Source organism: Lathyrus oleraceus, chromosome 3 (assembly GCF_024323335.1).
Source record: "Lathyrus oleraceus cultivar Zhongwan6 chromosome 3, CAAS_Psat_ZW6_1.0, whole genome shotgun sequence".
Classification (NCBI taxonomy): Eukaryota; Viridiplantae; Streptophyta; class Magnoliopsida; order Fabales; family Fabaceae; genus Lathyrus; species Lathyrus oleraceus.
In genome coordinates this window covers 28,910,397-28,982,061 of record NC_066581.1, presented here as the reverse complement: position 1 = coordinate 28,982,061, position 71,665 = coordinate 28,910,397, and the positions used below count along the sequence as shown (strand labels likewise).

At 36.8% G+C, this 71,665-nt stretch overlaps 6 protein-coding genes and 1 non-coding gene across 8 annotated transcripts; 5 read left to right on the top strand and 2 right to left on the bottom strand.

Moving 5' to 3' along the window:
* The first annotated feature begins 2,101 nt into the window (after positions 1–2,101).
* Positions 2,102–3,738, top strand: LOC127132275 (uncharacterized). Its single transcript, XM_051061187.1, has 2 exons — positions 2,102–2,251; positions 2,521–3,738. Exon 2 carries the CDS (start codon positions 2,590–2,592, stop codon positions 3,496–3,498), a length of 909 nt encoding a protein of 302 aa, XP_050917144.1. The 5' UTR covers positions 2,102–2,251; positions 2,521–2,589; the 3' UTR covers positions 3,499–3,738.
* A 2,287-nt stretch (positions 3,739–6,025) lies between these two features.
* LOC127132274 (uncharacterized) lies at positions 6,026–10,137 on the bottom strand. Its single transcript, XM_051061186.1, has 9 exons — positions 9,784–10,137; positions 9,589–9,653; positions 8,861–8,909; positions 7,767–7,861; positions 7,281–7,366; positions 7,105–7,164; positions 6,929–7,010; positions 6,678–6,791; positions 6,026–6,451 (listed from the first exon to the last, which is right to left on the bottom strand). Exons 1-9 carry the CDS (start codon positions 9,968–9,970, stop codon positions 6,281–6,283), a joined length of 909 nt encoding a protein of 302 aa, XP_050917143.1. The 5' UTR covers positions 9,971–10,137; the 3' UTR covers positions 6,026–6,280.
* A 3,743-nt stretch (positions 10,138–13,880) lies between these two features.
* LOC127133011 (small nucleolar RNA R71) lies at positions 13,881–13,987 on the top strand. Its single transcript, XR_007807011.1, has one exon. It is a non-coding gene; the product is annotated as a small nucleolar RNA R71 (small nucleolar RNA).
* Positions 13,988–29,061: 15,074 nt separating this feature from the next.
* LOC127132273 (multisubstrate pseudouridine synthase 7) lies at positions 29,062–39,424 on the top strand. 2 transcript variants are annotated; one of them, XM_051061185.1, is made up of 20 exons: positions 29,062–29,281; positions 29,360–29,468; positions 29,551–29,739; positions 30,137–30,348; positions 31,395–31,467; positions 32,156–32,212; positions 32,322–32,401; positions 32,494–32,556; positions 32,689–32,776; positions 34,889–34,992; positions 35,112–35,214; positions 35,362–35,435; positions 36,313–36,377; positions 36,573–36,745; positions 37,572–37,639; positions 37,750–37,810; positions 38,135–38,172; positions 38,294–38,362; positions 38,469–38,811; positions 39,026–39,424. In XM_051061185.1, the coding sequence occupies exons 1-20, from the start codon at positions 29,199–29,201 to the stop codon at positions 39,053–39,055; spliced, it is 2,082 nt and encodes a 693-aa protein (XP_050917142.1). In that variant the 5' UTR covers positions 29,062–29,198; the 3' UTR covers positions 39,056–39,424. The 2 variants fall into 2 exon arrangements, with proteins under 2 accessions (XP_050917142.1, XP_050917141.1); XM_051061184.1 differs by having other exon boundaries at positions 29,064–29,281; positions 29,542–29,739.
* Positions 39,425–40,170: 746 nt separating this feature from the next.
* LOC127132272 (trihelix transcription factor GTL2) lies at positions 40,171–42,061 on the top strand. The gene is made up of 2 exons (XM_051061183.1): positions 40,171–40,689; positions 40,774–42,061. The coding sequence occupies exons 1-2, from the start codon at positions 40,322–40,324 to the stop codon at positions 41,897–41,899; spliced, it is 1,494 nt and encodes a 497-aa protein (XP_050917140.1). The 5' UTR covers positions 40,171–40,321; the 3' UTR covers positions 41,900–42,061.
* Positions 42,062–43,420: 1,359 nt separating this feature from the next.
* On the top strand, positions 43,421–49,021 carry LOC127129487 (uncharacterized). The gene is made up of 2 exons (XM_051058658.1): positions 43,421–47,880; positions 48,520–49,021. The coding sequence occupies exons 1-2, from the start codon at positions 43,421–43,423 to the stop codon at positions 49,019–49,021; spliced, it is 4,962 nt and encodes a 1,653-aa protein (XP_050914615.1).
* A 9,570-nt stretch (positions 49,022–58,591) lies between these two features.
* LOC127129486 (protein IQ-DOMAIN 19) lies at positions 58,592–60,013 on the bottom strand. The gene is made up of 3 exons (XM_051058657.1): positions 59,657–60,013; positions 59,192–59,440; positions 58,592–59,104 (listed from the first exon to the last, which is right to left on the bottom strand). Exons 1-3 carry the CDS (start codon positions 60,011–60,013, stop codon positions 58,592–58,594), a joined length of 1,119 nt encoding a protein of 372 aa, XP_050914614.1.
* Between the last annotated feature and the right edge of the window lie 11,652 nt (positions 60,014–71,665).

The following is a 71,665-nucleotide window of genomic DNA, read 5'->3' as shown; positions in this document are numbered from 1 at the left end:
GACTTCAGCCTCTAAGAGCGAGCAGCAAGTAAAGGTTTAACCGCTCAAGTGCGATCTAAGTATCACTCTCTAAAAGAAATCAACCAATACGTGATTTTCTATCGTGAATTACAGAGCTTTGATTTTTTTCATTGCACCGTAATAATACGTAGACACAAGATTCTGAAATCTTGGCGAGTACAATAATAATAAAAACTTAGGGTGTGTTTGTTTCATGGATGCAAAATATATTCCTGGGAATTTGAGATTGGAAATAAAAATACTTATGTTTGTTAAAAGGGAATACAAAATTGTTCCCAGGAAAAAACTATGTCCGGAAAAAAAAAATCCCATGTTTACTGGATTTCTAATCCCCTCTCATAAGGGTGAGAATCTTATATTCCCGGCGGTTACTATCAAAATTTATGTAGAAATAGTTGGTTATCCCCACTACTACACACTATTTCATTTTTATAATTACTTTTTATCTATAATTATACTATATTATTAATTAAAAAGAATTTTAAAATAAAAGATTCCTGGAATTTTAAGATACTACCCAAACACCTTTTATAAAAACTTATTCCTTGGAATGTTATGCCTGGGAAAACTATTCCTGGGATTAATTTTTTATACCGTGAAACAAACGTCTCCTTAGGTTTAGACCTTTTCCTTCTCATTCTCGCTCAATAAGTATAAGAAAAGAGCTAACATCAAGTTAATATTCGATTGCAAATTTAACTAAGAGGTTCCTGTTGAGTACAATGGACGTGAGGGGTGCTAATGCATTTCCCTTGCGTAATCGATTGTCGAACTCAAATATGGTTGTGATGATCATTTCCCTTAGTTTTAACGAGTTTTATTCGAGATTTTTTCATTCCTATGAAACGAATAAGATTCGGTGGCAACTCTGTTAGAATCAATTTTTCGCGAGCATGCGACACGTCCGCGTGATTTTCTGCGACGCGATAATACTAGTAAAAATATATTATTTTGAAATATATAAACTTCTGAGACTTTAAAACATACAAAAATAAAAACTTATTTCTTAATTTATTTTAAAATACCCAATAAAAAATATTTAAAAAAAATATACATGAATTTAAAATTCGTCTATATGGGAGTGGACAAAATACCTATTAATCCTTATATTATTTCATTTTAATTTAAGTCCAACTTCTTTATTTCCTTAATCTATTGATTTTTATAAAAAAAAAATCATGTTCAAATAATTGCAATATTATCTTTGGTGAATAATAATTAATCACATCTTTTAAGTGTTTTTGAACTTGGAGGTTTTTCTTGATCTTATGCATTTTTGAGTCCAATTCACCTGAATTTTTTGTATAACGAAAATATCAATAAATTACATTATAGTTAGTTGTTTTCTTATTTTTAAAAGTAACATTCTTTTATTAACTATAAATAATAATAATAATAATAATAATAATAATAATAATAATAATAATAATAATAATAGTTTTTAATCAAACGTACATTTTTAAAAAAAAATAAAGATTATACTATCAATATTCATACAAAAAGGTAATATAATTTTAAACATTTTAATATATATTTTTAAAAAAATATTTTAATAATTTTAAAATCATAAATACCATAAAATAGACCAAACATATATTCCAAAATTAATTAGTCATTAATTATTATTTTTTTAAAACAATATTTGATTCAATAGATCTCACTATTTAAATACATCATAATACTATTCTATAAAATACATGTAAAAATATTTAAATAAAAAAATATGGATCCATAAAAATATTTATTTATATTTATCTATTAATTTAAACTTATTTATATTTATAAAAAAATAATTTTTATAAAAATATTATAATAAAAAATTAAATATTATTTCTTAGTTTCTGTATTTTTCTAGATTGGGGCATTGTATAGTATAGTGATGCTTCTTTGGATTTTATTTTTTTTTGTTATGAATAAGCAGTTATATTATGCGAGGAGTCGTTGGTTGGTTGGTTCACTTCGTTCTTCCATCTTTCTCTCTCACATGATCACATCACACCACACGTACTAGTATTAGTAACCGAGTAACATATTAATAAAAGCAACCATGTCATTATCATATATAGAAATAATAAAAAAAGTAAATTAATATATTATTATTATATTATTAACTTTTTCCCTCCCCTTCATTCATTCATCACTTTTATTTTTACCCACTTCAGTTCACTTCTGTTTCCGTTTTCTTTTCTTTTTCGTTTCTGGATCATGTCGCCATCGCCATCTTCTTAAGGTTCGTTCCTTCTTTCCTCTTCCTTTTTCTTTTTCCGTTTTTATTTATTATTATAATTCTGCTTTTTCTTTTTTTTTTTATGCTTTTTTTTTCTTTTAGAGAAGAACACGCATTTTGATTTTTGACACTGAAACAAGTTCACTACTATTTTTTTTATTTTTAGTTTGTCTGTTTCTCTCTTTGATCCTACATTCTATAAATTTGTCTGTACTTTTTTTCTGTTACTGTTTCTTCAATCCAACCATTCTGACATAGGTTTTGCAATTAAGGTAACTTTTACTGTTTTCACTCATTGGGGGCTCCATCTGTTTGTTGAAAAACCTCAAACAAATTTAAGAATGAAGGATTTTCCTACTTGTTTTGGTGAGAATGGAGTTCAAGTTGCAGACTCTTCGTCGTCGAGTGCTGCGAGAAATGCTCAAAACAATATGGTTACTTGTGTTTACCAATGCCGGATACGGGGGAGGTCTTGTCCGATTACGGTTAACTGGAGTAAGAATTTGGTGGGTCATCTTCTCACTGTTGGGATCCATGATTGTGTTTGTAAGGTGGATGTTAAACCGTGGGTTTTCTCGAAGAAGAAAGGTTGTAAGAGTCTCGAGGCTTTTTCGGCTAAAATTGATGTCTTTTGGGATCTTTCTTCGGCTAAATTTGGTTCCGGGCCTGAGCCGGTAGAAGGGTTTTATGTTGGGGTTGTTGTGGATCGGCAGATGGTTCTTCTTCTCGGGGATTTGAGGAAAGAAGCTTTCAAGAAAACGAATGCTGTCCCGTTGCCGTGCGGTTCCGATGGAGCTGTTTTAGTAGCCAAGAAAGAGAATGTTTTTGGTAAGAAGTTGTATGGTACCAAGACTGTGTTTTGTGATAATGGTCAAATTCATGATCTTGTGATTGAATGTGATACCACAAGTGGTGTTAGTGATCCGTCGCTTATAATTCGCATAGACAGCAAAATTGTGATGCAAGTGAATCGGTTGAGGTGGAAGTTTAGGGGGAATCATATAATCCTTGTTGATGGCGTTGCGGTGGAAGTTTTTTGGGATGTTCATAATTGGCTCTTTGGCGCTTCTCTTGCAGATGCTGTTTTTATGTTCAGGACGTGCCTCTCCGCGGACAAGTTGTGGACTAGACAACCCCTTTCTTCTGATGATGCTGGTCTGCTTCAGTGGTCTTTCTCTGAGAGGTTTTCCGAGACCAAATTTCCGGGTCTTGGTTTTTCGCTTATTTTGTATGCGTGGAAGAATGTGTAGAGACGCAGAAATCCGTCATATATTTATTAATACTAACAGTTATCTTAGTGAGTTATTTATTTATCAACCACGTCACTGAAATACAGTTGACTGAAAAGAGTCCTTTAGTTTTGTTTCTTTCAATCCCTGATTTAGCTAATTAGCTGAGATATTTGAACAAATCAGGGGCTTTTGTTTTGGCAATACAAATGGCTGTATATTTGCCTTGAGGTGTTAATTTTATGGTCCATTTCGTTTCAAGTTTGTTTCTCATGCTTTTCAACTTAGTATTCTGATTTACAAACCGGTAGTACATGTCGATATTTTTTTATCAGTGTCTACACATATCTATTAATTGTACACAGTTCCGAGCTGTTGTTTATTTTAACTTTTTTGCATGGAGAATTCATTTTCTCGAATATGTAATGTGGATACTCCTCCAAACTGATAATGCACATTTATTACAAAGTTACGGCAATCATATACTTAGGAGAGCTGAGGGTGAAGAAAACAGTCACTTGATTACAATGAAGGTCAATCTTCTTTCTTTTTTTACGACTATTAGAGGCTTTCTTATATGCTCATTGCTCGGGGAACTGAGATGGTGAAGCTATCATCATGCTTTGGAGGGTTAATACTCCTTCCTTTTCTGCCATTGTTTGAGAATCGTTGTTTTCTTTCCCTTGTCTGTTGTATGATTCTCTGCTGCAGGATTAAACTTGCTAATTAGAAAGAATGATAACTTCTTTTAAGATCGTTGCGCTACAATTTCAATTGTAAACCTTGAAGAAATCTTCTAACTATGCAGGCTATATAGAAATCTTCTAACTTATTTGTATTTTCCTTATCATTCTTTGACATAGTATCTGTTTAAAGTGATGGCACCACTGTACCGTGGTAGTTATTCTTCTCAAACTCCAACACAGTATGCTATAACTTCACACTCCTGCGGATCATTTGGTAAACTTGTTTGTAGTTATGCAAAGTCCCGTAATCACCCTTGTCATCCCAACAGTTTTTTTTTATCCATGCTTATCCCTTAAATCATGAATAAACCAAACTTCTGTAAAACATGCATTATATGTTTTGATTGTTTGGGGCCATAGTCAAATCTTAAATCTTCTAAATATAAGTTGTTAGCATGGAACCCGAAATTATGGGTACCAGTCTTGTATTTTCTTCTGATTCTTGCTATCAAACTGTTATACATGGTTAAGTTCTTGATAACTTGGAATGGAATTTTCATGCAATGATCTCTTGTTTAGTATGAAGTTTGCTGAAGTCATATGTATATCGTTTCTAAGAACGTAACAACTAACAAGAGAATAACAGATGATAGAAATCAAAGTTCAGTGTATGAATCTACTACATTGTTACCTTCTCTTATTTCTCACTTGGACTTTTGGTATTTTAGAGGTCCTGTAATGTAGACAATATCTGCCAACAATTTTCATATTCTAGCAGATTTTCACACTTGATGAGAACATATTTTTTCCCTATCAGCATTAGTTTGAAATTCAAATTGCAAGTATTGGTCACAATTTAGGGAGGTTGATATAGCTAAGATTAATCCTTTGATTCATCTTTTAGCTAGAGTTTTCATTTTGTGAGGCATCTCCCACATGGAACTCTATTGTTAAAACTGCTAAGACCTGCAAAATTAAGGAACATAAAGTAATCTAAGACATACTCTTCTCAACAAACCGAAGATACAGAGTTGATAAGAATAACTTTTTGATCATGATGTTAAAATCCAAAAAATTAAAGAACTACTTATTTTGTTTTTTTAATGCTCGTTTGAAATGAAAATTATGTTCTGTTTCCCAATCAATGTCAGAATAACCGTTGCTAGTCGTGTGTAGTTAGAGATCACGGCTCAAAGAAAAATTTGTATAGTGTGTCACTTGTTCCTTAAAACTAGCAACAACCATATCCCTCCATTTACCTTGTAACAAACAAAGTAATTTGACTAAGTTATTAGAAATGCTCATGTATTAATTAATATAATAACTCGAAAAACATTTAATATTATACTTTCAAAATACTACAACAAACTCTACCTCTAGCCTGTGCATGTTGGCCTATTTATTCTGTTTTGAGTTTGAATCAAACTGCTTTTTTTTTAATTCATCACATGTGGTTTGTCTTAGCCATTAATTAACTTGCTCGCCTCTTCTTTTTTTTTGGGAAGAACTTGGTAACCTCTTCTGCTGCTGATTAATTCACACTCTGTATTGAAGACAAGGGTCTCTCTCATTATTGCTTTAATGGGATCTTAAAAGTGGACCAATCCACCAAAGAAGTGGCACATTTTAAGGTAAAAAAAAAGGACAATAACATAACAGCGTCTGATACGGGTGCATGTCTTGCGGGATTGAGATGGGACTGGAGTGGATACCATAATAAACCAATAATAAAAAGCTGCTATATGCTCCTAAATACTCTAGAAATGGAAAATTCTACTAACAATGTGGCAAAGCTCACAACTAAAGTAATTTTCTCATAGTTAAAAAGAAATATTTATACCAAGTGTAAAAGCACAGTCATGGGAAAAAAGGAAATACAGTGTCAAATCACATTCATTATGAAAGTTTTATCACTATTTTAGAGCCACAATGCCATCAAAACCTTCACATGTCTTTAGATAAATATAAATATTTATGTAAAATGCAGAACAAAATGAATTCTCATTTTAAAACTGAAAATAAAATAAATGAGGAATTCTAAATATGTTGATTAATTATGGTATTGATCTAATAAAGTGAAAAAGTTTGTTAAATAACAATATTCAAGAAGTGGTGCATCACGACGACAATGTTAAACTCTTCAAGGCAGTTGTAAGTTGAGAGAGCTTGTCAGGAGCTCTCTGCTTGTAATCCTTCTCCAACGCTTTGGCTGCTAGAGATTGTAACTGTGATCCTTCCTTATCTTCCTTGTTCTTTCCTTTTGTAAGTTGCGCAATAGCAGAAGTGCACTGGATAAAAGGAGCAAAACTCAGTTTTCAGGCATATAAGTGAATAAATTTGAAAGAAGAATCCGTATAGCACAATTCGTTTAGAAGAAAATTAACAATCTATGAATGAAAATATGATATCTACCAAAGCAGGCTTATATTCAGATAAGAGAACTATGAATTTTGTAAGTTGTTCATGACCACAGAAACTAAACAGTGAAATGAAAGAGAAAGAGAAAGAACTCACCAAGCATACACCAAAGAGTGCTCTGGTATTCTTGCCTCCAGTTAGGTCAATAGTGGATGCATAGTATTTCTTGGCAGTTTGGACATTTTCTAATCCACCAAGCGTATAAAGTACCTAGCAATACCGCAATACCATAGGTGTCAAGATGATGTTTATAACTCTTACCAGGTAAACCTGTGTGTATCTCTAGGATGCAATGCTTAGTTAAGATCAAGATGATGTTAATCTTAATTCCTAAAGAAGTTACTTACATCAGCATATGCTAAGTGATAGAGTGGAACAGTTGGTTGAGCTAATATCACTTCCTCATAGCAAAATGCTGCTTGTTTATACCTGGCAGGAAGACACATTCAATAAACAAAGGAAGATTAATAATTAGCAACATAAATAAATCACTGCTGAAAGAGAAATGGAAAAATAATCTTACATTTGCAAGGATAAGTATACTTCAGCCAATTCCCTCCATGCATCATGATCTGCCATGAATCTGTGAAAGTGAGAAAAATAGTTCAGATATATGTTCTTCTGTCAGTTGTAAATTATAAGTAATATTTTCCTTTTATTTTCAATTTCAGAAGGGCAAAAAATTAACATCTGTCTTACATTTCCAGATATTTATTAAGCCATTCAATAGCGCCAGAAATATTGCCTTGTGCCTTTGCCATAGCCACCCTCCTCTTATGGATGGTCTGTACAACATGTCCAAAAGAAAAGTTATGTTTTCAAAACTCAAGAAAGCCTTGGTGCAGCTGTCATATGACTCGAGACAACAAGTTCAAGTTACAAAATCCGCCTCTTGCACATGCAGAGTAAGACTACAACAATAAATACACAATAGATCCAACCCTCCCCTAAATTCCACCATGGTGGAAACTCTTTAGCATCGGGTTGCCCTTTTTGGTTTTTAGTACTCAGCCGGACGGTCCTTTTTATAGGTTAAAAGTAAATGACATATATCAAGTCAAACTGACAAAACATAAAAAATAAAGTCATTATTATTATATGTTTTGTTTCAGCACATAGGGTAACTGATCAACTAACTGACAGTTCCCCCTCCCAATATTTCCCAGTAAGGTTAAGCAAGTTTACTTGATCAAGAGGGTTATCCTCTAAAAGGCTTGTGTAAGCCTTTTCTGCCATTTCCCATGACCCTTTTGCTTCAAGCAACATTGCATCCAGCCTGCCTGTAATAATTAGTCACCACAAACAAAGTAAACAGAATTAGCAAGAACATGCATATGCAAAATAAACTCATTTGGATTTCAAACTGTTAATGTATTAACATTATATAGCATCCCTCTTGAACGAATGGAAACCATCCATGTTAATCACCCGCCAATACCAAAATTTGTTCAAGAAACCAGAACTGGGCATCAATAATTAGTGAAGGGTGTGTGCAGTTGCGTGTATTTTGGGAGTAAATATTACAATTAGAATGTATTTGGAAAATTATCATAAAGTTGTAGAAGTTTTAAATGTAACTACTACTAGAAGGCTAATTAAAATAAATTGTTTCTTAGCCTAACAGTGACCCATACGTTGCAGCGCAGATACATCATCACTGCCCGATTGTGTGTACCGATTAACAGCAACTCACATAATATAGAAGAAATGGATAAAAATGCACATATACTGGGAAAATAGTGTATTATTTCAGTAAACTGCAAAAGGATGAATATCCTAAAGCCCACAGAGCCATAGAACAATATTCTTTGTCCATAACTACGCAAATCATTTACCCCCAAAGATACTTCTCCTCTATCCTTCAGCCCTTATATAACAAACTCAGCCCTTTCTCTTTTCTCTCTCCTGTAACTAACTTCCCTTTCTCTAACTCTCCTCTTTGGATGACTATAAAAGAGCCTGGGAAAATTGGGCCTACACATACATATATGGTGCCTAACAAATTAAAAGGGATATTTCATCAAATAAGACCAATTCAGAAACTGTATTGCTACGTCTACCTCAACCACTGTCGCATTTGATACCCAGACAACTGTTACATTTGCAGGTCTATCTATCTATAAGATCAGGTGGTGCCACTTAATTTTTTTTTTCCTTCTAAGCTTACATTGATTCATGTGTAGACTGTAGCAAGAGCTGTGTTGATGGAGCTATTCAATCGAGCAACTCAAATCCACAACACAGATAAGGTATAGAAGGCTAAGAAAGTATAAACTTACCAACTCTTTTGCTCTCCGGAAACCTCTTTCGAAGAACCTTTGTACAGTCCTAATAAAGAAGTAAATTATGATCAACTGTCGATTCTAAAACAAGAAGATTTATCATCATATATGAAAGAAACTACTGTAGCAAATACTCAATTCAGGCAACATAAAGATCATGAAGGACAACAAGTTTTCTATATAAGTGAGTAAAGTGACAGCAAAGTAAAACCAAGACTTCAAAGAGCAAACAAGATTTCTTATAAAACCATACCATCTAACACATGCATTTCCCATTACCTCCATATCATTAGTGAGTCAAGTGACGAGCAAAAATATTAGTAGCACTGTTTGGGACAGCTTATGTAAATAGCTTACGACCTATTCATAAGTTGTTTTCAGCTTATTTCTATAGGCTACCAGTGACACTCTTTGAGAGAGCTTATGTATATAGCTTATGACATATTCATAAGTTGTTTTCAACTTATTTTCATAGGCTCTTCCAGATAACTTAAAAAAATAACTTATAACTTATTTCAAAAGCAATTGACTTAAAATATTTCAAAGGAAAAACAAAACAACTTCAAATATTTCAAATAAATATCTAGAAAAACTATAACCATCCGCGCACATGATTCCCAAATTAGCACAGAATAACAAGTGGATTTCAAACCAAAAAAAAAACATCTCAACAAAAGTGAGATTCACATAAAAAACCAATAAATCAATAAAATTGAGATCAAAACCTGAGCAACATCAAGACTTTGGCAATCCATAGCCGCAACTGCAACCTGCTCATACAAAGTCCATTCTGAATCGGAAAAAAAAAACAATCATGACAAAAACTATAAACTATAAACTACAAAATCGATTAGCATAAGATTACTCAAATTAAAGCATAATAATTAATAAAAAAATCAAAATTAGGTTTCAGAAGTAACCTTCGGGACCGAGATTGGATCTTAGTTTTGAATCATTCAAGATGGACAAACCGTGCTTGAGGACTTTATCAGAACGGCGAACCTTGAGTTTCCTGACGAGTGAAAGATACTCCCAAGCTCCTCCACCGCCATTATCGACCTGGATTTCTAGATTGTTCAATTGCGATTCCTCTGTTTTCGTTACCATCTTCGCCAAACTCACAGATCCAAACAACGATAAATCGATTCTCGCCGGCAACACAACACCAGTGGGTTTTAGAATTATACTTGTATGTTGTTAGTTGAAAATTGGAAATATCAGTGCGCACACACTAAGATGCAAGATCATGGAGCGTGTGATTCATCTAACGGATGAGATTGAGCTAAAATCGTGTACCTTTTTTCCGCTTTAAAGTTATCAAATCCGGATCCCACTAAATACGATCAGTATCAAATTAAAATATAAATTAAAATGACCCTTCTAATTTAAATTATCAAAACTCAAAATCGGTTTTTCTAAACAAATGGGCCTCAGAGTCTATTCGGTCTAATTTTTGTAATGTAAGAAAAAATTAAAATAAAAGAATAGTATACTTAAAAATTATTATAAGAATATTATAATATTATCCATTACCCATATTTATTCTTATAAATTTTTTTAGGACTTTATATATAAGATTAAAATATGAATTGAGGTGAGTTTAGGACTTTAGAAGAAATTTTTTTAGGACTTTATAAATTTTTCTAGTTTAATCCGTCAAAATTAATGCAAACAGTTCGTTTATGAGTTGAGTTGAATCGATTTCAGAGATTGTGTTTTAAATAAAAATTATTTTTTAATAATTTTTTAAATATAATTCTTTTAATCCAATTCAAATTAGATATAACGCATCATATAATATATAATAAAACTTATCAACACGACATAACATTTGATAATAATATAAAACTTCACAAACATAAAAATAAAAATAAAATAATATTTAATCTTAAAATTATACAAATTAATAAATCTAATAATACTATTGGATAAGTAATGACATATTAATTTCATATTTTAATTAAAATAATAAAAAATAAAAAATAATTTTTTTTAATATTATATCAATGAGTTGGATCATTGAATTTATAGATTGAAAAACTCAAAATTTAATATATATATATATATATATATATATATATATATATATATATATATATATATATATATATATATGAATTATTGTAGATTGGGTTGAATATTATAAATGAATATGTTAAATAATTTATAAGTTTGTTTAGTTTGATTTATAGGTTCGTGGATACTCATGAGCACTTAGTTACAATCATATTATAATCTATTATAATCTAAAATTTTTAATAAAAACAATATTAGTATGTTTTAGCTACGGGCCATATATTGATAGTATCATTAATATTCAAAATATTTAAATTTCAAATGAGAAATGCTTAAAGACAATAAGGAGGCATATACAAGAAATGAGACGCACAGCAACCGAAAAGTTTATATTCTTTAAAATATTTTTCTATTAAGTAAGGTTTTTTTTTCTTCTTATTGTAGATTATTTTTTTCAAATAATGCATGGCTGAACCTCTTCTTTAAAGGAGAAAATAAAAACTTAAATATTGTACTCAATTTTGTTTTATACAAGATGGCCAAACTAAATAAGTACCAAAGTCATTTTTTAGTTTTAAATAATATATTTGGTTTTGTTTAGTTTAGCATTCGGAATAAAACTCTCTAGGATGTGTTTCTTTCAAAGATTAAAATTATAATTTTGAAAATATTACTCTCGAAAATATTATTATCAGAAATATTTTTCTATATTTATATTTGATAAATAAGTTAAATTTTCCAGAATGTTTGTAAAATATAAGTATAACAATTTAAAATAAAAAATAAAGGATTTATATAAATAGAAATAGAAATAAATGGTAACATCTTATTCTCATGATTTCGTACGCATGCTTGTTTTCATATTTAAAATAAAAAAGTTGATTAATTTCTATTTTTTAATACTTTTAATAACTTATTTTATTTTTCTATTTCATAATATGAGAAAATAAATTTATTAAAATTTTATTTGATTTGATTAAATATATCTATCAAAATTTATTATAGTTTTCATTATTAAGTAACAAAAACATAAAGCAAATATTGAATTTTAAAATTTAATTATAAATTTCAAATATTTATATTTGAGCCATTTATAAAGTGTATCAATGAATTATTTCTCTTTCTCAAAAATATTTAATGCATGATAAAATATATTAAATGAAACTTACGTTATACAAATGAATATTATAAATAAAAATAAAAGTTATTTAATATTGTATTAAATAAATTATTATTTCAGTTTTTTAAATAACACAAATATTTTAAAATAGAGAATACAATTTTAAAATATTTACTCACTCTTCTCCAAATACTTTAAAAAATATTAATAAATTTTAATTTTTCAATATTTAAATCAGTAATTTCATTTTCCCTATTTTATATAATTTTTATATTAAAAATAAAATAAAATATATTAAAATTTTATTGCATTTTATTTCCTCATTTTCAAATAATTAATTTTTAATTATTATCAATAAAATTATTGCATTCAAAATACCGCAATTTATTTTTATCAATAAAATTATTGCATTCTAATTATTGTCACAAATAAACATTTATCACATGTATGATTATAAAATAAATTATATTTAAAGCAATTTTTTATGTTCAAAATTTGTTTATAAAGATAAATATTCGTTTTTAACTAATTAATCAATAAAGAACTATTTTTGAATGACTGACCAATAAAAAATATTGAAATTTATTTAAGATTTATTAAAAGAACTACTTTTTAATATTTATAATTGACCAATAAAAACTATTTTTGAATACATGTTTGAAATTATATACAAATCAATTAAATATTTATTATTTAAATTATTAAGTTAACAATATTTCAAAGTTTTTATCAATAACATCATATAAATAATGAGTTAGATCATGCAACTTGAAATTTTGTAAAAAAATATATTTTAAATTAGTAACAAATTATTTTGATAATCAATATTTTAAAGAGACTTTTAAAATAAATTAAGAACGAAAGTTCTTGTCTATAGAAAAAAAACATACTTATTTCTACCATTGATATTAAATTATAAATTTGAATTAAAAACAATTATTCAATATAGTTGTTTAAAATCATTTTAATAATTTATTATTTTTATTAAATTATAAACTTAAATTAAAATAAATTTAATTTTTCTTTTTTTATTGTTGTTACAAAGAGGGTGTTGTGAAAATGATGTCGGACTTACAAAGTATAATTGGTTTTTTGATCGGTAAGAAACCGACAAAGGTAGAAGAAAGAAGAAAACAATAAGAACACGATGAAATTGTTATAAACTGTTATTTTTTACTTTCTCTTTGAAACAAGATTACAAGTGTTATAGAATAACAAAATAACTTCTCTCACCCTAATTAGGATTTGCCCTTATACAATAATGGGAGACTAGTATGTTATTTATAAGAAAACTAACACATTAACCTAACAGACTTTTACACATGGTCCATACACAAGCTAACTTAGAGAACAAGCTAACTTAAATAATTGGGCATAACAAACAGACCTAATTCGACATGCTAACAATCCTAGTATATTTCGACTACAACATGTGACCAGACTTCAACGACACGCTAAGGTTTCGTCGAATTGTCGAACCAAGAAGCTACCCTTCGACCATACTAGAGTTCAATCCAATATCTCATAAATCTCAACCTTGGAACTTCTAATGTGTGAGTCACACCCTTTACAGGTTCAACGACTGACATGGCGAGACTAGTCATCATATTCTTTATCATTTGATTAAGTTTAGCTATTTGAGCAGTAAAAGTAGTAGTTTTAGTAACTTCATGCACTCTAACTGGCTTCTTCTAATTATGAGTATGGATAACTCTCGAAACCGATCATTTATAAGTGTTGACAGTAATGCTTTCAATCAACTTATAACCTTTTTCATACGACTTTGACAACAATGTGTCACCACTTGAAACATCAAGCATATTCCTTGATAAAGGAACCAATCCATTATAAAAAAAAGTCTCAAGTTGAATGCAGATTGGGATTCCGTGATGGGGACACTGTCTCAATAGATCTTTAAACCTTTCCCAAGCATCAAATAAAGATTCATATCCCCGTTGCCTAAAAGAAGTAATTTCATTCCTCATTTTGGAATTCTTGACAGGGGAAAATATTTAGCTATAAATTTTCCAGCCAAACCATTCCAAGTGGTTGTGGAATTATGCTCAAGAGAGTTCAACAAACTCTCTTGCTCGATCTCTCAATAAGTAAGGGAACAACCTCAACTTAAAGATATCGTTTGATACGCCAGGAATCTTAAAGTTACTAGGCACTTCCAAGAATTGTCTCAAGTGCAGATGGGGGCCATCATTTGCAAAATTTAAATACTGCCAAATGGCTTGCAGCATTTGGAACTGAAATTCTGGTATCAGATATAAGATGTCGAAGGTAATGTTACGACACTGATATCTGCTAACACACAATGGATAAAATAAACAGAATGGTAAAGCGAATAACACAAGCAATTGTTAACCTAGTTCGGTGCAACTCACCTACGTCTGGGGGCTACCAAGCCAGGAAGGAAATTCACTAAAATAGAATTAGTTCAAAGACTATCCGTACACTTCAACAAGTTACAGTCTTTCTCACCTAATCTCTACCCGTGCAACTTCTACCTAAGCACTCTTAGATATGAGAACCCACTCACTTCCCTTACAATCACACACCAGTGATCTTAAACAACAATCCCTTATGAAAAGAAAATACTTTTCAATTACAAACTCTTGATTTTACTTCACAGTTTCAATGAAGAAGACACACTCTTGATCTTGCTTCACAACTTTGATCAAGAAGACACACACTTGATCTTGCTTCACAGCTTTGATCAAGTGGACACACACTTGATCTTGCTTCACAACTCTGATCAAGTGGACACACACTCTTTCTTAACAGCTTTAGAGTGACAAATTACAACCACAAATCAGTCCAATTCAATCATCAATGGATGACTTGAATGACCTACAAGTCTTACGACTAAAACAGACACAAATCCTAGCTCTCTCTCTTTATTTCGCTCAGTCTTGGTTGTGTGTTCAAACAGGTTTTCTAAGTCCCTTTTTATAGAAGCATTGGACGTCATGAAAACCCTAAATATATTTTCCAATCAAATCTTTTTATAACAGCTGTAGAGATCTCCTTGGAAAATAAGCAAATCTGGTTGTAATCCATGATTGAATGCGCCAGCTAGCCATATATTCAATCATCCGATGATTGCCATTAATTGTGCAATCACAAAACACCAGACATTCATACTGAATGTTCTGTGTACAGGATGTCATGACATCGGGTCTGACATCCTGGAAAAATCCTGCATAATCCAACTTCCTTTTATAGCTGGTACAGCCATATCAGATACCATGACATTGTGTATGTCATCTGAAACAATCCTGCATGAACATGTCTTCCATATAAGCTCCAGCAGGTACAACCAATATCAGAAGCCTTGTCATTGTATGTGGCATTCTGAAACAATCCTGCTTGCACATGTTCTTTAACTCCAGCAGGTACATAGGATATCTCATGTTAAGACATCACACATGACATCTTGTGAACACTCTTTGTTTTACCAAAATTGCTGCCAACACTTAGAATCAACAAACTCCCCCTTTGGCAAATTTTGGCTAAAACATATATCTGTCCTTTTTGTTCACAAGGCAAACTATCAGCAGTTAAACAACATAACAGAAGTTTAATCAGTAGCAGAAGCAAAACAATTACTAGCTATGGCTACTAGTAATACACACATGCACAAGGGTACTTCTCATCCCCCTAAATCTGTGCAACAATCAACAGAATTACTAGTTATGGATGCAACTAGTAAGACACACAAATGCACAGTGCACAAGGGTACTTCTTCTCCCCCCTAAATTTGTGCATGCAACAACCATAACAGCTACTGAACTCCAGTATCTGTACCAGCCAGAATGTCATACTGACATCTGCACCTGTGCACCATATCAGACATCCTCTTTGACATCTGGAAACAGAACAACAGAAACATTCTGTTTTAACACCTGTGCACTTCTTCCAATAATAGTTGTCCTTCTGTCCAGCCACATACAACTTCCATATCAGCACTTCTCCCCCTTTTTAGTCAAAATTGACCAAAGGTGACCAATTAGACAAAATAAATGTCTATTAGCCTAGCAGAGAATGTTAGAACAGATGTTATAACATTAAGCATGTTAAAACAAAAAGTCAGGAAGTACACACCATCATTAAACACAGCTGTAATAGCTGGAATAATGAACAAAACCAAGGAACTCATTAAGAGCCCTAAATATTACATAACAGGCATCAAGAGGACTACCACAAAATACAAAAACAAAAACCAATCAAGACAACAACCTTTCAAACAGCAGCCCAGCTTCCACCACACCTCCCAGTCTTCAATTCAGGCAGGAACCATTAGTCAGAAGAAGAAGTATCACCTTCACCTTCATCTTCATCTTCACCTGCACCTTCAGAGTCTTCTGAGCTTTCAGAACTGGATTGGGATCTTGTATTTGAGTCCTTTCCAGCCTTTTTTATGTCTTCCTTTTCCAAGCTACAGATGAGAACTTCTAACGCTTCTTTTCTGGCCTTGGCCACCCTTATACCATTGTCCAATTCTTTGCAGGTCTCTTTTAGTTGGTCAATCAGGCTTCCTTTAGATGTAGACTCCCTTCTGGCAGATGTCATGACATCATTGACATGACTTCCCTCAAACAGCCTGTAATGAATGGACAGAGGGGATTTTCTCCTGCTTGGAATGTCACTTGTGCTCAGAATCCCTGGTTGTTGGCTCAGGATAATGCCACAAATAAGGGAGGGGAAGGCAATGGGTAACTTCACAGCATTTGTAGAAGCATGTCTAATGGTTTGTTCAAATATGAACTTGCCAAAATCATAGTTAACCCTTGTTCCAATAGCATGAATGATTCTTCCAAAATTGATGGAGATAGTAGAGGCATGATTAGTAGGAATCCAATTAGCTAAGCCAATCTTGTGCATGATGGCATATTTAACACTGAGCTTTCCAGCTGATAAGTGATTTCTACTAGGTCATTCCTTAACTTGGCCAGCTGTGATAACCCTACAGACCTCATTGTCTGTGGTTTCTAGGTCTACTCCTCCATCAATTCCTCTTCCTAGGAACTTGTTGATGACACTTGGTGAGAATTTCACACATTTGCCTCTTACAAATACCTTGCAAAACTCCCTGTTGTTCTTATCATGAATATCCTCAGGGATATTAACAATAAACTCTTTAACCAACCCCTCATAGCATTGGGGTAGAGTTACCACAGTCTTCATGAGTCCAGCATTTTTTATCAGCTCAATAACCTCTTTTACCTCTACAGCTTCTTGTCCAAGTTCTCTTTCAATGGCTACTCTTCTCTGAATGACATATTTCCACTTTGCTGCTCCATCTTCCAAATGAAAGGAGATATTGTCTAGATGAACAGCAGCAGCCTTGCCAGGAGATTTCTGAACAGCCTGCCTTTTTGCAAGGGAGATGTCTGGAACATCGTCTTTAAAATCCTCCTCAGAGTCAGAGCTGTCTCTTTCTTTTCTTTTCCCAACCTCAACCTTGCTCCAGGGTTTTGAGGGTCCTATTCCTGCAGTCTTTTTCACTATAGTAGCTCTCATTTTAGCCATACTTTTCCCTTTCTTAGTTCTCAGTTTCTCAACTACGCTAGGTTTAACCAAATGAACCAAAGGCTCATCCTCTCCTTCAGTGCTTTCTTCCTCTAGATCAATAATATTTTCTTGAGGCACATTTTGTTTCTTGCTAGGTAGGGTTTTACCTATAGAGCAAAGCCCTTCAGCAGCCACCTCTTTTTATGATCTAGATGAATCATCATCTTTATCAGCATGGGGTTCTCCCTCAGGAGAGGGTTCCCTTCTGGACATAGGGGTAGAGACCCCTTCAACTTTATGTCCTTCACTCAGAATTCTAGTAACCAGTCTCCTTATAGCGCGATCAGTGTAATACATGTCTTTAGGAAGAGAGGAGTTACCAGAGGTATTACCTTGCTTATCTCCAGCATTGGAGGAGGTACCTGTGGTGTCGCCCGATATCATGCACAGAGGAGTGGCGTCCATTACATCTTCATCTACAAACTCCATAGATGAAGTTTTTGCATGTTGGGAGGATTTGGAGCCAGATGATGATGGATGTTGAGACATGTTGTAGGACTTTTGAGGAAGGTTTCTTTGCCCTAGCTGAGCTTTTCTTAGAAGTTGAATGGAAATGGCGATTGCTGAGTTTAGGTAGCGTGTGCTAAGGGAATAAATACTATTTTTAAAGCTTGGGAATGATTTATCATTAATGTGGCTCTTTCTTTTAAAAGGGCAGACATTATTTTCATTTCTTTTATTTTTTCTTTTTAATTGCCATAATTTCTCAAGAGTCCAAATCCCTAATTTCCCTTCCTCATATTCAATTTTACCCAAATTCCTTGCAAGCTTGTCTGCTAGTTCTTGTCCAAGCTTTAGACTTCTGAATTTGTCTTCCACAAATTTCCTAATGGAGTGATAATAGCTAGAACAATACTTTGTCCACCTGTGTTGAACCTGATTTTTGGACCTGGCTTCAGCATTCAGGAAGTCATAATACAATGTTATGACATCATGTGTGACATTGTATACAATCAGTAATAGGTTCATCCAACTCAGTTGAGCCCAACTGCTATCATCTTCTAAACCTTTTACAGGTGTCGTCCAAATCTTCTCCATATTGTCCTTGACCTTTTTGCAAAGAGTCCTTTGTAGCTTGGTCCCAACAGTTCCATTTTCCCTGTGACTGGTCAAATGTCCACCTGTTTGGTCTAACCTCTCAGCTTTTTGAGCCATCATAACCTTTTCTCCTCTGGGCTTCTGGTGTAACATCTTTGTGTGACATTTTCCCCAACCTTGTTTTTCATCACTCTTGAGAGCATCTGTACTCACCCAATACTTTAATGGACAATCCAATTGAGAGCTCCATATGTATCAATTGTCTTTGGTCCTAATTCCTCTCATAATTACTTTACTCTTTATGTCCAGGATTAGACATTCAGTTTTTGTGAAGTTAACATTCAGACCTTGATCACATAGTTGGCTAATGCTTATGAGGTTTGCAGTTAAGCCTTTGACTAGTAGAACCTTGTCAAGTTTAGGTACTCCAAGGCAATCAAGCTTACCTGTTCCCTTGATTTCACCTTTTGCTCCATCTCCAAAGGTGACATGACTTATAGTATGTTGATGCAGATCAGTTAGCAGGTCTTGGTTTCCAATCATGTGTCTGGAGCATCCACTATCAAGGTACCATTCTTCTTTGGCTGAGATTCTGAGGGGAATGTGAGCTATCAGACTTGTGACATTAGTCTTAGGGACCCATTGCTTTTTGATGATAGGCATGTGATGTTTGGGTCTGAATTGATGGTGATCCTGATGATGAGCATACCTAGGATAGCCATACAATTTATAGCAGAAGGGCTTTAGATGACCAAATTTCCCACAATAATGGCATCTCCATCTTTGGTGTTTTCCTTTCAACTGTTTTCTCCTTTGGTGCGGTGACATATGATGTGACATCACAAGTTTTTGAATGCACTTAAGTTTGGCTTGAGGTTTGACACCAGTGTCACTGCTCTCAGGTTTTGAGTTATTATACCCAATGCCAGATTTGTCTCCTGTTATTTGTCCAGTTTGAAGAATCTTGTCTAAGGAGTCAGACCCATTGCTTAACATCCTTACATACTTGGCCATCTCTTCTAATTTAGAATTTTGAAGCATGACTTCAGTCTTCCATTTTGAGATGGTTTTAGCATGGTCTGCCTTCTCACTTTCCAGCTGTGCTATCTTCTGATTTTCAGCTTGTGGATTTTTGTTTAACTTGGCTTTTAGAACCACTGCTTCTGTTTGTAACTTGGAGATGGTTTCCAAGTATTCTATCTTCTCGTTATCAAGTTGAGTAATTTCCTTCTTCTGGCTATCAACCTGTTTGCACAGCTCTACACTTTTGTGACACAACTTTATGTAGGTAAAGACCAATTCTTCAAAAGTTACTTCATCATCACTTGAGTCTTCATCAGACCCATATCTTCCTGTCAAAGCAGTCACAAGATTTGCAGCCTCTTCAGTATCACTCTCATCAGACCATGTGGCAGCAAGACTCATCTTCTGTTTCTTGAGGTAGGTTCCACATTCAGTCCTGATGTGTCCATACCCATCACATTCATAGCACTGAACCTCTTTTCCTTCTTTGGGCTTCTCATCTGCTCTTGCTTTTCTTCCAGCATTGTTGGATTTACTGATGTCAGATGAGATGTTCTTGACATTTGCCTTTGATCTTACATCCATCTTTTTCAACAGTTTATTGAACTGCCTTCCCAACATAGCTACTTCATTAACAAGATCTTCATCACCCTCCTGACTCTTATCCTCTTTTATGTTTGACATGAAGGCAATGCTCTTTGTTTTCCTTTCAACACCATCATTCAACCCTAACTCAAAGGTTTGGAGGTAACCAATTAGCTCATCTACCCTCATGTTGGAAATGTCTTGAGACTCTTCTATGGCAGTTACCTTCATTGCAAATCTCTTAGGGAGTGACCTGAGTATTTTTCTTACCAACTTTTCATCTGTATCTTCTCTCTCAGGGCTCCTGAAGCATTATTGTCATACCCCAATTTTGACCCTGAATCGCCAATTCAATGCATTCATCATAGCTATTGCATGTCTACATATCATACCATGCATTCCGTACCGCATAATGCCTAGAATATCAGTCGAAATATTTTTTTTGGAATTACAGGCGAACTGGTCAAGTTAATCGCCAGATGTGCGTCAAATCAGTAGACGAAATGTTTTAAAAATCAAGCTTCTAGACATCAATTTTATTAATCTACATTTTGCGTAGTTTAATCTGGTATGCTCGATTTATTTTTCAGCTAATTTCTCGGCCACTTTCTGATCAGCTCAAGCCTGTTTAACCGGTCAAAATTTATTTCAAAATTAAAAGAAACGCTGTATTTTTCCAATAAGTTTGTTTCACGTTGATCATTTTGGTGCATTTATTTTAATTTTTTTGAGCGTTTTTACGCACATCTTTCATTCATTTTGAGCCCTTTTATTTATATATTTTTTAACAGGTTCACGAGAAATAAATAGGATTATTCATATTTCCATTTCAATTTTATTTTGATTATCTAATTAAAAAATATTAAATAAAAATGATTAAAATATTTATTTGTTTTATTTATTTTTATTTAACAAAAAACATATATTTGTCTTTGTTTTTTTGATTTTTAAACTAATTGTATCAATTAATAAAAGGGACATTTTGGTCTTTGTGTGTCAAGAGAACCCTAGAAATCCTTACTATTTAAACTAATGTGATTGGCTCATGAAGAGGAGATCCAACTGTTGCCTAAACGGCAGACCTAATCCTCACTCTCTCATTAGGATCTCTCTCTGAAAACGTTACAGAAAAAAGAAAATATAAAAAGAAAACCCTTTCCTCTTCTTCACGACGAAACCCTAGCCGCCACACCCTTCATCAACCCTAAACCCCAAATCCGTCAATAACCACCGACCACACTTTAGCAGCGCACGGTGTTTGCAGAACTTAAAGACCTTCTTGAGAAAATTGCATCTACTGGATTAGAGTCACCGACACCGCTAATTATAGGAAAAGTTGTTGAGTTATCGCCATTTTTGGCCTATTCCAACAAAACAAGAATCATCTTTAATGCAAGCATGATTGATGCTTATAAGAAATACTATTACCGCCAAGCTTGTGAAGATGAAGGATTAGTATCTCTGCATACAAAAGGGTTTACGGTTTTTGCCGAAATGAAGAACTTCTGCGTTACGATTGTCGTTTCCATTGGAGATGTTGGGTTTGCGCATAAGTAATTTGGAACAAATTTTGCTTCAACGTGTTGCAGATTTAGAATAAAACAAACCGCGATGCACAGGTTTTGCTTGTTTTTCAACAGACGACCACAACCGCATTTCTGTTCCCCCTACGTCTTCGAGTTCGCCGCCAACAACGGTACAACTCAAAGTCGTGTTTCAACTAATGACCGTGCCTGCATAATACGGCACGAACGACTCAACGAGTTTTAGACGACATTAGCATTTCTGAATTTATTAACGATAACTTGGTTTGAGTGCTGCGAAAAATACCGAGAAGATTGAACTAGTTTCGACCACATCGCCGTTTCGGTAACATTTAAACACTTTTTTTTTTCTGCTGTTGGTTTGGTACATTTTGTGTGTTTGAGTCTCGTTTCAATTAATTTTCATTTTAAGTCTTGAAAATGATTTATAAAATGTGTAAATATGTGAATAAATTTGTGATTGAAAACAAGTTTTGGTTTGTTCATTATATTGTTGATTCACAAGCTGTATTTTGATCGTATAATTTGTGAGCTGTTTGTGAATTGCTCTGTCATGCTGTAGGTTGAAAATCTTTGAAGTAAAAATAGATTAAAGTTGGATGTTCTGATAATATATGGTTCTCTAGTTATTATGACATTAGTTAGATATGGGCTTGTATTACTAAGTGAATTTTGTTTGTGAACTACAAAATGTTTTGCGAATCTGTATTTGCGGTTCCTGTGGTTCATTAAGTCCATCTAATTCCTATGATTCATTAAGTCCATCTAATTTCATGAAGTGTCTAGATCTAAAACATGTATATGTTGTAGGTGTGTGATTTTGTTTTTTTGGGAGAAAATTGTTTAAAGAGAGAGTTAAGGAATTGTTTTTAATAACTTGATCTTCCTTTTGCTATCGTTATTGTACTACTTAAGTAACATAGTTTTCTTTATTTTGGATTGAACAAAGACATGTCCTTTGACTTACTTTATTTTTACTTGTTTGTTCTTTTTTATTTTATATATGTAATTATTATTAAAAGTGAATGAGATTAAATTCTGGTTTTATTTCTCCCCTAAGGTACTTTAGGTCCATCAATTATATTTTCACCTTCACACGTTGTAAATAATTTTGTAATTTTGTAAATAAATTGATTAATTTGCATTGTTGTTTATTTTCATGGCGTTAAGTTGAATTTTAATTCGCGGATTCGGCAATTTGATGTCGTTATGCCACCAAAGGTACAATACATCAATATGATATTTCACCGTATTTTGAGTTTTGCATACAACATTCTAACTCCGTTGTCGCTATGTATAAACCGGTTATGAGCACACGTTGGCTGATTCAATTCAATTTTTTTTTTTACATTGTCACTTATTAAAGTTTGGGTTAAATTGGATAATTTTGTTAACTAATCTTAATTAACTTAAGTATTTGATTATATTAATTTTTAATCGAATAATTTTGATAATTAATTTTAATTAGCTTAATTAGACGGCTTAATTGAATTTTAATCAATTTTTGTTAATTAAAAATGGATCGATTTTATTCCACACTCAAAGTTTCATTATCACTTGATAACACAAGTTTGGTTTCATTTAATTTCATCAATCCCATATTCAAATCTTTTTCTAAATAAAATGTGAAGAAAAAGATTATTCCGGATGTAATATCCGGTTATAATCCCGAATATTAGGCTCAAGCTGTAAGAGCTTGCAAGCCGTTAATATTCGTCTTCTCTTTAATACTCCAATATTCAAAATCATTTTCTAAATAAAAGTTGGAAGAAAAAGGTTACCTGGATGGAATGTCCAGTCGTAATCCCGAATATTAGGCTCAAGCTGTAAGAGCTTGCAAGCCGTTAATATTCGTCTTCTCTTTAATACTCCAATATTCAAAATCATTTTCTAAATAAAAGTTGGAAGAAAAAGGTTACTTGGATGGAATGTCCAGTCGTAATCCCGGATATTAGGCTCAAGCTGTAAGAGCTTGCAAGCCGTTAATATTCGTCTTCTCTTTAATACTCCAATATTCAAAATCATTTTCTAAATAAAAGTTGGAAGAAAAAGGTTACCTGGATGGAATGTCCAGTCGTAATCCCGAATATTAGGCTCAAGCTGTAAGAGCTTGCAAGCCGTCTATTCGTAATCCCGAATGTCCAGTCGTAATCCCGAATGTCCAGTCGTAATCCCGAATATTCGTCTTCTCTCCAAAACATTCATAAATATTCGAATCATTTTCTTAGCAATATTGGAAAGAAACAGACTGCCTGGGTGGAATGTCCAGACGTAGTCCCGAGTACTAGACCCAAGCTGTAAGAGCTTGCAGGTCACAAGTACTCGTCTTTCAAACTTCAAAATACCTAATTCCTACCTTAATACTTTTTCAATAAAGATGGAAATGGAACATGGTGTATACCGTGCACTCCTAAGACTAGGATTCGAGATGTATATCTCGCTCATCCAAGTCCTCGCCATCACTCAAAATACATCCAACCAATCAAACTCTTTTCTCGCCGTCGTGCGACTAACCAAAAAAACCTTTTTCATAAACGAAAGGTATCTTGTCTTAAGTGATACAAAACAATGTTTCGGCCACGATTGTTGAGTAAAGATAAATGACGCTTTTCCGAATGTAGATTTATAAATCCGTTCGATGTGTGGTACGCATCCACTCCTCATCTGTTTTGGGTAAAACGATGTTTTTGTCGATTAATACAACATAGCTTTCGCTAAAATCGACCAACAAACAAACATTTTTCTACCCAGAACTACGTAAGCCTTGACTTCTCAATTGAGATACGTAGGAGCAGGATTTGTAAATCTTGTCAGGCCCACTAATAAAAAACTTAGGTTTAGTCCTTCGTTAAAAAAATCCAAAAACATCTTCTCTTTTCTTTTGATTCTATTTATTCTTTCCCACCTAATAATTTGAAAAGCCTAACATATTTAACTAACACTAACGCACACAATTGACCTAATGGTTCCCGTTGAGTACAACGGACGCGAGGGGTGCTAATACCTTCCCCTTGCGTAATCGACTCCCGAACCCTGATATTGGTTGCGATGACCATATGTTATCCTTTCTTTTGTCTTGGGTTTTATCGATATTTCCCCTTTCCTTTTTAGGAATAAATAAAGTTCGGTGGTGACTCTGTTCAGTCCATCATTGCGAGCGTGCGATCGCGCTTCGCTTTGAAGTCGTATCCCCATTTTTTTCGAGGTGCGACAATTAGCAATCTCAAGGATACTCATGTGAAATTCATGAATGTTTTCATCTTCTTTCATCCTTAAGTTTTCAAACTTGGAGGTGAGCAGCTGAAGTCTAAATATCTTTACCTTAGTGGTGCCTTCATGAGTGACCTTGAGAATGTTCCAAGCCTCTTTGGCCACTTCACAGTTATTTACCAGCTTGAAAATATTCTTGTCTACCCCATTGAATATTGCATTCAAGGCTTTAGAGTTTCCAAGAGCAAGATCATCCTCCTCCTTGGACCATTGTTCTTCAGGCTTCTTCTCAGTGGTGGCTACTCCTTCTTTAGTAATGACAGGATGCACCCAACCTGTTAGCACAACTTTCCAAGCCTTGTTATCAAGGGATTTTAGAAACGCTACCATTCGAGGTTTCCAGTAGTCATAGTTAGAACCATCCAGAATTGGTGGCCTATGAACAGATCCTCCATCTCTCTCCATTGTACCAGAAAGTATTGTCCCTAAATCTCACCCAGAACCAGAGCAGGATGCCTGCTCTGATACCAATTGAAATTCTGGTATCAGATATAAGATCTCGAAGGTAATGTTACGACACTGATATCTGCTAACACACAATGGATAAAATAAACAGAATGGTAAAGCGAATAACACAAGCAATTGTTAACCCAGTTCGGTGCAACTCACCTACGTCTGGGGGCTACCAAGCTAGGAAGGAAACTCACTAAAATAGAATTAGTTCAAAGACTATCCGTACATTTCAACAAATTACAGTCTTTCTCACCTAATCTCTACCCGTGCAACTTCTACCTAAGCACTCTTAGATATGAGAACTCACTCGCTTCCCTTACAATCACACACCAGTGATCTTAAACAACAATCCCTTGTGAAAAGAAAATACTTTTCAATTACAAACTCTTGATTTTACTTCACAGTTTCAATCAAGAAGACACACTCTTGATCTTGTTTCACAACTTTAATCAAGAAGACACACACTTGATCTTGCTTCACAACTTTGATCAAGTGGACACACACTTGATCTTGCTTCACAACTTTGATCAAGTGGACACACACTCTTGCTTAACAACTTTAGAGTGACAAATTACAACCACAAATCAGTCCAATTCAATCATCAATTGATGACTTGAATGACCTACAAGTCTTACGACTAAAACAGACACAAACCCTAGCTCTCTCTCTATTTCGCTCAGTCTTGGTTGTGTGTTCAAACAGGTTTTCTAAGTCCCTTTTTATAGAAGCATTGGACATCATGAAAACCCTAAATATATTTTCCAATCAAATCTTTTTATAACAACTGTAGAGATTTCCTTGGAAAATAAGCAAATCTGGTTGTAATCCATGATTGAATGCGCCAGCTAGCCATATCTTCAATCATCCAATGATTGCCATTAATTGTGCAATCACAAAACACCAGACATTCATACTGAATGTTCTGTGTACAGGATGTCATGACATCGGGTCTGACATCCTGGAAAAATCCTGCATAATCCAATTTCCTTTTATAGCTGGTACAACCATATCAGATACCATGACATTGTGTATGTCATCTGAAACAATCTTGCATGAACATGTCTTCCATATAAGCTCCAGCAGGTACAACCAATATCAGAAGCCTTGTCATTGTACGTGGCATTCTGAAACAATCCTGCTTGCACATGTTCTTTAACTCCAGCAGGTACATAGGATATCTCATGTTAAGACATCACATATGACATCTTGTGAACACTCTTTGTGTTTACCAAAATTGCTGCCAACACTTAGAATCAACAGGAACATCACAAACTTGAATTCAAACAGAGCCACAATGATTTCAGGTATGATGATTCATGTGTTCATGGCATTTGATCAAACACAACATAATTTATAATGGTATGTGATCTGTCATTGGCAATGCCAATTATGTCGTTATCTGCCATGACAACTTCTTATTGCACCAAATCTTCTTGCACAAACCCTTTATGTTCCTTTATGTCTCCAGCAAGGAATGAACGAGGACTCTCTGGTAACTATCCAATAGGCTGAAATCTTCTTAGCAACCAGAGAGTTCTTTCAAGTTCAGGATCGCCTCTGTAAAATAGGTTCAGAGCCTCGCGCATACAACAACTGAGCAACTGTGAGACACCATATTACAAAAACATTAAAAGCTCAAATGCTTAATAACACGAAAAAATAGTATTGAATACATAACCCAAAATGTTAATTTGGCACTCCCCGACAACGATGCCAAAAATATGTTGCTTGAAAACGTGTTACATGAAAATATACATGTTTGTTATAAGTGGGATGTGATAAAAAAAAGTAAGAATGTCGTACCCACAAGGAGTGAAGGTAACTCATGTTGATTTTATAAGTAATTATCTTTAGAAATTACCGCATGAGTAAGAGTAAAAAGAATAATAGATTGTCACAAGTTTCGTGTTTCTCAAATCAGTAACTTAATAGTTTAGAGAGAGTATTGTGAATATATCAATAGAGTGTATATTGAAATGTGATCCATTAATATGGATGAAGTAATTATGTGTATATGACGTGAAGTGTCATGCCATAAAAGGTCAGTGAGTGATCTAGAAGTGTATTTCTATAACATCAAAAACACGCATACAAGGGAAATGAAATAAATTTCTAAGTCTCACTTATAACCCTATGATACGTCTGTTTGTCTCCTGAAATTTCTTTATAGTTGTAGTTTCTTATCTCTAAGCAAACTAAGTGAGTGAATATCTCTATCATACTAGTGCAACTACTTTTATTATGAAATCCAATTGTTGTTGGATCTCTCATAACAACAAGTTTTTATCTTTTTATAAGTCGATCATTCAAAGAAATATATTTAAACATGTTACCGCATAGTAAAACAAGGTACTAAACAACACACTATTTTAACATAAACACAATTTTATATTAACTTCTCATTGCTCAGCACATAAAAGGTTTAACTCATAATGAGCTGAGTACAAATTACAAAACTGGTTCTGAAAGGAAACATTCTTAAACAAAAGATGAAAAATAAACAACAACCTAAAAGTAACGTGAAACTTCCTTGTGGTGGATAACCAACAAGTAATGACTTCAATCGCGTCAGACTTCAGCAATTAGCACTAAAAAAGGTTAGAAGAAGAAGAAACACTTTTTTCTCTCCACTTTTTCATACAATAATATTCTCAGTGGTTTTATCTAAGATGCTGAACTCTTTTAGCAAACTTCAAAATTGTCTATTTATAAGCCTTCAGTTAGGGTTTATTTCTCTCTTGTCTTGGATCATATGGGTCTTAGTAGGATCACATCAAGCCTAAATATCAAATAAGAATATTTCCTTCCTTCCTGCAGTTTTATCTACAAGAAATCAAGTACATGGATAATAGTGGGGGACAAGGTGTAGCATGTCAGTCTGCTATGGTTGAAGACGCAGACCATGATGTCCTTTCTGCATGGCGCGCTCCATTGAGGATCTTCTGTTGTACCTTCTTTTGTCTTTTTGCGCCATATGTCTTATCCACTTAGCTTAAGGAGACTCTAACAACACACAAACATATATTTTTTCCCAATGCAACTCCTTATCCACATATGCCATAAGGATTCAACAGTTGCTTCATTTTATTCCATAACTGAATTCATTTTTGTTCCAGCTTGAACTTCTAGGTTTCGTCATCAACTGTCTTGCTTCAGCTCACCAGAATACTTACTTAAAACCAAGCAACAAACACATCAAAACTACAAGAAAGATCACCTATTATGCTATAAACTAAAAACTACATAAACATCTATAATACATTAAAACACAAATAAAATGATAAATTTACTAGTTTTAAACAAGAGATTAGGCTGTATAATAACTCATAAAATATGGGTTATCAAGTAGTGAGAGAATAACAAACTCGGTAGTACAGAGAGCCGTTGAATGTGAATGCACTTGAAATCTTTTTGATCATCAAGATGGGAATCCTCGTAGATTGGAAATATTAAAGATGAAGTGCAATTCTATATATAACTTGATGTATTAACAAATACGGGGAGTGCTAATAACAACATTTTCTTGTTTTATTTTACAAACCCAAATAGTAACAGGTTGAAGCCCAAAGACAATATTTGCTAAAGAAACCGGTGCGTTTTTGAGGAAAACCGTCGAACACCTCAAATGCATTAGCAGTAGCATAGAACGTAGCACGTTCATCCCTCCCGCTCTTTACCTCTCTGAACTAAAACCCTAATTGTGACAATGAATTCCATGGAGGAACACGACGTTGGCATCTCCTGCTACATTTCCAACCTCCCTGGCTTCCGCGGAGTTTTAAAGCAAAGGTTAGCACATGCTCACTGTATGAAGTGATGCATGGTAAAATACCATTCAACACTGACTCGATTGAATTTGTGATATAGGTATTCTGATTTTATTGTGCATGAAGTGGACACTGATGGAAAGGTTGTTGAGTTGTCCTCACTTGAAGCCATTGCAGAGGAATCTAAGGTCTCTGCTGTTGAATCCAAGGTATGATGATGATTTGAGCTTATTCAATGATTTGCGGTTCATTTATGTGTTTAACTTATTGTTCTTGTTTCAGAGTGTTCAGGAAAATCAAACAGATGCATCTGAAACTGAAGTTATAAGTTATGCCTCTCAAATTGAAGCTTTTAAGTCTCTTGCGGGGGATTCTGATGCTTCCTGTTTGGAGGAATTTATTAATCAAATTAATGCTGGCGGCGAAGAGAGTCTCTCTCCTATTATTCTTTCTCCGGATTCTGATAAATCACATCGAACGGTTAGTACTAGTCTCTGTCTTTCTCGTGCTATGTTAGATTTGGGAGGCATATGATATGTTAGTAACTTGATATTAGGTCAGAGTTTAGGAACTAGGGTGTCTCATCACAATGGATTTAGAATGTATACAATAGAGTATCTATATCAGCGAGTGCACTGATATTAGTTCAAAGTCTAGGTAGGGATGGGTTGAAGTTTTCATCAGGGATCATGTGTATTTGCAGTTCATTTGTTTAGGTTTTTTTAGTTCAGCATTATTATTTGCTTTTACATTTAGTTAAGATGAGAAATACGAGACTGATTTGATTCTTCTATGAGGCAAGCATAATGAATTCATTTTTTAGTATTTTTTTCTCCAATTCAGAACAACATAACTTTATGCTTCTTAAATCTATCAGGCAGTGCATATTTTCTTTAGGGAAAACTTCAATTTCCTGGTGACCGACACAGTTGATGGACCCGATGCTTCCTCAAAATGCATTCGTGTGAGATCGAATTCTGGTAAATCCAACAACAGAGACAAAAACTCTAGGAAACGCAAAGAAAGAGATAATAAGCCTTTTGACAGCAGAGGTTCAGAAAATTGGCCAGATGCTGGCAAGTTCCTTAGGTAAAATTTATGATAACAGGCCTGTTCTTAAATTAGAAGGGTATATGTAAGTAGAAATAGAGGAGTAATAGGGGATAATACCCTAAATAACTGATCATGTTGTGTTTTAACAGCCAGTTTCTTAGTCTGTTTTGAAAATTAGAGAGTGGCGGATTCTAGAGGTCATAGAGATGTTGAGGTTCTCTCGGACACCCTGAAGATTTACATTTTTGTATCTTATTTTCTATTTGTTCTATCTGGGATTGCTTTGATTCAAGAGAAAAGTTGTTTAGTAAGACCCTACCTGTCTCTGTCCTTAGGTCTTATTCACTATGAGTCTATCAACTTCTGAGCCATTTTGTTTGATAAAATATAAATTTAGTAATGCTCAATGTATTCCATGTTGATTTTTATATTAAAACAATTTCATTACAATTTATCTTAATCTGCCTTCACTTGGATTTTTCTTATTTATTGTTTGTTGATGTTGACTTTACTCCCAAAAACTGATTGATCACAGCAAATAATAAAGATACGAGCAAAGTGAGTATCATTTTCCCCTGTAACTAAATTCACCAATCTCTTAAATGGAGGCTTCCGAGTTCCTAAAGTTCAGAGAGAATCATAACTAACTCTTATTACTCAGGCTCCTATCAACTTTACTCACAAAAACTGCTTTATCACCACAAATAATAAAGAAACAAGTAAGGAGAGTATCATTTTCCCCTGTAACAAAATTCACCAAGCTTGAATTTGAGGCTTCTGAGTTCTGACTGGAAGGACTGGACTTCAATTTAACTATTGTCTTTACTAACACATTTTTTTATTCAGTCATTACCTGAAAGTGATATCAACTCTTGCTTACATTTCATATTGGGTGATGATATATTCCCCATTTTATTTAACTATTGTCTTTACTAACACATTTTTTTATTCAGTCATTACCTGAAAGTGATATCAACTCTTGCTTACATTTCATATTCGGCGATGATATATTCCCACTTTTATATACCGTGTTAAGTTGCTCATTGCCATTGGCTGAATGTTTATACCAATGTAATTTATAGGTTTCATCTTTATAAGGAGAACAAAGATACCCAGGAAGCTTTGGGGGTGCTTGGACATATGCTTGGCATCAGGGTGTGTTTTGCTCATTTGTATATATTTAATTACTAGGCATTCTGTTGATGATAGATTATGTGTATGTTTGGAAATGTGTTTGACTCACCGTCACCGCAAGTATGATTGCATTTCTCTGTGATAATACACAATCTACATACTGTAGTTTGAAAATGAACGCGTGTTCACATTTCTTTTCCTTGGTTATTAATGATGGGCATATGGAAATGGGAGATGAGTAATAGTTTCATTTCTATTTTCCTTTTTTTTTTTTTTAAATATTTGCTTATCGTAGTGATGATTCTATACAAATTTTTATTATGCCTCTATGGCTTTTGTTTTTAACTTGGAAGTTAAAATTTAATAGTATTATTATATTGAGCAGCTGTGTGAATTTTTTGGCTCATTAAATTCTGATTTATTTATGATGTAAAATGTTTGGTTTCAGTTAGATGAAACCATTTTTTATATCCCAGCGTCAAAATTTATCCATTTGGCTACTAACATTTTATTCCCAACCATATGTGTATTGTGATGACTGGTCAGTAAGGAAATTGAATTCTGTTTTTATCATGTCTTGCGTGCTCTTCGCTCCTTTGTCCCTAACCACCCTTTGAAAACTAAATTAATATCTGCAGTCTGCTTAGATTATAGTTGATTGCTAGAAAGTCTTGTTAAGTTTTTTAACTGACTGGTAGTTAACTGACAGTCGAAATCATTTGGATTTGCGGGTACAAAGGATAAGCGTGCTGTCACGACCCAAAGGGTAACAAATTTTTTATTTTTCTGATTTGCAGTATACATTCATTTTCTATTGTAACTGTTCATTTAGAGACAGATGCTTCAGTTGGTCTATTTCTCATATTTGTTTCTAGGTTACTGTTTATAAGCAGCAAGCAAGTAAACTAGCTTCCCTTAATGGGAAGTTGTTTGGTATTAAAGTGGGTGACTTCTGGTAAGGGGATTGAATTATAATACGTGCTCGATGTGCCTCTATTCATTCGTTTTTCTTATGGATGTTGAAACAATAAATGTATTATTGTCCAGTTACGTTAATGAAGGATTATGTCTTGGCCAGCTATTGGGAAACAGATTTACAATCACATTGCGGTGAGATTATTATCTATACATGAAATTCACTTATCCTCTCTTAATTTAATATCTATCGGTTACAATTATTTATACTTGTTGATGTCACTGTACCTTTTTATATTTACCACTATAACTGACATATTTTATCAGAGGCGTTGTTGCAGATTCTGTAGATACCATAAAAGCTGCTGCAGATTCTTTAGGACGACATGGCTTTGTTAACTACTTTGGTTTACAAGTACTTTCTAAGTCTAACCCTTGTTAACTACTTTGGTTTACAAGTACTTTCTCTATTATGTTGCTCACCCTTTTTTTCCACGATTCTACTTTTGATTTTCTTCTTCCTACTGACACCTTTATTCCACTTAAATCTCTATGTTCTCCTGTGATCGTTCATTTTTTAAAATAATTTTTGAATGTATAGGATAGTATAGTGTAGGTTTTAAATTAAGCTTATATTACAAGATTCAGTATTGTGGCCATAATGATATAGTAGTCTAGGGGCTGGCTGCCTCATTCCATTGCCCAGGGTTGATAACTATGCTCATAATCTTGGCGTGTCCTCCCACCATTTGGTTTACTCTCTTCAGATGTGCTTCTATGGTTTTTCCCTACATGCCCAAACTATATCTAAGAGGCTCTAACATTTTTCTTTAAGATGAGTCTAATTTTATTTCTTTCTAATCTTGTCTTGTCTAATCACTCATCCATCAAAACATTCTCATATTTGCAATGCTGAGTTCACTATCTTGTTGGCTCTTCACTGCCCACCATTCAGTCACATAAAACATGGCAGGTCTTATAGCTGTGAAGGCAATTTTTTAAAAACTTGAATGGCATTTTTCTATCACAAATCACACCAAAAACATTCCTTCATTTTATCCGCTTTGCTTATATTGATTAAAATGTTACACTTGTGCTTTCTCTCCAATTTTCACTTATAAGCTAGAATTTATGCGCCTCTTGCTGAGCTTGCATGCCATATGCTTTGTTTTTCATCTACTTAAATGATTATGAAAGTCATATGCTTCCAAGGCCTGTCTTCATGTCTCTAACTTTCCATTTTTTTTTATTTTCTTTGTACTACAACAACAACAACCATGGCCTTATCCCACTAAGTGGGGTTGGCTGCATGAATCAAACTACGCCATAATGTTCTATCATAAACCATATTTTTATCCAACGTTAATCTCATAATCCTTCATAATAGTTTTTCTAGGCTCTCCATATCTCTAGTTGTTTGACTACCTTCATCTGATCCACTCTCTTTACTACAAAATTCACAGGTCTTCTTTCTACTTGTCCAAACCACCTAAGCCTATTTTCCATCATCTTTTTTACTATGGATGCAACCTCAACACTCTCTCTAATATTTTCATTTCTAATCTTATTTCGTCTCGTCTTACCACACTTCCAATTCCAAGTCCAAGGCAAACCTAAAGCTACATTTTGAGGTTGAATCATATAATTTTTTTTAATGTTTCAATCAAAACGTTGAAGTAAAAAGGTATCGTGTTAAAAAACGTTAGTTGTCATTTTTTTCATACTAAAAACCAAGTTTGTTCTAATGATTATTCTTAAAAGAATGAATTGAGTTCTAATAAGGCATTTTGGATACTGCTATTGAAATAACCTTTTTAGCGATACTTTTTGATTCCCCTCCCATTTCACAAACTATTCTGCCGGGTTTTATGACAAGTACCCAATACTTGGAGATTCTTTTCCCAAACCCATACGTGTTTCGGTAGCTCTTCCTGTAACAGGTTTGTCTGGAAATATGCGTACCCATATTTGTCCACCCCGACGAACATTTCGTGACATTGCCTGTCGCCCCACCTTGTAGTGGCTGCCTCGTATATATTTTTGATTGTTCAAATGCAAACTCACTCTATTCTCTAGAGCCTTCCACTAACCTCGAGATTCCTACCTCATTCATTTTTCCTAATTAATGAAAATCATTTGTAGGTCTTGTTTCAAGATTATACTTGAATGGCGATTTCACTCTCTCCAACATTTGTCAGCCCTTTGTCTTTGTAATATAAACTTTTATTTGCTGTACATTCCTGGACTGAATATTTTAAGGCGTACGAACATTCTCATAAAAATTACACTTACTTTGTTGAACTCAAGTCTAAATTTCAGCTTGGGAATTGTTTTGTTTAGGCATGCTGCCGGCTTTGCCAAAGGCATAAAATAAAAGTCTTATGTTTTCTCTTCCCTGGTTTTGCCTATAGTTGAAACATTATAAAGTAGTAAAATTGTATTTCAGTCTGTGTTTATCGCAGAACTTATTTTAATTTTCATCTTTGCTTTATAAGCAACTTATTCTACATATTTGTTCACTGCTCAGCGTTTTGGAAGTGGTTCTGTGCCTACTCACCTTATTGGAGCCGCATTATTCCGAGGGGAATGGAAACATGCTGTGGACTTGATCCTTGATCCAAGAGATGGAGATATCCTTTTGTCGTTTCTAGAATATATAACAGACGATATGTCTTACTCAATTAACTGTGCTCTAATAGTTTATAATAATGTATTCAATTTCATTGTTCTCCATAACTTATTTAAATACAAAAATATATAATAGCCAAGGCACGCAAGTACTATAAAGATACTAATGACATTGCTGGGACACTTAAGCAGTTGCCCCAATTCTTAGTTGCCGAAAGGGCTGTGGTAAGCTTCAGATGGAAACTATTTCTACATTTGTTATATGTTTATTCCATTAACTTGATTTGAAAATGAAGCTAATCTCTTTGTTTACCAACTATGTTCATCCACGTATGATGTCATGACCAAATTTTGTTGACAAATCTTCTGCAGCTTAAATGTTTAAAACAATTTCCTGGGAGCTACTTGCAGGCTTTGAAATCTATTCCACGAACTTTAAGGATGATGTGAGTATTTAAATAAATTGGTATGTTTTGAAGTAAATGTTTAGCTAGACACACTGTTACTGGTAGTGATTTTTCGTAGTTGGGGTAATTAGATATGCAATATCAAGTATCATTTCTATTGCTCAACAAATGCAGTATTAGCTCCGAGTCACTTTACATTAGAGACTACAGATAGTAATGTTTCTTGCTTGAAAATAAAAAAATTCTCTTTCACATATTACTTTCTTTTTCATATTGATCCTTCTCTTTCATTCCATTTCATACTAAAGAATTACCTCAGTTGTGAAGATGTTGGGTGGTATTGTGGCTGAAAAGCTTATTATGAGTATGAGTATTCAACATAAAAGATGCAGAAGGATTATTGTATGGCCATATTACAATTGCATATATAGACATGTTGCTATACCTGCTTTATTTCATTTTTTAATAGTCAGAGCAAGGCTGTTAGTGTTGTTGTTGTTGTTGTTGGGGATTACCTTTGTAAGTGTGAAGTTTATCACTAATGTCAAGTTTGTGCAAGATATATACGTCTTTTCTCTTCTCCTTATCCCTTGGGGTTCCATTCCACCCAGTTCTATAATTTCACATCAGGCTGATTGATATTTGATGGTAAACACACTCTAGGCTGGTCTAATATATATGTGAAACATAACTGAAGAGTGCATTTATTTTTTCATACCGTTTGTACGCTTCACTATCACCAATACAAAATTGGTGGATTCAGCACTAAACCTCTGCTTTTGAAATAATGAAGCTAAAACTCTAAATGAGCAATTTAGACTGTTTTCTTTTATGTCGCGCTGAGCAAGTGTGCTATGTAGACTAATAAATGATGACAAATATTCATTTTATCATTCCACTACTTCTGTTCTTTTAGGTATGTGCATAGTTATCAAAGTTATTTGTGGAACAATGCAGCAAGTACTAGGGTGCAAAAATATGGTAAGTTGTGATTTGTAATAACTTTCTATTTTTATCTTGCTTTCTCAGACAATTAACCTCCAATGTTGCATCTCCTTACATACTTAGCGCATTCAATGCGTTTTTCATATAATCCTTACCAAGAACAGTCATTATTATGGTATTTGAAGTTAAAAGATTATTTATTAAGTTGAATTCAATTCTACTATGTGGCAGGAACTGAACAAGTAGTATTAGGAGACTTGGTATACTGTAAAGAAAATCCTTCTGAAAAAGTTGCAGAGATTGTTGGACTTGACTCTGGTGACGACTGCGGTGATAGTTATGACACTAATAATGAAGATGAGGTCTCTGGAGATATTCATGACAAAAGTAGTAGTAATGTAAAGGTTAGTCTTTTGATTTTTGCCTCTATGAGAGAGGTCTGTTACTAAACCAAGGAACAGGCAAAAGTGTGTGGATCTGTGTTGCATAGGTACCGGTACGTACCCGGTACAGGTACAGTATGGAATATAACATTTTAAAATAAACTAAGGTATGGGTACGTTACTATAATTTTTTAAAATACAATTATAAAAACAACAAAAGAATTATATTGGTCAAATGACAACAAAACATCAAAATTAAAAAACAATTTGATTAAAAAAGAGTCTGGGCAATAACATAAAAAAATCACACTTTAAAAGTGTCAATAATTCATGAAATCATGATTGAATATCAATATTTCTCTCCCCAACATCATTAAAAAGAGCGGCTTCTAGTTCAGGTTCATCGAGAGACAGACTAGCAACTTCAAGAATACCAGCTCCATCGAATAGATCTCATTCATCTCCACCAATAAATAACCCACATTTTTGTTGCTCCTTTATTAGAAGTCTTTCTCTTTCTTGAGAGAAGAAAGAGATTTGTATGAACAAAAACAAAATCTTCAACTCTGGATTGAACCTATTCCTTTTCAATGAGTGAATAAATCCATATGTGCTCCAATTTCTCTCGGCAAAAGATGAAGAACTTGGTTGTGAAAGGAGTTCCAATGCAATTAATTGGAGTTTAGGGATTGAGGATCCATAAGTTACCTCCCATTCCTTTGGTTTCAAATTCCACCTACCAGCGCCCGTACCAACTTTAAAGAAAAAGGGTACGGACTCGGTACATACGTGTACCAGTGTTCTAAATAAGGTTTACATTTTGAAGTGGGTTTACTTAATATGACAGGTTGTGAATGCTGAAGATCTAAATTCAAAATGTTATACAATTGATGATGTCATCCTTCCTATGCCAGGGTAAGCCTGACCAAATAATGTGTGGTATTTTACTTATTTTTTTTTTGGGGGGTTGTTGAATCTCTGGCATTTATATTTATTTGATTTTCTCTACATTTACTATTTTGCAGTTCACGGTCGATTTATCCTACCAACGATATTGTCAAAGTGTATAATGATTTGACAAATAAAGTACGTATCAATTTGACCTCTTGCTGTTCTAGCTTACTAATTTTTGTATTTGTATGATTAAGAGTGATGTTCAAGGAGCCAAGACTGTACGCCGTATCGGTGCACTTTCAAACTATGATTTCTAGTTTAAGACATTACTATATAGTAACATATATAGCCCCTCACTTCTTCTCTTTCTACCCCTCCTCCTTCTGTTACTCCAATTAGCTCCATGTATCTCTATGGTGCTTTCCTAGCACATCTTTCACAACCTGCTTTACTTATTGTTTGGTCTAAAGATAATTTATTTTCCTAATTAGTTACATGTTTGTTTGTACTGGTCAGGATGGAGTCAGTTTAACTGAGAGCGTGCATAATGCAAAGTATGTAATATTAAGAATCACGTCTCAAATCTCAAAGAGTCTGATTCTACATTCGCTGTCTATTTTACTTTTTCTCTGTTTGCCGGTTATCTTACTCTAGTCTATTTTTATTTGTTATCAGGGAGTTCTCGATTACTAGTGTTACTGGAAGTTACAGGAGGGTTTTTCAGAAACCGATTAACTTTGAATGGTACATAACTAAGTTAACCATCTGCTTGAGCATAGACTATTATCTTTACCTTCTTTTGCGTGTAGCCCACTTGTTGAATAATGTCTTTGAATGTATGCAATTGCAGGGAATTACTTACATATACTGATAGCAATAAGCCATTGGTAGAGACAGATTTAGATAAAATTGGAAAGTCTAAACCTATAAATGTCAATCCAGTGAGTGCACCAAATGAGCAAAAGGAGAAAGCCTCTGATTGCATTAGCCAATTCGAGAGCTCTGATGATGGTCCAAAGGTTGAAACTGATCATGATGAGATTGGAGAGAAGGAAGTAACATTACCACATGATGAATCTGTCCGTGATTCCAGTTCTCAAGACTCCCATAATGCTCTCAAATTGACCTTTACTCTTCCTTCTTCATCTTATGCAACAATGGCGATAAGAGAGCTTCTGAAGACTTCAACATCTGTAAGCACCCAAATTGAAAAAGCCTTTTACTGTTACAAATTTTGCTCAAGTTAATCGTGATTGTGCTAATCTTCTATTATTGGTAATTTGTTCATGAACAAAAGACTTGTAAAAACATATAAAATGTGAGAAAGTTTGATCCTTGCATATTTTCTTTATTATTGCCGTTTAGCAGTCTTATGTGCATATAAATCATTTTTAAATGCTGCTGCAGGTGGCTTATCAGAAGACATTAAACCAGTAATAATCACGGAACACTAGAAAAAGAAGTTTCAGCTCAGATATTTCTAAAATTCAGTAGATGTCTGGATGTTTTATGTATAATCTCTATTGAAGAAGTAGAGCACTCATAGTTCTCTCTATTTTGCCGGAGAGCAGTGAAATTTAACACTGCGACAATTTGTGAGGAAAGTTATAGTTGAATACTTTCAAAACTGTTAGTACTAGCTTTATTTATCTAAGAAAATTTTCATGTATTAATTTTAGTGCGATGTGCGCACGCTTTCTTATTCTTCATTTGTGGAAATTCTTTTGTTTCCTGTTGTATTTTTAGCTGCCACATTCCATTACTATGCTTTCTTTAGTCACGTAATAAGATTAATGTTTAACTGAAGTCTTCTTTAAAATACCAGAAATTTTGGACCATAGGTAGGAACTAGGAAAAGTTGTATGCAGTTAATTGTTATTGTTATATACATACTCCTTCTCTGCTTTTCAAAACCAATTTAATGTCTTGAAACATACAGAGTGAGAGCCGAAGGTATATGATTAAACTAAATTATTTATGTATACATTATAGTGAAGAATCAATGAAGGGAACTGGCTCTAGTGTATAGAGAGAGGATTTCATGTTGAACGTACTAGTGTTTTTCTGATACAGCTGTTCACACTTGTGTACCTCTGATGTAACCATCAATAATATTGTGACAGCACACACATGAGCAACGTTAATGATAGGGGTTCGGGTCCCACGTTATATTTCTGTGTATTATTTTGCCTTTTGGTCCACGATTCTGTCGCTAGACAATGCCTCAGAATCTCAGACTTATAACTCATCCCTTTCCTTTTTCCTTTTTCATTTATTAGTTATATCTAAGTATTTATTGAGTTAAAAAATTAATTCCTTTCTCTACGGAGTTTCCTACCATATAATAATATATAATACTCAAATTACTGAAGTTGCTATGAACAAAAAAGGTGTAAAACAAAGGTTTTCTTTGTTTGAAAATACAGTAATAATAGTGGATGAACGAACTGAGTCACGTGTGGTGTGACTGTGCGCAATGCAATTTGAAAGCAAAGCTTCCAGTCCACGATTGACTAGTAGACAGTAAAGAAGTTGCACGTGGTGAACATGTAGTACAATACATGAACAGTGTTTGTACCATCTCAAGATTCCCTTCCTTAAAATCATTGGCCCCATTCTCTGTTCCTTTTCACGTGCCGTTTATTACACTCTCAGACTCACTCCATCCATGCTTCCCCACGCATTTCTATCCTCTTTCTAGTCATGCATGGTAGAGTAGAGATGGTAGCAACAAACATGTTGGATGAAGGAGTATCAAAGCAGTTTGAGTTTCAGCCATTGACGATGACTACTACTACTACTAGTCTTCTTCATGATCAATTCTCACTTCAAGCTCAATCTAATAACCTCTTCTACCCATCAATATTATCATCATTGCCGCACCAATCTTCTAAACAACATCACAATCACACCACCACCACCTTTAATTCTTCATTTAACTTCCATCCTTTACCACCATCACACTTGATCGATTCCGAATGGACTAACGACGAACTTCTTGCACTCTTCAAAATCAGATCTACCATTGATAATTGCTTCCCAGATCACCTCACATGGGACCATGTCTCAAGGTAACTAATATAATTTAAATGCTTAGTTCTGTGGTTTATTATTCTTGTATTTCATCATTATTATTATTATGATGGCGTGTGTAGGAAGCTTGCAGAAGCTGGGTTTAAGAAGAGTGCTGACAAGTGCAAGGAGAAGTTTGAAGATGAGAACACATCATTATTGAAGATCCATAATCATGATGATTTTGCTATTGAGCTTCAAAGTCTGTATCAAACTTGTTGTGATGATGAACCTGATGAAAAAGAGAAGACTCATCACGACGAAGAAAATTCAAGAGATGACGATAACATTGACATTGTAGTGACCAAACAATTTAACGACAAGGTGGTGATGGAAAAATCAAAGGTTGACAGAAACAGAAAGAGGAAGAGTCGGCGGCGCGAGAGATTTGAAATGCTGAAGTGTTTCTGCGAGAATGTGGTGAACAAAATGATGGCACAACAAGAAGAAACACACAATAAGCTAATTCAAGACATGCTCAAAAGAGATCAAGAAAAGCTTGCCAGAGAAGAAGAATGGAAAAAGCAAGAAACCGAAAGGATGAACATGATGACACAAGAACAAGCTGTTTCAAATCATAGACAAGCCACCATAATTGATTTCTTGAAAAACCATCTTTCCACAAATGAAAACAACATCGTCAACAACAAAACTACAAAAGCACGTTCTTCTTCTCAACAATCGCACCCACAAAACCCTAGCTCGAGCGAAACAGCATTACTAGTAGTTCCTTCAACTTGTTCCAATAACAACAATGATAACAACAGAAAGAATCCAGTGTTAGAGGACAAGAGAAGGTGGCCAAGAGATGAAGTGTTGGCACTGATAAACCTCAAGTGTACTACAAGTGCAATGAACAGAAGGATGAACAAGAAGGAAAAAAACAGTGATAACAACAAGGGACCTGTGTGGGAGAGAATCTCTGAAGGGATGTCAGAGTTGGGGTACAAGAGAAGTGCAAAGAGGTGTAAAGAGAAATGGGAAAACATAAACAAGTATTTTAGAAAAACAAAGGACGGTGTTGTGAATAAGAAGAAAAGGAGAATGGATTCAAGGACTTGTCCTTATTTTTATCAACTAACTTCTTTGTATAATCAGCAGCAGCAGCATGGAAAAGTGATTGCTCCTCAAAATCAATTAACATTCAATTCAGCTGGCCAAGTTGATGATCAACATCAACCCCAAGTTCAATCTTATGATTTTTCATAGTGGAGTTTCGTGTGCTATAATTGAGAAAATGTATTTTTGAAGTATCTTCATTTTATCACATGCACGCTTTATTTCTATTTTTTTTTCCACCACCAGGATCCGATCTATTGAACCGATTAATCTTATTTGGGATCAATTATAATATCAAGTGGTTCTAGATCCCTATTGAAGATCAAACCGTAATCCTTCCTCCAAACTTCAGCGCCAATCACCAATGAACTAACCAATTATCATTAGTTTGACTTTGTTTCTTACTTTCCCATTTTTTATGGTATCCTAATGGTAATTAATTCAATTATGTGATTTTTATAAAATAATACTAACAACACATGTATTCAATAAATATTTTATTTTATATATATATATATATATATATATATATATATATATATATATATATATATATATATATATATATATATATATATATATATATATATAAAGTAAATTAACTATCTAGAAATAGAGATGAAATTTTCATTAAGTTATACAAAATAAACTCTATTTAGAGATAAAATTTTCATTAAATTATACAAAATAAACTCTACTTAGAGATGAAATTTTCATTAAGTTATACAAAATAAACGTTTTATTCTCTGAGGTGTACGAAAATACAACTTAATATATTTTTGAAGCATGAATCCTTTAAAATGAGAGAAATATTTTTGTAAGTTTAGTTTATCTTTTTGAGGTAAAAATAATTTTAAAGTTGTAAAATTGATTTTTAAGATTCTTCTGCCCTCCATGATTATACTTGAAATTATTTTTAAATTTAAATATAATTTTTTCATTAAAATTTACTATTCTTTTCAATTTTGCATAAAATTATTCAAATATAAATTGTTCCGGACTGGGCCATGACCCTAGGCACGGCACGGCCCAATGCTCGCCAAGCCCACGTCCAAACGGCCATGTCCACACGACCACGAGGACACGTCAGGTGGACGACAGTCCGCCCGACGAACGTCTCCTCAGCCCCCTAAACACGTGTCGGACAGCGAGCGGGTCCTCCTCATACGATCTCCATCCACTCACCGTCAACCCACGTCGCGGGCACCTCAGTTGTGTCGGGCAGAGCCCTAACGGCATCCCACGCACCACGTCACCCAACTCCCCTATATTGTCGCCTTAGGGATAGGGGCAGTTGGACCAGGGGGCAGACTTTGGTCTAGGTCTTAACGCTTCTTACGCGTCCCCTGGCAGCTCCTCCTTGGGCCTAGCTAATCCAGCCCATTAGGAGCCTTGGCCCAGCGCTGGGGGCTCACTATAAATATCCCTTTCATGGCAAAGGGGCAGGTATTCTAACTCACACTCTGATAACCTCATTCTGTACCTTTTCTGACTTAAGCATTGGAGCACCTTGCAGGTACACCCCCCTCTCATTTCATTCTCCGGCCCATTAACCAAGACCGTGGAAGGCCCTCCTGATCAGGTGAGATCAGTGGCGCCGTCTGTGGGAACTAGCTATCCCCATCTTCATCAAACGAGGATCAAAAGCTCATTTATTTCTGTCCTTCCAACATGGCCGGAGAACAACATAGCGATCACAGCCGTCCCCTCGTCAACTACAACATGGACGACGGCCCGCCATCCCATGAAGCGGACGTTCGGGACGGTCATCCATCCACCCCGTCTCCAGAGCCCCAAAACAACGGAGATGCCTCTCACGCCCACAATTTAGGGGCAGAGACATTTCATCCCATTCCCGTTCCCGTTGAAGGAGACGCCGTAATGATTGCCATGGTGAATGCCCTCAATCAAGCCGGTTCTATGCTCCACCAGCAGCACGAACGAATCATGGCCCTCGAAGCCGAACGACAAGAGGCCCGGCCCCAGCCGGTGAGTAGGATACAACAACGTTCGGAGCCAACGAAGAAGCGAGGACGTCGCTCTCCCGAACCCCACGCCAACAGGGCACGCGCCCATCGTGACGGTGGTCGAGCGAGAACATCACCAAGGCGCGGGCACAGCCCCGACAACAACGAACTGTCTCCCTTAAGGAGCGACGAGGAAGATTTGCATTGCCCCCTATCTCGGGCAATAATGGAAGCCCCGCTCCCCAAAGGCATGGAGAAACCGCCAAACCTAGCTGTGTACGACGGGACTACAGATCCCGACGATCACGTCGACAACGTCAACGCGATGCTCGACTACCGCAATGATATAACCGGGCACCTCAAATGCCGACTGTTCTCAACGACCCTCAGGAAAGGGGCCATGGCCTGGTACAAAAGCTTGGCCCCTGAGTCCATCACGTCATGGAGAGTCATGAGGTCCATGTTCACCCGGCACTTTACAGCTTCCCGTCGTCACCCCAAGACTGAGGCGACCCTTGAAGCCATAGTGCAGAAGAAGAATGAAACACTGCGCTCATACATCGAGCGATTCAACCAGGAAGCTGTCGAGGTAGATACCACCGAGCACATGAAGAAGTATCTCCTCGAGAGAGGTCTCTTACCCGGCAGTGAACTTAGCAGAGCCGTAGGGATCGAGCCTCCCCGCACCTTAAACGAGCTCCTGCATAAAGCCCAGGCCTACATCAGATACGAGGAAAAGCAGGTGGCACACAATGCCCGCAGCGGACGTAACGCTGGGGAGACCGAGCACTCAAAACGCGAGGACACGAGCATTTCCCGTCGCAACGGAGACAGACGAAGAGAAGAAAGACCTCGCGAGCTCCGGGAAGGAAGAGGCCCCGCGGGCAGATATAGCGAGTACACCTTACTGACAGCTCCTCGAGAGCGTATCCTCGCAGAATGTATCAACTCTGAATTTAAGCAGGGCAGGGTCAGGTTCCCAAAACCGTCTGCACCAAAGCCCCACACCGACAAATCAAAGTACTGCCGGTTCCACAGAAGTCACGGGCACGTGACCGAAGACTGCGTCCACCTGAAAGATGCGATTGAAATTTTAATCCAAGAAGGGCACCTGAAGCAGTACACGAGGAAGAACGAAGCTCCCAGACACGACGAGCCAGAGAAGAAGAGACCCCGGGAAAACACACCCCCCGACAACTCTCCCTATCAAGTGGCCCTCTGCGTGTCACGACCGGAAGATTTCTTCCCCCCCGAACCATTGCCCGAGGGCAAGATCACTGCACTCAGCCCCTGGGAAGACTTCCCTACCACACTGGTGATATCAGGAGGAGGAACTAACGGGGAATCCGCGGCCCTCTCCGTCAAACGCAAGTTCGACGAACTCCTACTGACTGCCCCCGAGCAGAAAGCGACATTGACAAAATACCGGGGAAAATCCAACCCAATATCCTTCTTCCTGGAGGAACTCCCGGGCGGATCCCCGAACTCGGCCATCCCACTATTGATTAGAGCAAAGATGGCCCGATTCGACGTACGACGCATCCTGGTCGACGAAGGCAGCTCAGTGGATATCATGTACGTCCACCTCTTCAAGACTCTGAAGCTAGACAAGACCAACTTAGCCCCCTACGTCGGATCAGATCTCCAAGGATTCAACGGAGCAACAACCAGACCGTGGGGATATGTTGAGCTCCTCGTCACTTTCGGCGAACAAGAAACGGCCAGGGAAGTCAAAATCCAATTCCTGGTCGTAGACTGTCCGTCTCTCTACAATTGCATCTTTGGACGCCCGACACTGGCCGAACTCACTGCGGTCCCATCCACCGTCCACCTGAAGATGAAATACTACACCAAATTGGGACGTGTGGTCACCATCCATGGTGACATCGAAGCAGCCCGGCGATGCTACGACGCCGCAGTAAAAGGACAGGCCGTAGTCAGCACGAAGAGCAACTGCAACAACAAAAAACTCAAGACCGAGGATCCCGCCCGAGGAGTCAACGCCATCGACCTCGACTGTCGCGTCGGGCTGGACGAGACCGAAGAGGGGAGGTTCCCCAAGGAACGCTCTCTCGAACACCCGGTCCGACCAATCCCCGACGGGGAGTTCGAACTCATTCCTCTTGGGGACGATCCGGAAAGGACGGTGAAGATAGGTAAGGGACTACCCGAGGAAACAAGAGAAGAGCTAGTAGCATGCCTCAAAGAGAACTCCGACCTCTTCGCGTGGAATGCCGCAGAAATGCCCGGGCTGGACCCCGAGATCGCGTGTCATAAGCTAGCTGTAGACCGGGCAGCCAAGCCCATAGCACAGCGTAGACGCAAGCAATCGCCCGAAAAGGCAGAGGCTGCCGAGCGAGCTGTAAAAGACCTCTTAGAGGCAAATTTTATTTCTGAAGCCCAGTACACAACCTGGCTCTCTAATGTAGTCCTCGTTAAGAAAAATAATGGAAAATGGCGTATGTGTGTTGATTATACTGATCTTAATAGGGCTTGCCCGAAAGATGCTTTCCCCCTCCCTAATATAGACTCGCTCGTTGACAACTCTGCAGGTTTTAAACTCTTGTCCTTCATGGACGCATATAGTGGATACAACCAGATCCCTATGTCGCCCGCAGACAAGAAACACACAGCGTTCATGACCCCAACGGGCAACTACTATTACAACGTGATGCCGTTCGGGCTCAAGAACGCTGGCGCTACATACCAACGCATGATGAACAAAGTCTTCAAGGACGAAATAGGGGACATGCTCGAAGTATACATGGACGACATGATCGTCAAATCACACGAGGAAATAACCCATGCTCGACACCTTACGAAGGTATTCGAACAGGCGAGACAGTGTAAAATGAGGTTCAACCCCGAGAAATGCACGTTCGGAGTCCGGGCAGGCAAGTTCCTCGGTTTCTATCTCACCGAAAGAGGGATCGAGGCCAACCCCGACAAATGCCGGGCATTCTCGGAGTTTCCGACCCCGAAAACCAAAAAATCGATCCAGTCACTCAATGGAGTGCTCGCCTCACTCTCCCGTTTCATCGCCAAGTCCGCCCAGCACGCATTGCCATTCTTCAGACTCCTTCGCAAAGAGGCTACCTTCGACTGGACCGACGAATGCGAGCAAGCGCTACTCCATCTAAAGAAGGTTCTGTCCCAACCCCCGGTCTTGTCACGGCCATCAGAAAAGGAAACCCTATACTTATACCTATCCGTGGCGACCGAGGCCGTCAGCGCCGTTCTAATAAGAGAAACCGACGAAGGACAAAAGCCCATCTATTTTACGAGTAAAGCACTCCAAGGTCCCGAGCTCCGATATCAGCAAATCGAAAAGGTCGCCCTGGCCCTCATCAACGCAGCGAGGAGACTACGATATTATTTCCTCGCACACACGATAAAGGTGAGGACCGATCAGCCAATCAAACAGCTGCTCGGGCGCCCGGATATGGCCGGGAGGATGCTCAAGTGGTCACTAGAACTCTCCGAATTCGACATACAATACGAAAGTAGGAAAGCCTTGAAAGCTCAGGCGCTGGCCGACTTCGTCGCGGAGATGACCCACTGCCCGACTCCAGCAGAAAGCGCCCACAAATGGACGATCTTCGTCGATGGCGCCTCTAGCACATCAGGCAGCGGGGCCGGGATCATCCTCGAAAATGAAGAAGGGATCCTGATAGAGGTATCGTTAGCACTAGCGTTCCCAACATCAAACAACCAAGCCGAATACGAAGCCTTCCTCGCAGGCCTGAGGTTAGCCGAGGACCTGGGAGCAAAAGAGGTAAAAATATCCACCGACTCCCAGCTCGTGGCCTCACAAGTGCGAGGAGAATACCAAACCAAGAACGACAACCTCCTCGGGTACTTGTCCCTCGTCAAAGAAAAACTTGATAGATTTGAAAAATGGGAAGTTCAACACATACCCCGCGAGCACAACACTCGAGCAGACGTTCTCTCGAAACTAGCCAGCACGAGGAAAAAGGGTGGGAATAAATCAGTAATCCAAGAAATTCTCCCGCGGCCCAGCATCGACAAACTACCGCCTCCACTCGAGGTCAACGCTATTGGAGATGCCCACTGTTGGATGACACCCATCTACAATTACCTCACACGAGACGAACTCCCGGCTGACCCGAAAGAGGCGACCACTGTCAAACGACGCGCATGCTCGTACGTACTCCTCGAAGGCAAACTCTACCGGAGAGGATTCTCCATCCCACTACTCAAATGCGTCGAGGAAGAGAAAGTCCCCGACATACTTGGAGAGATACACCGGGGAATTAACGCTCAACACCTCGGCGGACGATCGCTCGCACGAAAAGCCCTTCGAGCAGGCTACTACTGGCCGACCATGCAAAACGATTCGAAAGAGCACGTCAAAAGATGTGACAAATGCCAACGACATGCCGACATGCACCTCGCACCCCCGAACGACCTCAAATCACTGTCTTCCCCATGGCCCTTCGCGTGGTGGGGCATGGACATCCTCGGACCCTTCGTCACCGGATCATATCAGAATAAATACCTCATCGTCGGGGTGGATTACTTCACCAAATGGATCGAGGCGGAGGCACTGGCTAAAATAACCGCGCAGAACATTCTCCGGTTCTTCAAACGCAACATCCTCGCTCGGTTCGGTATACCCCAGGCACTTGTCACAGACAACGGGACACAGTTCACGGACGGAGGATTCCAGGACTTCATCGCCAGCCTGGGCACCACACAGCATTTCACGTCTGTCGAGCATCCGCAGACGAACGGGCAGGCAGAGGCGGCCAACAGGGTAATCTTACGTGGCCTCAAACGCAGACTCGGCGAGGCAAAGAGGGCATGGGTCGAGGAGCTACATAGCGTCCTATGGGCCTACCGCACGACACCACATTCTACCACCGGGGAAACCCCGTTCCGACTAACTTACGGCACCGAGGCAGTCATCCCGGTGGAGATACGGACGCCAACGAGGAGGACAGAGGAGCCCCTAGACGAGGAAATGAACGATGAAACCCTTAGAGCCGAGCTCGACCTAGTCGAGGAGATACGTTCCGAAGCAGCTCTCCGGGAAACAACCCTCAAACAAAAGATAGCACTACGCCATGACGCGAAAGTCATAAAAAGAGAGTTCCAGGTCGGCACCCTGGTCCTCAGAAGAAACCAGAAAAACCCGAGAGAGGGCAAACTGGCGGCCAACTGGGAAGGCCCTTACCGCGTCCGCGACAAAACGAGCAACGGGGCCTATTACCTAGAAAACCTACAAGGAGAACAACTCGCTCGACCATGGAACGCAGAAAAACTTAGACAATATTACAGCTAAATACACCACGGGGAGACGTGGCAGGTACGACCACGCTCTTCGTCCCCAAAACCCCAGGGAGGAACCACGAGACCCGGGAACGATCCGGGGTCACATAACAAACACAACCCTCCCCGACGGTTGGGATCTTGACCAAGGCTCAACGTCGAAGTACCAAGACTGGCAGGGCACCCAGCTCGCGATGGGAGGACCCAAGCCTCGGGACCAGAGTTCGAACAACGGACCCGGGCTTCGATACCCACGGGCACAAAGCCCGACACTTCGTCGGTTCCCTAAACCGAGGAGATTAACAAAGTCGAGCAGAGTACGAATTCATACAAACAAGTATCAGACACAAACGAGCACAATGAATGATAACGAAAATATTCATACATTAAAAACGATAAGAGTGGCCGAAGCCAAGTACGCCCGAAGGCCATATTACAACGCCCGAAGGCCAAAATACATAAGGCACGCAGGCCATGATAACTAGAATCAAAGAAAAACAGATAAACTAAGACTCCGCTCGGAGCACCTCTTCATCCTCTTCTTCTTCTTCTTCTTCTCCCCCCAGCTCCTCCTCCACTTCAAACGGGCAGACAATCTCACCATCCCGGACGCAGTAGTTATAGGCCGACCCTGCCGTCACCAACTCAGGGTTCAGAAGCCCGAGCTGCTCCACAGCATTGTCGAAACCCTCTTTGAAGCAGGCCACGAGATCTTGGTTGAGAGTCCGAATATGCCCTAGCAACTCACCGCGCGAACCAAGGGCGCGTTCCTCCTCGGTCTCATCTGCCAGGGGACGGACCTTTCCCTCGAGAAACGCAACCTGAGCCCGTAAGCCAGCGTTGTCCTCGGTCAGCTTCTGATGGTCGGCCACCTGCTCTTCCAAGCTCGCCGTCGCAGCCTTCAACTGGTCCCTCTCCTTCTCCACCTCCTCAAGCTTCCGGCTCAGCCCTTCCTGTAGCTGATGCTCTTCTTTGTAGTCCGACAGATCTTTAGATAATTTTTCCTTCTCCGCCCGGACCTGCAAAAGAGCGCCCTCCAGCGAGGCAGTGGAGACCGAAGTGTCGGTCAAAACCATGGCCGTCTCCATCACCCGGATGACAGCAGCAATATCCCTGGCCAGATCTTTTCTCCGAGCAGCAACATCCTGGTCCAGAATAGCCTTGGCCTCAGGCGCGGGCACAACAATCGACTCCTCGGCCTTGAAGAACGACCGTTCCACATAGCAGGGAGGTAGAAGATAGCTCCCCGGTCCGTTCGGACTTCCTGGAGACGACCTGGTAAGGGCCCCAGCCGGACGCTTCCGTTTATGGAGGGGAGAAGCCGCTGGCGACGGGCTGCTATCAGGAATGTTGATCGGGTTAAGCCGAGGAGGAGAGGAAGGAATCACGCTCGCCGCCTGCGAGGGACCGACCCCGGCATCGCCAACAGTCTCCGAGACACGGGCCGCAGTTTTCTTCTTCTTCTTGGGCACCCGGTCAGGAGCGCCGACCTGATTCGCTAGCTTCAGCACCCGATCACGAGCATTGGGCATGGCACCTGCAAATAAATTACACACAAACATTAGCGACCGAAGTCATAAACAGAAATAAAAGGCTAAACAAAGTCTGCCTACTCAATAACGCCAGAGCTTCCTCCTCGGTATCACACTCGAGCAGAGCCTTCGTATTGATATAACGCGTCTCGGTGATTAGCTCCCCGGCCTCATCCAGGTAGGGCACGCCCTGTCGATTCGCCCAGAACGCCAAGCTGAAGCTCTGCACGTAATCGACCAGCTTCTTGTACGCGAGCCTATCCTCCTCGCCGAGCATCGCGTACTTGACCCGGTAATGCGCTGTGGAGAGATCGAAATGATCACGCTGCCACCTCAGCGGTATCTTCGACATCAGCGTCTCCTCCCCGTTGGGTTCCCGTTGATAGTAGTAGAGAGAGTGAAGGGCAGCCCGGGTAATCGGCATCACCACGTACCACCGGCTTTTGAAATGGCGAACAGAATCCTCGTACGTCTTGAACAGACGCACGGGCTGCTTGAAAGAAACCCAACTGTGGCGACCACGGGAACCGGACCTCTGGAGATGGAAAACGTGGAAGAAGAGAGCCCGGGTGCAACCAATGCCGAGGAACTGGCAAACTAACTCGAATGCCCGCATAAATGCGAGAGCATTAGGATGTAGTTGGGACGGCGCCAGCCGGAGCCACTTGAAGACCGACATCTGGAAGGAGCTGAAGGGCAGTCTAATCCCCGCCTCACGAAAAGCAAATTCATACATGGTGAACTGCTTCCCCGGGAAATGATGACAAATGCGGTCTTCTTCCTTGGGGGCGCAGCAATACCAGTTTGGTGGATCCTCCCGGTTTATGGCCTCGACCATAGCGTGAGCAGTGATGGCTTCGTCACAGAAGTCTGATTCCTCCTCCAAGGGCTCGTCCGCAACCCAGGAGAAGTCGACCTGCCCGGAAGAGGAGGCGTGTTCGGTACCATCTCGGACACTCCCATCCCCGACAGGGAGACGAGCGATTGTCGCGTCGTCGGTGGAGGACCCAGAATCTTCCTTCCTCGGTCGTAAGCGCCCGGTAGCACCTGAAACGCAGACAGAAAGAGTGAATTCGACGTCGTATCAAATCCACCCTTCCACCGCAGGTCAAGTGAAAGGGCGTAGCGGCGACGGACACTAACCGTGCTCAACTCGGTGGCCCGCGCATTCTATGGAGACCGGGCATAAACTTCATACAACCTATGCAAGTGTTGCCCGGCATATGAAGTTTATGCCCGGTACAGTAGGATCCCAACCCTATTTTCTACCATCTAATATACACCTACAGTCCACTACACTGTCCCTAAGTTAAACCTAACCACATTTCTACGAAAATAGCATGCGTTTGACAGAAAACAACAAGGAAAAAGAATGGGTCACAGTGGAAAATCATACCTGACATAGTTAAGTTGAAAAGGTACGGTGGTGTCCGAGCAGAAGACGGTGGTTCAGATAGGAGGACGGGCGGAGACGGCGGTCCAGACGGTTGAGAGAGCAAACGAGAGAGAATGTGGAGAACTCCGATGAACGCGTGAGCAAAAAGAAAAAGTGGAAATGAAGTTACTCAACCCCCTTTTATAGGGCTTGGCACGTGGACCAACACGCTAGGTCATCATTGCCTAGCCTGCCTACGCCGTCTTTGCACGCGAAACGAAGCGACCCCACTAATTCTGAGACACGTCTGTCAAAGATGAGAAGCTGAAACGACCCGAGCACCTATCCGTCTCCTCGACTCACCAAGACGCCACCTCCCCGCGTCATACCCACGTTTACTACAAGGAAGGCGCAGATCAACCGATCACCTCCATCCCCGACATTCCCGAAGAAAGGGTCGGTCATGAATAGGTCTGGTACGACCTCGCCTGTCTAACGATCAAGCTTCCCCATCGTCTCGGGGAACCCTTAGTTGAAACATAAGTCATCCCTCTGGCTCAGAGACTCGACTTGGGGGGCTCCTGTTCCGGACTGGGCCATGACCCTAGGCACGGCACGGCCCAATGCTCGCCAAGCCCACGTCCAAACGGCCATGTCCACACGACCACGAGGACACGTCAGGTGGACGACAGTCCGCCCGACGAACGTCTCCTCAGCCCCCTAAACACGTGTCGGACAGCGAGCGGGTCCTCCTCATACGATCTCCATCCACTCACCGTCAACCCACGTCGCGGGCACCTCAGTTGTGTCGGGCAGAGCCCTAACGGCATCCCACGCACCACGTCACCCAACTCCCCTATATTGTCGCCTTAGGGATAGGGGCAGTTGGACCAGGGGGCAGACTTTGGTCTAGGTCTTAACGCTTCTTACGCGTCCCCTGGCAGCTCCTCCTTGGGCCTAGCTAATCCAGCCCATTAGGAGCCTTGGCCCAGCGCTGGGGGCTCACTATAAATATCCCTTTCATGGCAAAGGGGCAGGTATTCTAACTCACACTCTGATAACCTCATTCTGTACCTTTTCTGACTTAAGCATTGGAGCACCTTGCAGGTACACCCCCCTCTCATTTCATTCTCCGGCCCATTAACCAAGACCGTGGAAGGCCCTCCTGATCAGGTGAGATCATAAATCATTTACATTCAACTTATTTTTAATTAAAAATTAATTTTATATACTTAATTTACTCAAAATAATTTTTTTTCATCCAAAATATTAGAATATCTAGAGAGATACAAATACTCTTATGATATTTTGAGATATGTATCTAAGTATTTAATTTTCTTATACTTTGTGGATACATGCTAACATATTTCTAAAAAGTATTATTATTATTTTTCTTTCTAGCTTTTTGAAAAAATATTTAAAAATTGTTTGAAAAACTAAGTAGATGTATGATTCACCTTCACTCAAATGTAATAGTGCGAACTGATTAGGTTTTAAAACTCTTTTATGTTTTTAAGATAAAATCGTTTTTTATAAACTTTTAAGTTTTTACACTGGAAATAAAGAAACCCTCTACTTGTAAACGAAAGGTGTCACGATCCCTTTTTACATCAGAATGTAAATTGCCGGAATGTTAAAGAAATTCAACGACATTGGAGAGTATATCTAAATCCTATGATCTTGATTTTTTTTTTCTAAATTTTTAAATCTTATGATCTTGAATTTTTTGATGAGTTTATGATTAGGCTTTAGAATGTGAGTATGCAAAATTGTTTAAAACATTTAAACTATTAGTTATATTAAAATAAAAATACCTACCTAATTTTAGTGATTTTTAACGTAGATGTTTTCTAACTCGTTTGAACTCTATTTATGGCCTACCATGCATCATGGTAAGTGAGTGGACTAAAATATTTAAGGTTATGATTTCGTGATGGTCCATATCCCTTAAGCACAAAGATTGTAAGAGAGAAATAATTGAAGAGAAACACGAGGGTCCACGTCGCCCAAGCACAAGGCTTGTAAAAGCAAAATAATTTAAGAGGTGGTGTTATCCGATGATGTTGTGACTTTCGTATGTTAGAAATTATAGACCATCAATAATATGATAAGAAGTGTGCAAATGAGTTAATGATAATAAATGTATAATAGTCCAACATAGAAAATGATTCCCATTTTAAAAGTATTTATAAGACTTAAAAATATTAAACTAAAAAAGGAGATAAACAAGATAAAGTGTAGCATGGACAAATGCGGTGGTCCCAACATTATGCCACATGTCTCATCCAAACAACCCTTCGCCAGTGTCGTCATCGTAGAGGCGCTAATGGCGGCTTGTAAGGGACACTTGAGCACTTAGGTATGACACATAAACTGTTCTCTGCATTCGAATCTTCACAAGTCTTGTGCAGATTCGAGGGTGCTTGAAATACTTTTAAGGAAAGTGACATCATTCACGATTCAAACTTGAATCCATTCAAATTTAACAATTTATCTAACAATCTTAAAAGTATTCAAATAATGGCTTCCGACGCTGCAATTTCAAGCATCAAAGTTATGAACCAGGACCTTGTCAAGTTGGATCGCTTTGATGGAACCAATTTCACCATATGGCAATATAAGAATCGAACATATCAAGAGATGATGAATGTCATGTTAATGCATTATGTATTATCATTCAAGCATAAAAGAATCGAACATATCAAGAGATGATGAATGTCATGTTAATGCATTCTGAATTACCATTCAATTTGTGGGGTGAAGCCTTATTGTCTTCTTGCCACATAATTAATAAAATTCCTTTAAAGAAAACCGGTATTTCTTCATATGAGTTATGGAAAGGCAGAACATCAAATATTGGTTACTTTAGAGTGTGGGTGTGTGTGGCCTACTATAAAATCATGGATCCTAAAAGAACTAATTGAGTCCTCGAAGGATAAAATGTGCGTTTATAGGATATGCACCAAACAATAAAGCATATAAACTTTTAAACTTAGAGTCTAATGTTATTATAGAATCCTGAGATGTAGAATTTTTTGAAAATCTTATTAATAAGTATAAGGAATCTGAGTTTCCCGCAAATAAAGAATCCTGTGAAGAAGATTCTTTTTGGATTGTAGAAATACAGTCTGAAAGTACTTCTCGGATTATTGAAACACTACCCGAGCCTAGGATAAGCAAGAGAATCCGAAAGAAAGGCTCTAGGGCCGAACATAATCGATCCTCAACTTATTTCCTTTTATCTAGTTGAAGGAAATTGTGAGAATTATGTTCAAAGCATTCCTATTATTCTTTAAGTAGAGGACGGTCCTAAAACCTACAGGGAAGGAGTGGCTTCAAGGGACTATTCCTTTTGAAAGGACGCCATCCAAGATGAAATGGATTCAATTATGTCAAATCACACTTGAAAACTTGTTGCTTTACCAAAGGGATCATGACCTATTGGATGCAAATGGGTGTTTAAAAAGAAGTATCATAGTGATGGTACTCTAAACACTTATAAGTGCATATTAGTAGCAAAGAGATTTATACAAAAAAAGGGTGTTGATTACTTCGACACATATGCATCAGTGGCAAGGACAACAATACTTAGAGTATTGTTTGTCTTAGCCTCTTTGAATGACATTATAGTATCAAATGAATGTTAAAACAACATCCTAAGTGGAGATCTCGATGAGGAAATCTACATGGAACAACCAGAAGGCTATGTGCTCTCTGGAAATGAACAAAAGGCGTGTAAGCTTGTCAAATTCTTATATGGACTAAAACAAGCACCAATACAATGATATCAAAAATTTAACTTTGTCATACTTTCAAATAGCTATATTCCTAATTCTTGCGACAAATGTTTATACACAACGGTAGGACATTGTAATATTCCTTTGTCTCTATGTTGATAATTAACAATGATATTAATGGAATTTTAGAGACAAAGAGGTTTCTAACTTCCACTTTCAAGATGAAAGATCTTTGACTAGTTGACACAATTTTAGGGATCAAACTAAAGAAAAATAGCGAGGGTTATGAACTTAGTCAAACACACTATATTGAAAAAATACTCGATAAGTTCAAACACTTATGCTTTAAAGAAGTAACTACTCCATTTGATCATGACGTCAAACTTCAAAAGAACAATGGAAGAGCAGTGACTCAATTATAATATGCAAGTGCAATAGGGCGTCTTGTGTATTTAATACAATGTACCAAACCCGATATATCATTTGCAGTTAGTAAAATGAGTAGATTTACTAGTAATCCAAATAATGAACATTGGAAGGAAATCACAATTTTTTTGGCGATCTACTAAAAACCAAAAATCTTGGACTTCACTATGGTAGGTTCCCCGCCATACTAGAAGGATATACCAATGCGAGTAGGATATCTAATGTGGGTGATCACAAATTCATAATTGGATGGATATTTACACTAGTTGAAGGAGCAATTTCTTGGAAGAACAAGAAACAAACATGCATTACTCTTTTAACCATGGAATCAAAGTTTGTGTCTCTTGCTTCCGCTAGTTAAGAAGCGAAATGGTTGAGGGATCTTCTATTGGAAGTTCCATTTGCGAAAGACAATGTTTCAAAGGTTTTAATACACTGCGATAGCCAAGTCACTTTAGCTAGAGCATTCAACGAAGTGTATAATGGAAAGTCTAAACAGATAGGACTTAGACACTCCTTCGTGAGAAAATTGATTAAGGATGGAATCATTTCACTCACCTATATACGAACGAGCTATAATTTGGCTGATCCATTTACTAAGCCATTGGCCAGAGACTTAGTAAAGACAACCTCGAGAGGTATGAGATTGAAACTCCTTGAATAAGAGTTCCAACAACGACGACAACCCAATCTTACATTAACAAAACATTAACCTCAAGATTCAATGGATAACAACAAGTCGTTGATTTAGATGTTTGTCGGACATTTGATAACAATGTTGACTATTTTAAATCGAGGGTTGAGTTTTTACAAACTCTTAATGAAGTTTAATTCTGAGAATAAGCATCTCATAAAAAATGATACAACATGAACTTCACCTATGTGAGTTTCAAGATGATGCCGCCTCAAAGTGAGAGTTGAAGTTTCTTTCACAAAAAATTCATGAAACATGAAAATACATAGCCATAAATAAGTGTTAGGCGAGATATGTAAGATAAGAACTCTTAAAGAATATGGTAAGGTAACTCTGATCTAATCATATGGATTAATGGTTTAAAAGCATTGCTACCTAACATTTCGATTAGACTTTGCCTTATCCTCACTAAAGTTAAGTTTTAAATCGAAAGATACCTAACTGTATTAACATTCTTTATACTTTCTTTTCTGGAATTAGACTTGTCATTATTAGAACAAGTGGGAGATTGTTGAAAATTATAGACAATCAATGCCCATGAGAGTGTTCCAATATGACAAGATGTGTGCAAATATATTAATGATGATAAATGCATTGTCAATAGTCCCACATAGATAGTGATACTCACTTTAAAATTATAAAGACTTAAAAACATTAAACTCAACAAAGAAGGTAAAGAAGATAAAGTGACACATAGAAAAATGTGGTGGTCCCAATCATTATGTCACATGTCTCATCCAAACAATTCCTCGCCGGTGTCGCCTACTCCGGCCCCGGGACCGGGTCCGAGGGCGTGGGCGTGGGCGTGAGCGTAGAGGCGCTAGTGGAGGTTTGTAGGGGGAACTTGAGCACATAGACACGACGCATCAGATCAATGAGATTACTCACGGCGGCATTGATGGCGCTCCGACGGCCGCCATGCTGCAGCTTAATTTTAATTATTGCTTATGGTTTTGGTCGTTGCTTAAAGTTTGAATTTCGAATTTGAAATATGCAATACTTCATGAAGTGGTAGATAATGTAACCATAGGCGAATCATTGCAATCTTTTTCTGAAAAAATATTGTTTCATCAAGAATTGCAACTTTGTGAAACAACACATGAATAACCTATAAATACACTATTCAGTATTCGAAAATCATTACAACAAAATCGTGCATCCTCTTCACATAATTCCGGACACTCTTCCATGCATTCAAATCTTCACCAATCTTGTGCAGATTCCATTAAAAGATTGAATTATTCTGGATATTCTCACGTTCCAACTATAAAACTATAAAAAGAGTGCTTGAAATTTTTTGAAAAAAAATGACATCATTTACGAATCAAATCTGGATCCATTCAACTTTAAAATTGAATTAATTAAAACTGTAGGACCGGATAACGGTTCCCGTGAACCGTCTTGGTTTTCTATCAAGTTGTCACGATAAATTCAATTTTTTTTGGCAGAACCATTTGGTCTAAACCCTTTGGTTGCCTTGTTGTATTTATTTTTCAAACTCGTTTTCTTCTTCAACCCCGTTGAAGGCTCAACGTTCTGCTACGACCCCCTGTGCAGGTATTACTCCATTCATTTTCCCCTCATTCTTCAAGCAAGGTCTTACTTAGGGAGTGCGGTGAAAACGGGAATGTGGTTGAACCCACAAAACACGAAGAGAGTAATTAATCAACAAGATCCAGAAAATAATTGACAAAGTAACACTAAAATTTGTTTCATTTCATGCTGTCATTCGTTCCTTCAGCTTTAAGCATTAACGTTCAAAATTGAATCATTTTAAACTTATTTTGTAACATCTTAGGAATTAGAATAGAGAATTCATTCACATGTAGTAGGAATCATCACTAGTAGTAACCGTGCAGCTACCAAAAGAATCACGTTTACTCTCCTTCATTGAATTAACAACCCAATGATCATACCTTGCTGAACGCGACAACATATTTTGCCTCAACAAACCACCTTCTACACTCTTGCTACTCTTTTGCTTCGTCCCTTGTTTTGGTCTTTGTCTTGGTTCACTACTAGACCTTGTTTTCGCCTTTGACGATTCCGTCTTGTTCATGTAATTTGGTGATGACCATGATTGTCTAGGAGGTAATATGTCACGCTGAGATGATGCTGTTGGCTTCAAATATTCAATCATTTCTTTGAAGTATTTTTCTGGACTGTTTGGTACTGTGATGGTTTTTGTAGAATTATTATTATCATTATTCTCCTTCTTCAACTGATTCGAATAATACGCCATTGAATCGTACTTTCTGCTTTTTACATCTAGAGGGCCACTTCTACTTCTCATTACTCCCAACATTTCTTCCACGCTCATATTCTTCGAATCCTGATATAAGTTGTTTTCATAAGTTTTCTATTTTAAAAGTACCTATATCGGTAGATAAACTTTGCGAGAGTTTCTGAAGAGACTTACTTGATTTTGTTTTTGTTGTGTTTTGTGATGTTTGAAATAAGAATTTTCGGTGTGTTGGGGAGGTTGTATTTCGAGTGGATTTACTTCTTCTTCAGCCATCTTAATCCTTTTGATTCGAGCTCGAACTTGTATGGACATCAACGCATGCATCCCTCGCAGGGTTGCAGTTGTTTGTTTCCTTACAAGATGACCCCTCACTAATGCTTGTAACTTCACCAATCCTCTTAAAGCATGCAGTGCCCTCCTTGCCTGCAAATTTTTTACATATCTTATATCATAAACTATCTAGTTGTAACACGACGTGTCTGGTGTCTGACACCAACAATAATACATGCAAGTACATTTAACAAAGTCATATTTTTAAAATTATTATCAGCATCTACATGTCTGAATCAATGCTCAGATTCGTAGTTATAAGATGAAAATGCCTAAAAAAAATTGATGAATATGGAGAGAAGTTAATACCAAATAGGAGCGAAAGGAAGCTTGAATCCTTGTAGCAGCTCTTTTTACAAACTCAGCAGCTGTTCTTGGAGTCTGAGTTTGGAACATTAAGGCTTGAATTTGCAATTTTGGAGAATCAATTGAATCAAAAGACCTGGAAACTTTATGAGCTACTATCTTTCCGGTTGATCTTCCACTTGTTAGTTTTCGAAAGCTCCATTTCCGCTTCACTACCATTTTATTACTACTACTATTACTACTACTAATTTTAACCGCGTTCGCGGCCTTATTCTCCGAGCAGAAAGTATCAATCTGCTTGAAGTTCTCTTCTTTTTTCCCTAGAAGAAGGTTTCTAATCCATTTACTCGCCTTCCCCATTTTTTCTTCTTCTTCTCACCTTCAAAACTTCTCCTCAATGGCCTAAAGATCTTATAATCTTGTTAATTACACATGCATTATATATATGTAGTAATTTTTTATTGCATGTAAGTACTTATTTTGCTGATATTTGACTATTTAGTATTGGCTTTGGCCTGCAAAGGCTTCTCTGATAAAGCCATTTGCCACTTTCCTATAATTTCCTATATATAATTTGAGAGAGTAAAAATTAGTTATTTCCGTTTCGTCTTTAATCGTCTAAAATACTTTCATAATATGATTCTCGATTAAATTTAATACATTCAGAGATTACTGTGAGAACGACTGAGACATTGTATATTTATAATGAAATGATTATTGCACTTTTATTCTTATCAAGAGACACATTTTTTTTTTATATTAGAGTATGAAGTAATTTTTATGGGACCATGGTGTTATAATCAAAAGATGTTTCTTTATCAAGTTCTAAGAGCTAGTTTGAGGTATGCATTTAAATATTCAATGACAGTGTCTTTTTATAAAAGAAGAAGGTAAAAACATCACTGTTTTACAACGTTTTCTTTTGTTACTATAAAAGTCTTTAACCAAGGTTCAAAGGCCACACATTGCTTGCAAGCAAGTGCTAGGAAAGAGATGAATAATGATGAACATAAAAGATAAATTTACATGAATTAATAAAAAATGTTGTTGACTTTTGTTTTTATCTGTATGCTGTTGTAGTGTTATGGGTTTGGGTTTGATCTAGTCAAGGATATTCTCCACCGTTAGCTATTGAGAAATTGAAAGATTCCAACAATCTTTCACATCAACTTACTAGAAGAAACAGTGCTACTAATGTTTAGTAATATCTCTTTTCATTCATTATTTTTTTTTCTCTTTCCAGGAATTTTTATTGATTTAGAAAAGATGTGAAAGAGGTAAGATAGTGAGGTTAGAAAGATTTTGTGGTAGAAGAAGAAAAAAAGTTATTGTTGTATATATTCGAGGTATTTAAAATATGTATGAAGATTTAGCAGCGAGATGCATGTTTTTTATGGATGATATAGTTCTAATTTGAGAGTCGAAGGAAAATTTAAATGAGAAGTGAGAGACTTGAACACGAGTTTTAGAAACACATAGCTTTCGCCTAATCAGAAGTAAGACGGAGTATATGGATGTAAGTTTAATAAATGGAGAAGCGGTTCTAACCTAGAGGTGAAAGTTGAACACCATATCTTCCCACAAATCACGCGGTTTAAATATCTTGAATATATAATACAAAATGAAGAATAAAAAGAAGGAGATGTAAACCATCGAATTTAAGCCGAGTGATTGAAATAAAGGAGAATTTTAGGGGTTATATATGACACAAAGGTACTGCTCAAACTAAAGAGAATTTTTTTATCTCATTGTGGTAAGACTTGTAATGTTGTACGTGACAAAATGTTGAGCGATTAAGAATCAACATACTAAAATATTCAAATGGAACCTTTTATAACTCTAACCACATTTTTATTCTCTCCATGATCACACCATGATAGCTAGAATATTCATACTATGGTTTTTCACTGGAAGTCATTGTATTTGAAGCACCGTGAAACTCATTAACCATAATAGAAAAATTGTGGTAGTTGGAATATAAAGATGATTCGGTGGCCGGATGGAAGAAGTTAAGATGTTGAATAGTAAACATCCTTAGTGTCTATCAATTTCTCAAACTCTCAATATATAAATTACATAAAATCGAAGGTGTTTAAAAGTGTTTCTCAATCCTCTTACATAGTTTCAAAGGTCTTCAAATTCTTTCAATAAAAAAAAGTCTTCAAATTCTTAAAACAACAAGTCTTAAAAATCTCTCTGTTTGTCTATCTAAGTTTCTCTCACTAGGATTTCACCACTATTAATTTTGTGATAAAAAGAGAGCTAAAAACGTATTTTAAAGATTCATGAGAGGCATAACATGTTTCCCTAAAATGCTTTGTATTTCACGAAATCACTAGAACATGCTGAGTTCCACCATGGCGCACAACGTTATAGACACACTGAGTTTTTTTACAAATCACATTGATTTTTGCAAAGTTTCAAATTTATTTTTAAGTCAATCACCGCAATTCTCCTAATTGTCTTTTTAATCGACGGTGGTGTCAGTTTACCCATCAACCACCCTGATGCTCTCTTTAGATATTGATTCATTCTTAAACGAACTTGATCAAGTCCATGCAATGCTTAAACCTTAATTTGGAAAATGATTTAGTGAACACAATTGTTGAATTCTCTTGTGACATCAACTTCTGAACCATAATCTCCTTAGACTCGATCTTGTCCCTCATAAAGTGTAAACACATATCAATATGATTTGTCATTTCATGATTCACTTTATGATTTACCAAGTGAATGACACTTGACTATCACAATGTATCTTCACATATTCATGAGTGACCCCTAACATACCAATCATGTCTCTTATCCATATACTCTACTTGAGTAGTAGACAACGCAACCAATGATTATTGATTTGCCTTTCAACTTATAGTTGTTCTAAACAATATAAATACAAAATTGTTAGGATTTTTCTAGTGCCCACATTAACTTCATGGTCTGCAAATAAAAAACTATCCAAAACATATTTCTTTTGAGCTACATTTGTGTACTTTAAACCACTTTTTAAGGAACTATTAAAATATCTCATCAACCGCTTTAAAAATTCCTAATGAACTTGACTAGGATTGACTACAAACCTACTTACTATTCTTACTCCATATGCTAAGTCTGGTCTATTACAAACCACATCTTACATGATTCTTTTAAACCCATTTTCATAGCTAGTACTTTCCATCATATTCTTTTCTTATTTAGTTTAAAGACATTGCATAGTGTTGAAAGTTTTAGCATCTTGCACACTAAGCTCTTGCATTCTAAGTTTCTTCACCGCTTTCTTTAAGTAACCATATTGAGATAAGAAAAACTCACTCCTCTTGTGGTTTGTCATGATATTCATACCTAGGAGCATCATAGTTTCACCAAGATCTTTTATCTCAAATTCATCACTTAAAGTCTTCTTGAGCTTACTGACCTCTTCCTTTATAGAGCCTTCCATCAAGATATCATCCACATAAAGAAGAAGATAGAGAATTGATTTCTCATTCCTTTTCAATATGTATACACAACTTTCATAACCTCTTCTCACAAAATAATATTTAAGAAGAAATTCAGAAAACCAATGATACCATTGGCTTGGACTTTGTTTCAACCCATACAAATATTTCTTCAACAAACATACCTTAGACTTGTCCTTTATAAAACCTTCAAGTTTATATATGCATATTGACTCTTTAAAATCTTGGTTATTCTTCCAAATGTCTTCATTAACATGAAGGTTGAAACATTTGAACAAGACTTGTGCAATCTCATTTTCGTGAGTGAGTATGCTGTGAGAGTCAAGGTTAGACTCAGGAAGGAGGACATGTCCAAGATCACCAGCGAGAAGAGGAAAAGGTGCATATTGATTCAAATGATCCCCTTTCCACGACTTCATATTAAAAACGTGAAATACTGGGTGAATTTTAGCTGAGGGTGGAAGAAAAACCATATAAGAGACAACACCTAGTTTCTCAGTTATAGAACAATTCAAAGTAGCAGAGGCCCAACTTATGATTTTGATGGAGGGAAATTGAAGGTTGTCAATAAGGTTGGATCTTGACTAGGACCATGTCACCTAATTTGAACTCAACATGCTTTCTCTTAACATCAATTTTTTTTCATTGTATTTTGATAACCATTTAAGTTAGCCTTGAGAATCTTCAATGTATTATCTCTCTAAGCTAACATGTTTTAGAGTGAAAAAGACTTTCTAATGTAGTATCAACCTTAATCACAAGTGGAGGATTTCTGCCATAAACCACTTTGAATGGAGTCACGTCAATTCCCTTTTTAAATGGAGGGAAGGCCTTTCTAACGTAGTATCAACTTTAATCACAAGTGGAGGCCTTTCTGATGTAGTATCAACTTTCCTCCCCACCTCTTCCCTTTTTATAGATCCCTAGTGATGGATATCATTTATTTACCTAAAGCTAATAAATTTCATTTCCTTTTCATCTGACTTTAACCCCTTTTAAAACTCTCTCTTAGACGTGTTTTATCAAGGTTATTAGCTAATCAACTATTTGAGTACTTATTGTAACTCCTATTATGTATATGGATAAATCATAGATACCTGACTCAGTCTGTTGGAGTAAGCCCTAATAGCCAATCAATATTGATTGTATATGCTTTTGTATCATGACCTTGATATATATTGTTTGTTAATATATATACTTATTAGGCATTATATTTATTGTGTTACTTGTATATGACATAATAGAGTCCTTAGAATAATTAGTCTATTTAATGATACATTAAGTGTGATTTAATCGTGAGAATTTATTAAATATAAAGACATTATTCTTAAAGTATTCATAATCAAGCTTTACTGTCAAATAGGAAAATAACAATGCATAAAGATTATCATGTCAGTAGCCTGATGACTGTATCTCACAAGTCATGGATATGAGATATCAGGTCTTCACGTAGGTATAAATATTAGGAGTAATATTTATATTGGATTGACCCACCATGAGAATGCTACATAGTTTGTTATGTAAGTGTCATAAGTTATTCTCATAGTGATAGTGATATATACCACCCATTCGACCTGAAACCACTATGGATCCTAGATGTTGAGTCGAATACTTTATTGCCAATCAAACGTTGTCCGTAATAGGATGACCATAAAAATGATTTATGAGTACTTTACAAATCATGCTGAGGGACATGAGTGTCCTAGATGTGATTTGCCCCTCCTACTTATACGAGAGTAATATATGTGGGTCCCTTGATAGAATATGATTGTAAAATGCATGACCATGCTCAAATAAGTCGATATGAGATATTGAACTTATTTGTTATTATCAAGTATACTCAGGGATCAAGGAATAAAATATTGAACTATACAAGGGTGACACATTCTATGCCATGTGTTCAATATAGATATAAGGGCAAAAGGATAATTGTACATATGATCATTATCACAAAAAGGTTATGTCATATTACACGACATTCTTGTCACTCACTACGCCAAAAACTGGAATAGACAGCGCCCCTTAGAGGGCGCTTTATTACAAAAGCGCACTCTAAAGTGAAGAGAAAAAATAAGGAGCATACTACTAGAATAGACAGCGCACTTTAGAGGGCGCTTTTGTAACAAAGCGCACTCTAAAGTGAAGCGAAAAAATAATGAGAAATGGAGGGACACCAATAGAGGACGCTTTATTGAAAGCGCCCTCTAAGGGTAACCTTAGAGGGCGCTTCTAAAAAAGCGCTCTCTATGTCCATGTACATTTCCAGTTTATAAGGCGCTTTTGGAAAGCCTTAGAGAGCGCTTTTAGAAGCGCCCTCTTAGACCCCCTTTAGAGGGCGCTTTTGTAACAAAGCGCCCTCTAAAGTGAAGCCAAAAAAAAAATGGAGGGACAACAATAGAGGGCGCTTTTGTGAAAGCGCCCTCTAAGGTTACCCTTAGAGGGCGCTTTTGAAAAAGCGCTCTCTAAGTCCATGTACATTTCCAGTTTAGAATGCGCTTTTGGAAAGCCTTAGAGAGCGCTTTCAGAAGCGCCCTCTTAGGCCCCCTTTAGAGGGCGCTTTTTTAAAAAAAGCGCCCTCTAAGGTCCCCTTTAGTAAACATTAAAATTATAACATATACTGCATGTCTCTTTATTTTCCCTCTCTATAAGCTATTTCGTTTACGTAACTGGGTTTTCTCTCAACTACGATTACTCTCTACTGCGATTACTCTCGTCCTCCGTTCGTTCTCCCTCCCTCACCGTCATCGTCGCCGTTCGTTCTTCCTCCCTCACCGTTCACGTTCACTGCGTTATCCTCTTCTACCGTCACTGTTCACTTTCTTCTCCATCGTTACCGTCACCTTTAAGGTATTTCTCTTCTCCATCGTTACCGTTCACTTTCTTCATGTGTTTGATTAGGGCATTTTCTAAACTTAGTTTTTCATTTTGTGCATTATGTTGATTAATGTTGTTTAGGGCAAACTGAGTTTTTTATTTCTGATTGAAAACTGATATATTTGAAGTGTGTTTGAGCTTGTGCTTGGAAGTTTGATGATTATGGATGCAAGTTTGTTCATGTTCCAAACACCATAAGTTTGCATTGGTCTTTTGCATGCAGTAGGTGTGTGTGAGTTTGTATTCAATAATGATAAAAAAAAAGAGTTTAGATTGTTGCATGCATTGGTATATGAATGTGTTCACGTATTGAATCATTGTCTTACTTGGGTCTTATTGAATCATTTCTATATTACAGATAAAATGGCTAACCAAGACGATACCAATGCCGCGAATGAATCACGTAATAATGTTGAAAAAGAAATCAAACGAGGATTGACTGTTATGAAGTCAATCATTCGTGCAAGAGACAAGGGTGTAAAATTTGAAGTACATTGGAGTGCTGAAGACCAACTAATTGAGCCTAACGGTTCAATGTTGGCAAGTTACATTGGTTTCCTTGTTCGCCAACATATTCCGATTACATGTGATAATTGGAGAAGTCCGGACTTGAAGGTTGGCAAGGAAAAAATATGGTCGGAGATACAGGTACTTACCATATATTGTTATATGTTTTTTTGTTGACTATTTGTTAACCATATATTGTTATAATATTACTTTATAATAACACACTCCATTTGTATGTTTTTTAGAGATCCTTTCACATCGATGAAAGCCGGCAAAAATATTGTATTCAATTGGCCGGAAAAAGACTCCGAGGATTTCGATCCTTTTTGTGCAACAAATTTCTCAAGGATGAGGAAGGAAAATTTGTTGAAGGAGAACGGCCAATGAAGTATGCCGAGATTATTTCAGCCGAGGAATGGGATAACTTTGTCGCCAAACGAAGAAACGAAAAATTCCATGTAATGTCTATTAATTATGCTATTATACAATTGTTAAGTTACTTGGTTCTAATATGCCTTAAACTTTTTTATCCAGGAAGTAAGCGACATAAATAGGAAAAGGGCATCAAAACCCGCGTATCCGTACAAAAAAGGGCGTACGGGTTATGCACGGTTACAACAAAGAATTGTGAGTATATTCAAATGCTATGAGCTTATACATTGTCACAATATGTTATAATTGATGATCTTATAATCTAATTCAATGTGTAGCTAGCCGAGGAGAAAAGTGACGCAACATCTCTTCCGGAGCACGTATTATGGAAGGCTGCTCGGGTTGGGAAGGATGGGGCTGTCGTTGAAGCGGTCCAAAATGTTTATGACGAATGTGTAAGTATATGTAACATTATTTCTTTAATTATATCGAAAATTTTGTTAGACATATAATTCATTTTTAATCTCCTCTAATAATATTTCAGGAGACTTTATCCCAAACCGTACCTTCAACCGAGGTCCAGGATTGCAGGAGCGTACTTAGTCGAGTACTAAATGTTCCTGAGTATTCCGGTCGTGTGAGGGGTAAGGGTTTTGGTGTGACTCCTTCGTCATTTTATAAAAAAACAAAAACAAAAAATCCTACCAACAAAGAGGTGATGGAGACCTTGGCGGAGTTAAGGGCACAAGTACTCCAACTGCAAAACGAGAATGCAAGGTATAGAGAGGAAAGGTGCGCTTCCGAGGCAAAAGATACTAGTGACCGAGCTAGTATCAATCATCAACCGAAATTTCCCGAGGTAATTATATATGTTATTATGAAATTAAAATAGCACTTTTTTACTTGACACATATACAAGTTAACAATAACATTTATTATTGGTTTAGGGCATTTCACCTTGTCAGCTGTATCTATCGTCACCAACTTATCGTATGGTTGGCAAGGGAAAAGTGCACAATACTTCGGGTGAATTACTTCACCATAATCCCCTCCCGGTGGGATTTATGAAAGTTTCGGTTGACCTCGTATTCGATACGGACGCCCGTCTACCATTACCTGACGTTGTTTCAGAGACAACGTTGATGCGAGATGCAGTCGGATCCTTTGTTGGTTGGCCGTCAGATATAATTTTCCCTGATGCCGAGGTATATATGTTCTAAATGATTATGAATATTTAGTATTCACATTTCAATTCAGCTACAATTATGATATTTAATCAATCCTTATTACATGGTAATGTTAGACTCCTACAAGACCCACCCCTAAAGCTGGTAAAGGGATTTCAAGACGCATCGAGTCGGTTGCATCTCAAAAAGAGGTACAAATATATATACCCATTGAATTATATACACAACGATTCTTTTGCATCACAAAAAGTAATGATTTATTTTATATGAATTTTTAGGTTCCCGGTCGAAAGTTGAAAAGCGATGGTAAGGATATTCCAACGAAGGATATTCCAACGAAGGATATTCCAACGACGGCCGGGACAAAATCTCAAATTATGATGCGTCTTGAGAAAATGGTGGAAGAGTCCGATATTATGGACGGGTCCATTCGTAGTATAGATTTTGATGAAGGTGTTTTCGGAAAAGCTCATTTCGAAATAATTGGAAAGGAGGACATGCAACAACTTTTTGAGCACGACGAATTGGGCATCGCTATCATTCATACATACATATGGTACTCCGATCAATCTATAATTTACTTAGTTGAACAATTTATTTACACATTTCAATGAGTAGTCTAATATTTATTATGTTTCTATTTAAGGTATATGTATGACAAATTGATGCGGGGAACTGAATTGTGTAACCGTTTCAATTTTATTGCTGCTTCCCGTGTCAACGCAACGTTAATATCGAAAAATCCAACATCCGTAAAGAATGATCTAGTCGATAGATTCATGGCGGCCGGCGATAATACTACACGCAGTTTGTATTTTTTACCGTTTAATTCTGGCAACGGGTTAGATTTTCTTTCTAATAATTTCATTCTAATCTATGTATATCTTTTACGTAGAAAATTTTCATTCATCTAAATTTTTGTTTTATTTTACAGTGGTCACTGGGTGTTGGTTGCTATGGATCTTTCGAGACTAATAGTGTATTATCTCGATTCGTTATCGGGTGATTGGAGTAAATATCCGGGTTTGAAGAAGACGGTTGACACGTAAGTGAAATTCCCCTAAATATTCGTGTGTATTTCTATATTTAATTATGTCTGTCAGATTGATCTCAATATACGTTTTTATTTTGTTAGGGCAATAATGAAATTTAGATCGAAAAAGAATTACCGCATTAGGAAGGACATTACCTGGGTCAGAGTTCAGGTATATATTAAGTATCTTATTTTTGCTTATAATAGTGTTTGTTTTTTTGCTTATAATAGTGTTTGTAAGAAATTAACTATATATATATTGTTTGTTTTTCTGTGTAGTGTCCTCAGCAAAATAATTCGGTCGATTGCGGATTTTTTGTATTGAGATTTATGAGAGATATCATTGCGTTGAATCGTATAGACATCCCAAAAATGGTATGGAATAATAACTTAGGGTTTATTTTAATATTATCGGATAACTCATCTAATTTGTTACTAAATCATGAATATGTTTTATTCTCTTAATTGTAGTACTTTGAGGAATACAAATCTTACTCAAGAGCTCATTTGGATGAAATGAAGGATGAATTGTGTCAATTCATTGTTGATCAAAGAATCATATAGCTAGGTTGTATATTGTTGTACATATATGTATGGAATGTTGTTGTTGTATGCTGTTGTTGTATATTGTTGTTGTACTTTTACTAAATCATGAATATGTTGTTGTATATTGTTGATCAAAGAATCATATATTAATGTTGTATATATGGAGGATTAATGTTGTATATAAATGGATTCATGTTGTATATATCAATGGATTAAAGGATGAAATCAATATGAATTTTACACTTTTGCAGCATGCGAACAGGTTACCAATTAAATATCCACTGTTTTTCAAACAATTTTTTTTAAAATAACTAACACTTTAGAGGGCGCTTTCTGTAGGAAGCGCCCTCTAAACACTTTACATTGAGAACTTTAGAGGGCGCTTTGTCCAGAAAGCGCCCTCTAAACACTTTACATTGACAACTTTAGAGGGCGCTTTCTGGACAAAGCGCCCTCTAAAGTGTTAGTTATTTTAAAAAAATAAGCGCCCTCTGAACACTTTACATTGACAACTTTAGAGGGCGCTTTTTCCAGAAAGCGCCCTCTAAACACTTTACATTGACAACTTTAGAGGGCGCTTTTTCCAGAAAGCGCCCTCTAAGGTGTCCCTTTATGGACCACTCCAGAGGGTGCTTTTTTCTAAAAGCGCACTATAATGTGGCCACTTTAGACAGCGCTTTCTCCAGGAAAACAAAGCGCTGTCTTTACCTATGCCAGCGCCAGATTAGAGGGCGCTTAAAAGCGCTGTTATAGGCCAAAATAAGCGCCCTCTTTTCCCTTATTTGGCGTAGTGACTTGAGTAACAGTGATGTGTTGTTAGATACCGCTCACTGATTATAATATTTAATAGGTAATTTAATATTATTGTCAACGTTACGAGAATCTATAGGGTCACACGCACAGAGTACTGATAATGAAATTGATGATTAAATTAAATAAGATTTAATCTAATTATGTGTTAATAGTATTTAAATTGTTTAATATATTAGCACATGTATAATTTATTTGATTAAATTTGATTTAATTAAGTAAATGAGAATTCACAGTCTATTAAATATTATATTATATAATTTAATTAATATTTTATTTTATTTAATTAAAAAAGTATAATTAAATATAAATATTATTTATTTAATATAAATAGTTTTAATTAAATAAGACTGGGCTTATTTTGGAAAAGTAAAAAATAAGAGCACTAGGGTTTTAGTAGTTCTTTATAAATAGACGAACAATTTCCCTTGTCAATCGTAATTGTCAATTTTCTCAGAACTAGAGACGGCTAACACCGCGTTCCACTTTGTACTCGCGTGGACTTCATAGAGACAATGATATTTTTCACGTTCATGATCAAAATTACAGCACACTTCAAGAGGTAATTTAGAATCCTTATGTTGTGTTTTATTTATGATTAATGGTTTAATCAAGATCCGTTTATTGGGATTGTTACGCTAAGAGGTTAAAATTTTGAAAACCCCCATCTTAAATCCCAACCGTGGTATCAGAGCTTTGATTTTGATTAAATCTTTAAATGCAATTTTATAATATTGTTTATGTGTTTGATATATTCATAGTTATAATTTGCAAGTGTTGCATTTGACTTTTCGTGTTTGATCCAAAATATTTTAATTGAAGTTTGCTAAACAACAATGTTTGAGTTCTGAAAACATTTTAGAAAGGGATCGGTAAGCATCGTGTATTAGAAGTATGCATTTAATAAAATCATAACCATAATTTGAATAACCAAATTGTGATTTTCGTAAAGAATGAATGGTCTATCTGGCTAAGTGGTTACAATTCAGTAGAGTGATTAATTATTTCTTTTTAAGTTGATGTAATTTCATGCTATTCAAGTTTGTTTTTGAATTGTGACTCAACTATTTTACTTGGTTGTTTTCAATATTGCCATAAGAGAATTGTAACATTTATTCGCCGTAATATCTGCAGTTTGTTGTTGCCGTAACAATGCTGATACATATATAGGTTTGGTTTGTTTATTATTATAATAAATTTATAATAATAATATAATAAGATGTTTATT

What these genes read in the sequence shown, in the direction of transcription:
- LOC127132275 (XM_051061187.1), top strand. Translation starts at nt 2,590, where the DNA reads ATGAAGGATTTTCCTACTTGTTTTGGTGAGAATGGAGTTCAAGTTGCA.
- LOC127132274 (XM_051061186.1), bottom strand. Translation starts at nt 9,970, where the DNA reads ATGGTAACGAAAACAGAGGAATCGCAATTGAACAATCTAGAAATCCAG. An exon ending in AGGATAACCCTCTTGATCAA is followed by an intron (nt 7,367 to 7,766) that starts GTAAACTTGCTT and finishes CATGTTGTACAG; the next exon opens with ACCATCCATAAGAGGAGGGT. An exon ending in CACTCTTTGGTGTATGCTTG is followed by an intron (nt 6,452 to 6,677) that starts GTGAGTTCTTTC and finishes CCTTTTATCCAG; the next exon opens with TGCACTTCTGCTATTGCGCA.
- LOC127132273 (XM_051061184.1), top strand. Translation starts at nt 29,199, where the DNA reads ATGAATTCCATGGAGGAACACGACGTTGGCATCTCCTGCTACATTTCC. An exon ending in GACATATGCTTGGCATCAGG is followed by an intron (nt 31,468 to 32,155) that starts GTGTGTTTTGCT and finishes GTTAACTGACAG; the next exon opens with TCGAAATCATTTGGATTTGC. An exon ending in TTCTGAAGACTTCAACATCT is followed by an intron (nt 38,812 to 39,025) that starts GTAAGCACCCAA and finishes ATGCTGCTGCAG; the next exon opens with GTGGCTTATCAGAAGACATT.
- LOC127132272 (XM_051061183.1), top strand. Translation starts at nt 40,322, where the DNA reads ATGCATGGTAGAGTAGAGATGGTAGCAACAAACATGTTGGATGAAGGA. An exon ending in ACATGGGACCATGTCTCAAG is followed by an intron (nt 40,690 to 40,773) that starts GTAACTAATATA and finishes TGGCGTGTGTAG; the next exon opens with GAAGCTTGCAGAAGCTGGGT.
- LOC127129487 (XM_051058658.1), top strand. Translation starts at nt 43,421, where the DNA reads ATGGCCGGAGAACAACATAGCGATCACAGCCGTCCCCTCGTCAACTAC. An exon ending in GTCAAACGACGCGCATGCTC is followed by an intron (nt 47,881 to 48,519) that starts GTACGTACTCCT and finishes CCTCAAACGCAG; the next exon opens with ACTCGGCGAGGCAAAGAGGG.
- LOC127129486 (XM_051058657.1), bottom strand. Translation starts at nt 60,013, where the DNA reads ATGGGGAAGGCGAGTAAATGGATTAGAAACCTTCTTCTAGGGAAAAAA. An exon ending in CTTCCTTTCGCTCCTATTTG is followed by an intron (nt 59,441 to 59,656) that starts GTATTAACTTCT and finishes AAAAATTTGCAG; the next exon opens with GCAAGGAGGGCACTGCATGC. An exon ending in CACAACAAAAACAAAATCAA is followed by an intron (nt 59,105 to 59,191) that starts GTAAGTCTCTTC and finishes AACTTATATCAG; the next exon opens with GATTCGAAGAATATGAGCGT.